A 72,089-nucleotide genomic window follows, 5' to 3' on the forward strand; every position below is an offset into this window, starting at 1 on the left:
CCCTATCTATTACATTTTTCATCGAGCCAATCGATTCACAGGAGAATCGGGTCTTGAACCGCCAGGAGGACTCCATCGTGTAGTAAATGCAGTAGGTAGACGATCGTCCAGCGCACACTAGATGATAGAAGCAAAATTAAACGACCGCGTAGATGACAACGAGGCTGCAAAGCCTGATCATCTATGCGATCGCTTAACGCGACGACAGGTAAACGATTTACCTTACATTACTAAGCGATCGTTTAATCAATTACTAAGCGATGAAGCTTGCTAACCTAAACGATCGTCCAGTACATGCGTGCGCAATGATATGCGAGCATCCCATTATCTACATGACCCCATACTCTGTGATCGTGTACCCGATCGTCAATACGATGCGATCAACCCTTGATCGCATGCCCCATCGTTTAACTAATGCGATCAACAGCGATCGCGTAACCCATCGTCTGCACGATACGATCAACAGCGATCGCGTACTTCATCATCTACACAATGCGATCAACCCTTGATCGCCTCCTTCCTCGAAGAACCGCAATGCTTGCTCCGATCTTCTTCACGAACGACTCAAAACTTTAAACAGACTTTGAATACAGACTCGATAACAATTATTAATGCCAAAAAACGTAGGGACCTTTACAAACAACCACAAATGTAAAAGAATTAAATCAAAACCGAGGCTAATCATCCACGAAAACATCCATTAATCCCGCACATCCACAACAATTTAATAATTAAACAGTGTAGAAATGCACGCACCAAGAATGTAAATGTCATTTTGTTGCAACATATGAAATTGGAGTATCAAAACCTAGCTCTGATACCAATTGCAGGATCTCTTAACGAAGAGTTCCATGAGCGCGTTCGCATCGCTCCAATTTCACAATGACCGAAATACACCATATACATTCAAATGCACAGTTAAGCAAACAAACAGTAATTAATGGCATGTTTTGAACAAGAAATAACAAGGGAGAGAGTTCTCGTACCAGTTGAAGACGTTCTTCAAACTATGGAACTCAATGCAGTGGAAGACTTCTACCCGATCAACCAATGCCCAACAGATGTATCGACTACAGCAGCACGAACAATCGCAAACACACGAATGCAACGGGGACGACACTACCAGAAAGAAGCCTTAAGTATTCTCGGAGTGAGAACCCAAAGCGTGGTCTTCAGAGAGTTTGGTAGAGGTAGAAGGAAGAACCGATCGTGTAAGCGATAACCATCTCTAGAACATATTGAGCATCACCCAAATCTATCATTTGGAACTGTGTTGCTAACCATCTCTTTACGTTAGTAAGGAAGCTTGTCTCGTTCCCCATGAACAAAATATCATCAACATAAAGCACCAAGAATTGATGTTCACTTTGTTTGTGATCAAGTTTTAGCTAATCAGCTCGATATTCGGTATGTTCCTTCTATTGATCAAATCAATAATTGCCTCACTAAACCACTGCATATCTCTCGATTCCACTATCTCTGGGACAAACTCGGCCTTTCCAACTCCGGCGCTCATTTGAGAGGGGATGTTACAACATAGTTAAGATCTGACGTTACAACACAGTCAATATCTAATATTTGTACTTAACTGCAGCTTCTTGATTTAGGGGTTGTATTTTGTCTCTTTGGTAGTAGGTCTATGGTTTGGTCAAAGTTGTTCATCTACTCCTCTTTTGTCTTTTCCTTCTCTACTGTATTGGTCTTCTCCTTTTCTTGTATTTAGTTTGAACTCTCCCATGAGAATACAATCATCGAATACAATAACTCTTTTACCAGTTTTCTACTTTTCTCATCTCTTCTAAGATCGTCTTTTGAAGTACATTGAAGAAAGAAAATTGCATTTCTTGGGCATCATGAAAGACTATAAAGTTCCCACTTAAATGTTATATGTCGAGTTATTTGTAGCAACAAAGTAATTTTTTAGAGATTTTAACATTCTAGATTTCATTGGGGGCAAGGCTCCAGCAAATAGTATCTACATTATTACTATTGCTAGGGCGATCCACTGATTGACTAATTGGTGTCAGGATTCCTTTTTATTGACGGGGTTGTCCTTCGTGTATTTCGTGTCAATTAAGTTTTTCCAAAGACTACCATGCTCGGTAGGTTTCATCTTCATCTCCTCCTAATTGCTATGTTCAGCCGCAAAATCAAATGAAGGTGAAAAGAAAAACTCCCTAAGTGTCAATTTTTCCCTCTCACTCTCACTCTCTCCCTAAGTTCCCACCGCACACTCCGCCGTAGGGTGGAAGAAAGAGCGTTTTTTTTTTCATACGGAATGCAAACCATAAGAACGCCGAGCTCGGTTTCGTGAGCTCGTTACCTCTAGCAGAGGGGCAAATTGAAACTCTATAAGGGAAATTAGTGAGAGACAATGCCATTAAATTATAATCTCTCCCTAAGCTTTGGAGTTATTATTGTTGATGAGTTATAATGGTTGTTGTTTAGGGTATAGATTATTTTAGTTAGGAAATAACTAAAATAGTTTGTGTTTGGAGTATAACATATTTTTGTTTGGATAAGAAATAGTAAACATTGTAATAGAGAAGAAAATAAGGTTTTTAAATAGTATTTACTATACTTAATTGTATAGTTATACGCACCACTGATATATTTGGTCCTCCAAACATGGAATGGGCTATAATAACCACTTCACCAACTTTTTGTTGGTGTCCCAAACACGGGCAAAATATTTATTAAACTTTTTTAAAAAAAGAACTAAATTTTCTATACAATTAATTTTCATAAACTATTAATAATAAGAACAAGGAAAAAAATACTTTTTTAGTCCTTAGGTTTTGGACCAAGTTTCCATTTGGTCCTTAGATTTCAAAATATTGTAATTTTACCATTAATATTGAATTTTGTTTCAGTTTTTTCCCTAGGTTTCAAGATTATTTTACGTTTTTAACATCAATTTTTAATTAAATACTCACTTTCAATCATTGATGTCAATGTCTTTTAATTACTTTTAAATAATTATTAACTGAAATTTTAAATTTAATTCTAAAAGTGATGAAAAATAGTGAAACTTATTTCATTATAATTATTATAATTATTTTAAATTTATTAACATACATTAATACTAAAAACTAGAAATGAGTATTTAGTGAAAAATCAAGGTTAAAAGTGTAAATTTTGAAATCTGGGACCAGCTTAAAAAAAAAAACTCAAATAGCAAGGGTAAATTGTAACATTTTGAAATCCTAGGAACTAAATTGAAACCAAACTCAAAACTTAAGAACTAAACACATTTAAAATTTTAAAATCTAGAGACTAAATAGAAACTAGACCTAAAATCTAAGAACCAAAACATATTTTCCCCTACAAACAATCTGCAAAGCTAAACAATTTGTAACCAGAAAGGATTTAGGGGGTTTTATTGGTTTGGTTTATGGAATGCGGTAATCTCAATTAGAGGTGTTCATGGGTTGGGTTGAGTTCAAAGACTTTTTAGACCCAACCCAATTGTTCGGATTATAAACTTTTTCAACCCAAATAACCCTTATTAAAAAATGAACCCAACCCAACCCAACCATGAAATATTTGGGTTGGGTTGGTTCGGATTAATCGGGTAATTTATTTAAAATTTTGTTATAAAAAGAAGTAAAACATAAATATGTAAAATTCTAATTTAATTGTTTTCATATATTGAATTAAGATTAACAACTCAATTTCAATTTATATAGTGAAAATTTTCTTTCTAAAGTGTAGAGAAACTACTTTTAAGAGTTGTTGAATAATAAATTATTCAAAAAATATTGGAATTAAATAAAATTAAAATCAATATATGTATAAATAATTGTATTATAAGTAATAAAAGAATATATTTTAAAGTTAATAATAAATTCAGGTTGGTTTGGGTTATATTAGGTGAACCCATGAACCAACCCAACCCATAAAGTTTTCATTTATTTTAACCCAACCCAACCCAAATGAGTTGATAACCCAAACCAAACCACACGGGTTGGATTGGGTTGATCGATTTTTTTGAGTCATCGGATTTTTTTTAACATCACTAATCCCAATGGAAAAGAGCAGAAAAAAAGTTTTTTTTTTTTTTTTTTTTTTTTTTTTTTTTAAAATACAGAAGCATGAAATCTGGGTTTAAGAAACTTGTGTTTGGAGTGCAGACTTAGGAAGTCTAGGAATAAAGTACAGGTTTATAAATCTTGAGTTTGTGAAATATTTTCTTGTATTTAATCGATGGTTAGATTTTAGATTGTTCAAACTTGTCATCTTAATTATTTTAATATAGTTAAGTTTAAAATAAACTAAAAATTTAGAAGAATATTTATTTTTTTTCCTTTTGAAATAGAGATGTGACTAAATTTTTTATAATTTTTATTAATTTATTATTTTAGTAATTTTTTATTCTGATTTTACAAGGTTTTGAGATAAAACTTCATAGGGCTTTTTCACTTTACCTAATTTGAAAATGATCAATTTTTTTACTGTGACATGCATCTCAAAATTGAAATAAATTAGTATAAGTCTTAATTTTTATTTAGTGCTAAGTTGTTACCAATATATTTATTCTTTATGTTTAAAAAATAATTTTAAATCTTCGAACTAGTTAAATTGACCAACGGAAAAAAATGAAAACATTAAATTAAATTAGGGCTTTCTATGCACATAGCCTAAATAAATATACCTAATTATATCACTGCAGTGTAATGAACTATTATTTGAACAAAAATATGGCACAATATACTTTTTTAGCTCTTAGCATGTAAGGAAAGTTTCTTGTGGTTATGAACTTTCCAAAATAGTTTTCTTTTAAGAACCTATGCATAAGGAAAATATCTCCAAAAATTCAAAAACCTTTGCCCTCATAAATGAAAACAAGAATTAATGAGAAGCTTTGAAGGAGAAAACGAGGTATACTTGATATATATAGCACTATATATTTGAATTTTTTATAAATAAATTAGTGTATATTTGATAAGTGTATGAACAATACAATTTGTATAATATATTGTTTTATATACTGAACAATATATTTGATGTATATTCACATTTTTCAGTATATTTTTAAACATGCCAAAAAATAAACAATGTATATGTGATGTATATTTACATTTTCACTATATTACTAGTATATTCAACACATACTTCAGATCTCAATAAATTGGTGATCGATTTTCAACTAGTAAATATAGAAAATAAATGAAATCTCCTAAAATGAAGGAAACTTAAATTTAAATAAAGAATGGAAGAGAGAGAATTAAAAAAGATAATCTAATAATAACAATAATTATAAAAGCTCAAAAAGAAAATTGCTTAAAAGAAATAGAAAGTGTATTTTAAAAAGTATTATCGTAATTAAACCAAGGGCTTAATGTTCACCGGAGGGGGTCCTCGAAAGTGGTGGCCAGAGGCGATCGCCAGAGTTGGTGGCTGGAGATTGGCCAACGGCGATCGTCAAAGGTGGTGGCTCGAGTTGGCCAACGACGTTCACGGAAGATAGTGTCCGGAAGTTGACTGGGTTTGATTAATGTTTAGTATTCAAACCTATGGAAAAATGGTGTAGGAATCCAAGCTTCCCAGATCCTTATCTCAAACAAGAGTTATCCAATCCCAATCCTTAAAACAAACACATTCTTAGTGTTGGGCCATTGTGGTTCAAGGGAACATTTGAACATTCGTCCCCCATTCAATAAATATTCATATTTAAAAATTTTAATTTATTTTTGGAATTAACTACATTAACTTAGTTTAAGTTTTTCAATTTTATGACCTTGATTACCCATACAATCATATAATTTCATACACCAACGTTGTCTTTGATGAAAGATGAGTCTTTTTCAAGGTGTTACTTTTTCTAATTTTCAATTTTTCTCATTTTTTTATATTATGTTATATCTACTAATGCATCAGTTTTGATTTCTATATTTGCAACTGTCTCTTTTATTTCATTCCCAAGTTTTCTTCGTGAAAAGACTAGAGTTGTGTTGTGGAATTTTTTCCCCATATTACATCTTTGTATTTATCCGGATATGTTGGTTTTGTGAAATGATGCTGAATTTTCTTGCGCTCTCAGTTTTTTAAATCATTTGAAGGCAAACATATTCGAAACATATTTGTGTATCACTTGTGTCATGTTTTCTTTTTTTTTTCAGTGTATTTTTTTTACCTTTCGAATTAGCGCTACCTAATTAGAACTGTTGTGTTTACTACTGCTTTGTCGATGATGTCTTTAATTTTGACAAAGGAGAGGAGTATATATTACATAATTTTTTAAATTGTCTTATTCAGTTTTGAGAACTTCCTATAATAGAGCCTCTTTGCTTATATGTATTTGGACAGGCTGCAAAAATTCTTGCCAATTTAATTGTTATGGGCTACGAGGGCCTTTATTCAAGCCTACCATCAAGCTCTTGCAAGTAAGTACTCTTTTTTCCTTTCCAATCGGAAGTTGGCCATATAATGTAAATGTGAGCTTGAGATGTACAATCGTTTTGCCAGTAAGAACAAAGTTCTGTGTGCACATAGTTTAATTCTGCTTCAGGTGATTGAAATATATATCAAAGCTCTTATTTGTTTAATGTAGTTGGGGGATGTTAACATCCTGAATTTCTATCTCTTACATCATTGTCTTCTTAGATCTTCGGCAAATGGTCAAAAGAATTTGTTATCTTTTGTAGCCTGTGACATTTGGATAAGCCATTTGCAAATGAAAACTGTGTTTTATATTGCACATATTTTACAATTATTAATCTTTCGTTGACTAATAGATGTAAAACTTTGGGAAAAAAGTTTTTGGTCCCTAAGTTCTCAATAATAATAAGTGTATTTGGTTCATGAATTTTCTAAATGTACTTTTTTATTTCTAAGTTTTGAGAAATATGTTTAAAAGGTCTTTGGGTTAGATTTTCCGTTTGTTATGTTAACATTTCCGTTTGTTATGTTAACAAAATAAAATTTTATTATACTTTAATGTTGACATGAAAATTTAAAATGTAAAAAACAATAAAATTAAGAAAAACAAAAAACTCCTCTCTCACACTTCGCTCTCGTCTAATTTTATTATTATTTGGAGGAATAGGAGGAAAGAGAGAGGGGTTTATTTTTTTGTTATTAATCTTTTTATGTGTTACATTTTATAATTTCCATGTCTGCATTAAAATAATAAAAATATTATTACGTTACTTTAGTAAATGAAAAAATTAACTTTGGATCTTTTAAACCTATTTCTCAAGAATTAGAGATAAAGAACGTGAATTTTGAAAATTCAAGGACTAAATTATACCTGTGCATGAATATGACACTTTGTTTGAAAGGAATGCTCAAACTGGAAGCTTTTATCTTCCGTCAAAAGTACACAGAGTCAAAGAACGATTCTTCCCTTTTCTTACATATTTCATTTTCCTTCTAATTCAAGCTAGTGGTTCTTGAATGTAATATGTAAATTATCATTGGACAATTGCATATATGGCAATCTTACACAGTAATAGCAAATTTAGCTCAATCTAGAACTATTTGCAAATGTAGTATATAATAATTATATTGTTTTATTTCATTTACTATTAGACAATTTTTTTGCATGTTCATTTTCTTAAGTATACTGTGATTTTACATTATTAATAAACTAGAAATATTATATCAATGTTATTGAACTTTTTTATTTATCATCTTTAATTATTTGAATGTTCTTTCGTTATTAAGTTTATCACTGATATATCATTTCACTATGATTAAAAACAATATATCAATGATATGTGAAATTACTTTCTATCTATGTTTGGATGATACTGATGTGCGATAAAGGATAGAATTGATTTATCATATCAATAAATTAGAAAATCTTAACACATCAATGTCAATGTATCTCAGAGTCAAAAGAAAACTATATATGGGAAGGAAATGAGAATAAATATTTTTGAATTTATAATTTCATGTAACATACGCATGCTAGAGGTTCACAACTTACGTAAGTTTTGGTCATGCTAAACATATAACTGTTCATGTATCATTTATAAATCACATAAAGGATCATACTCAGCCAACATAAATTTAATTGACAAAGCCGAAAACATTATCATACAAATTTTGCATCGTACTATGATATTGAAAAAGGTCTTTAGTCCTGGCTGTATAGCAAGCGATCAACAAAGAAGCCAATCAAGAATCATGAAAATACCCTTGACTTATAAAGATACTTCATTGAAGGTCGAATAAGTGTTGAATTCGATACAACATTAGCTACATTCTCCAACATCCGGTATAAACATGTTTGAAACCCTCTTTTTATTATATTTTTTTAGTCCAAACATCATCCTCACAAAATATGTTTCAAAATAAGTTAACTTTTTTATTGCTTTCTTGGGAAAATTTTTAGCTACATTAAAGATTTTTTGTTACATCCCTTCCTTTGGGGCACATATTTAGAATACTTCTAATTTATTACTTGATTGACAGTATCTACTTACAGTAGATTGGAGGCTTGAAATTTTGCGTAGTTAATTTTTTTTTGTACAATCACTATACCAATTGAGCTACGCTCATGTTTGCATAGTAAAATTGCCCCTAGGAAAACATGAGCCATAAATAGTTAGAAAGCAAAAAAAAAAAAAAAAAAAAAAAAAGGGGCATACCTTTAAGATTGGAGGGGCTAACACCATGAATATGGGTATATACTCTTGAGTATTCACCATACTCCCTAAAAAACTGCTAGACATTTTTCTTAATATTCCAAATTTTTATCCACTTTTTTATTCACAATTTTCCTAAGTTCAAACACTTTTGTATAATCTATTAAAGAAGACAACAGTAATATTGTAGTGATTGATTAACCAATATTCAAGTCCATATTGATGATGGAATCTTTGCAAGACTTATTTGAGAAGAGTAATTTCATGTTGTCATGGACTAGTTTTACCTCTTCTCACTATGGTTTGATTGAACTTTGTTTACAAAGTTATGTTGTAAAGAAAAACTTAAACAGTAGTCCAAACATTTTTCCTCCCTTTCCGTCTAGGAGAATTTGAACCGCAGACTTCTTCATCACCACACGTACATATGTAAGTCACACTGACTGCTTCTACTCTTTAACTACATAGTAACTTTTTTAACATCTATGCAAAAGGATAATAGACCTAAGTCCAATTTGCAATTGTTGTAGCCTATAAAAATCAGTAAATTTGAAACTTCTATGTGAAAAAGTATTATAAAATATAGATAAAATAAGACTTTTAATAGTTAGAAAAGGTATGATATTTTTTAGAAGGTTAATCTCAAAAGTTACCCTACGTAAATTTGGAAAAATAATTTACTTTAAATTATCTGATAATGAGTTTTACAAAACAGTAAAAACAGTTAAAATTTTCACTCACTTTAAAACCCTGCGAAGTCAATCTCAACTGCACCCTTAGGCTTAATACTGTACTAAATATATCTCTCACAGTGCACATTGCCATTGATTTTACCCTTTTTTTAATTTTTTTTTTTTACTAAGAGGAAAAAAAAAAAAGGAGAAAACATCTTAATGGAGAATTTAACAAAATATAATTCTAAAGAATTCATTGCAATGAAACCTTTTGGCTTCAAAAGCAGTAAGCCCTTATATATATCAAATGCAATGAATGAGAGGAATGTCTTCAAGTAAGATATGAGAATGGAGAATTGACTATTTTTTCCATTACGCATGAGCCTTAACTCTCAATCATGTGTTTCCATGAATGTAAGATTTTTTTATTCAACTTTTCTAAATCAACAAGTATAAACATCACATTATTTAAAGATCTTGACGTATGCACTTTTTCCAACAATTCAATCAAACTCTCACAGCCTGAAAAAAACCAAGAGAAAGTACCTTATGCAATGTGAACATTGAAACTATTGTTTGAAAAGAGAAAATGATGACTAGATCTAATGTAACTTACAACAGTTGCTTGGAGACTTGAGAATTGATATTGAGAGGCACAACTCAAAGATCTGTCAGATAGTTTTCTGGCTTATACCACAATGAGAAATCAATTCCTTTGCTTTTTAGTTTTTCTGTTGCAGAACCAATTTTCTCCAAAAGCTGCAATTCAGAAGAACTTGAAACTAAATTATCTTATAGCATGTAAGCAAGTACACACCAATTATTCCAACACATAGAAAGACATGAAGAGGAACTAGATAATGTTATATTGCATCTCAAATTTTTCTTATCATATTTTTAGAAGAGAATAGAAGATGAGTATTAAATGGAAGCCTCAAAATGACTCTCCAAATTTCATTGGTGTGTCTATTCGTGCAGTTGAAAAATTCCTGATATGTTTCCAATCTCACAATGTCCTTATCCAAGATGTCGAAGGTTTAATTTCCTCTACCCCAGGTGTTGTGTTGAACTTCCCAAAATAAAAGTTTATCATATATATATTTTTAAAGATAATTGCAATGGGTAGCACTTTTAGGGTTAATAATTAAGTGTATAACAACATTTTTAAAGAACTGCAGATATAGCAAAATCTATCAATGATAGGCTCTACTACTGATAGACACTCATATTAGTGATAGACTCTATCACTAATAGACTCCTATTATCGATATAGTTTATCACTGATAGACTCCGGGAGATAGATTTAAATTTTGCTATATCTACAATTTTTTTTGCATTGTACCACGTCTGTTAATACTTTGGGATTGATTGCTATATTTGCAACTGCCCCATAATAATATGTTCTTGAAAGATTAAATATACAAGTAACCCATTAACATGGTATCAAAAACAAGAAATCATGTGTCTTGAGTTATTTTATTCTCATTTTATATTATAGTTCACTTGTTGGGTTGTTGTGCTATTTTTATGCTCATAAGTAAAATGATGTGTTAAGAATATAATAATAGATTAAATATACAGTATAGTAATCTATCAACTTAAGTTTTTTGGTCTAATGATGATTTGAGACTAGTGTTGATATTAAAGAATGATATACAATTTCTAGCCGTAATTTGGAAAGCTTCAAGGATTGTGATAAAGACCAATATCGGGCCTTGAAACAAAAGATGACTTGGGGTTCAGAATGTTAAAATTACCTTGTCATGTACGACACCATTAGAAACCAAAACAGATCTATCAAAGACACTGAACTTTCCCCCATCCATGCGAGTCACTGCTCCACCTGCTTCCTCAACTATCTGAAAATAGAAACGGCCTGCTCAAGAATATGATAAAAATCGTAGGCTAATTGGACTTGAACTAGAAAGAGTTTGAGAAACTAAAATCAAGTTCAAACATAGAAACAAAATTATAACAATTAGGGGGTTGTTTAGACCCCCAACTTCAAGTGGGTGGAGTGGGCTATTATAGCCCACACCATATTTGGAGTTCCAATTATAATAATGGGTGTTTCCAACTATCATAACATACAATTAATTACAGTGTTACTATTTCAAATCTCTCTTTGTTACAATATTTATTATTTCCTACTCATTCTCTCTTTTCTTTTTTGTTACAATGTTTATTATTTCCTACCCAGACTAAAATAATTTGAACCCTAGCACCTTATTATAACCTACTAACTATTATAACTCACGTACTATAATAACTAACTCAATACTCCAAATACTCACTATAGTTCAAAACGAAACAAGAAGCGATGGTTTACTGATGGACAAATGATTGCATACATCAAAGAAGATAACGAAAAAGAAAACTGTGAAGGATAGATATACCCCAAACCAGCAACCTGAAATTTCAAAACGAGTATTTTCGATCCATCGAAATAATAATAATAATAATAATAAATACTAGTTATGCTGATTCTAACTTGTTCCTCCAAAGTCTCTAACAATAGATGGGAGTGAGATTTAAACCTTCGAGGTCAAGGATATATGCCTTAAACCAGTTCAGTGATGCTTAGATTGGCCAAAGTCTCTTTGCTCATTAACAATTTTTCTAACCTACCTCTATATCTATCATAAGAAAAGTACGATATTCCTCTATTTCCATTTTCCCGCAATGCTCCTCGGTTGTGCCTACCAAAATAACCTTCGATTCCCTATTCATATGTTCAATCTAAAGACTGAAAGTATTGTACATTAAGAAGACCAGTGCAGTACCAAAACACCTGCGGCCATATCCCATGGCTTCAGGCGATACTCCCAATACGCTTCTACAATTCCTAGAGCTACATGGCTCATGTCGACTGCTGCTGCACCGAGCCGTCTCACTCCCTGCACAATGAAAAGTCAATAGAGAAAAGAAATCAGTAAATAGGTGGGTAGAGTTATATTTCCTAGGTAAACTTTTATGCCTGTATGTCTCTGAGAAGACTGTAGGGAGGACCACTCTTCATCAATATAGCTAACCAGTAGAAGATAAAAAGAATACCCTGCTGACATCTGTGAATTCTTTAAATAAATCCATATTTGTAGCCCATGGATCGTCATGTTCGTATCCAAATCCTGTAACTAGAAGAGATCGTTCCACCTAAATAAGTTGAAAATAATGTTAAGCCATCAAACAAAGCCATCCACATTATTAAATATAATGGAACACTTCTCCGATGAACTTAATAACAAAAGATGTGCGTGACATGAATACCAAGCTTTCTTTAGTTTCCCCAAATGTGCAAGTTCAGACAAATTTCATAAACATGGATGTCAAGCAGTAAATCAACTGCTTGGAAACAAACAAAATCGTTACCACAATATGATATGATTAATACTATACGAGTGTTATAATTTCTCTTAGCAGAAATAATTGACTTTAGCATGATGTTTCAAGGAAAACGAGTTGTTAGAAACTGGTAAATGTGTGCTGTTATGATTTGTTGGGAGACGATAAGTATTAAGGATGGATTTTTATCCACAAATCTTAACTATTTTTTCAATAAGAAACCAATACAATATAAGAAAGATGATTAAACAGGAAACGATTGTTGGTACATGAAAGTTTTGATAAGATTTCCAGAAAGAAAAAAATAATTCAGTAACAAATTTAAACAAATATCTCCAATGTACTGGGACCTGGAGAACAATGAAAATGCCAACAAACGCGGTCGTTTCCAATTATATAACAAACTCACCTGGCTAGTTTGACTCACATTAATCTTTTGGCCATTGCAAAATGCTCCCCCACCTAACAAAACAAATGTCAATAAACTTAATAATTGTACGTAAACTCTAAAAAGAAACATGTAAAATATAGTTGTAGGCCCTAAAATTTACTCCAATTTTAATTTGGTCCATAAAGATTTGGAAGTTCTGTTGTAGTCCCTCAAGTTTGCAAATAATGCAATACAGGTTCAAATTCTCATTTCTAGATCACATGCAAACACACACGCATGCACGCAGGGTCCAGGTTACTCAAATTTCTTGGCAGTTATTTTATTCTTTCATCCTTCACCCTTCAATATTTTTTTACCTATGGGGTTCGATCAAACTTGAACCTAACCTCCCTGCTTTGGAAGAAGACAGAAACTCTAATAATTGTCTTGACCTGTTCATAGTCTACTAATCTAATCCCAAAATCTACCCTAACATGCTTGTCTCTAATGAGATCTTGATCTTTTATTTGTTAGACAACACTGCAAATCATGTTATGCTTTTCATTAGTTCCGTAATCATTTTTTAAGGATAAGGATTGAATCTGGTTATTATTATAACCTCAGTGACTAATATAGAACTACCAACTTAGAAATAGGGATAAATTTTAGGAATCGAAACTATATTTAAACAAAAAAAATTTAGAAACAGTACCAGCAGTTGCAGTAAATACACGAGTGTTCCAACACATAGGACCCCCAACAAACTCTACCTGAGAAAGGACATGCATTATCAAAGCAAGACCTCACAAAAATATCAGAAATCTTAAAGAGAGAGAGGACCCTCAACAAGCTCTACCTGAAAAAGGACATTCATTATCGAAGCAAGACCTCACAAAATTAACAGAAATCTTTAAAATGAGAGAGAGAGAGAGAACGCAACAACAAGAAGCATGTCAAAGAAAACCAAATCAGCATTCTTATCCAATCAATTCAGTAGACTTGTCCTTTTGAATAAAAGAAAGCAAGAACCTCCCATGATCTTAATTTTCCTGGAACATATGATGATTGATTCTTGATCTCAAAGGCAAAGCTAATATAATCTGTTCAGATTTTCTCTTTAGTCCTCCAATCATTTTTTGCCTCAATCTCTAGAAAATATGATGATAGATTCTTTCCTATTTACCACAATGCTGAGTATAATAAATTTAGGTATGGAAAAAACTTGATTTTTTTTAATAACAAACGTTTAATTGATTAATAGAATGTTCAAAGGCTTACAAAAAAAAAAAAAAACAAACAAACAAACAAACAAAAACAAAAACAAAATCCAGTTCAAAGTTATCAATGAGGAGACCATAGTTAGAAAATAGTTCGCCGGAGGAATTCCAAAGAGAGATACCAGACCACTAATCCCATTCTAAATTCCTGTCCCCAGCATCTTATAAAAAGAAAAATTAATTAATTTTTTTTCATCCTTTAACCCCAAATAGTCCAAATTTCAAAAGATAGCATGACCAGCATTGACCCAAATAATAAGAGCTTTCTTGGTATAATGAATTCCATAAAGAAGTGAATAGCTTCACCAAATCAAGGATTGGAGTTTGAAAGCTGACCGATTGAAACAGATATTTCCACAAAACACTAATAAAGGCACATTCCAGAAAGACGGGCATTGTATCACGATTATCACTTTTCAACCATATGGCGCCATGAACTTACCATGAACATGGCCAACCTTAAGGCTAACTCTAGCCTGTAATGTTGTTTTCGCGTTTTTTTCCCATCGGACCTTTGGCAAGGTTCTCTTGACCCCAAATGAGCTTCATTTATTTTTTTTCATTTGTCTTGAAAATCCACCAAAACTCGCAGCACACGTAAGCATGTTTTTTCTCGTCAACAACATTGTCTAAACTAAGTGTTCTCAACTCGATGCTTGCAACTTGACTTGCTCTTGGCAATTACATCACTTTCACGTGCATTGTAACTCTTTCGCAACTCTAGCCAACTTGCATGTACTCTAGACCAAGTCCCACAGCTCGACTATGCTTTTACAATAGGGCATATCTTGGTTCTCAGTCACACAGCCGTTCCACTTCTATACCAAGTTAGGACCTTACCAGGATGAGTTTTGATCTTTAACGGGCCTGAACTAGCTTTCTATCATGAAGGACTGGCCACTTGTACCTTTGTACGCTTACCAAAATTAGCCCAAAATTAGCTTTCTAACGCTTACCAGGTGCCCACTTGTACCTTAAGATGCCATCTAAATGTTAGGATGTCATCGAGCTTAAACATGCACAATTGACACTCGTGTTCTTTTTATATGTTGGGGCCTTCCAAACATCCATCCATCCATCCAAACATTGTTGAGGCATGAGACATTTACGACCATACGTGTCAAGCCAAATAAGCATATGATGTCAAAGCCAAGGCCCATATGGCAACCTTTGACCCTTGAGAGAGGCAAATTATCGAAACACCTATGACGCCTGGCACTGTCTTTGATTTACCCATCCTCATAGGAAGTCATCCAAGACACTCATCCCACAACGTTGCCCACACCATGGAACACTGCATGTGCCATGCAATGCCTCACTTAGACCCTGCACCATGCCATGGCCTACAGTGGTGGGGAGCCATGGCCTACGGTGGTGGGGAGCCAACACCATGCCTCCCTCTAAAAGTACACTTTAAGGCATTTCCAAGGTGTCACCCTTGCACATCAAAAGTGGCAAGGAGTCACTCACCGATGTGGAGCATACATTTGAACTTTAATTAACACGAAATTTGGTCCATCTTTCACTTATATGCACCCATCTCCAAAGCTACTCATCCAAACTCACGACGGAAACTTGAATTTTAGGGAATGGCCTGATAAGCAGATAATTGGCAATGATTAGGAGCTAGAGCATTAAAAGGTTTGCTTCCAAGTTAAGCTTCCAAATATGAAGAGTAGCAACTCTTCAAGAATGAAAGCCACCAAAAGTCATAATGAATCTAGAAGTTCAGATTCATTCACATATTTATACTAGATGTATCAATTTATAACAATATATTTACATTTATGGAGGTTCATGTATGTAGCTGAAGAATTTTTGTTGAACCTAGTCAATTAAGTGAAAGGTTGTGTCCTTTCAAGTTGTCTTTTTAATTAGTATAAATATCTATGTACTTTTGTCATGTGAATAACACTTTGAATTTGAATGAAATTTCATTAGAGTTTATTCTCTCAAGGTTTATGTTTTTTCTTTGTATTCTTGTGTTTAGAATGCATGTTTTAGGACTTTCAATCTAGTTTGACCAATTAGATTGTGAAAAGTTCGAAATCTTGAAGTTAGGAACAAGTTCTCCTTTCTTCTTGATCATCGACCAATTTTCCAAGCCAAATCTGTTCAGATTCATTATGACTCTTGAATGAAAAGATGCCTTTAGATGCATGAAAAGTTGTAATTTTTCACCATGGGTAGGAATCTTAGTTTGGAAGTAAACATTAAATGCTCCAGCTCCTATCATTGCCAATTATTTGCTTATCATTATGAGAAGATGAAGAGTCACAAGGAATAAGGAAATAGATGAAATTAAATAAAGAATGATGACATGGAAAAGAAAACAAGTAAGGCTATAATCTGTTTAGAGCAAAAGCTCTGATACCAAAATGATAAAGGGAACTACCTCAATCACCTTTGAGAACTCCCCCAAAAAAGGTGAACCTCCACAACAGTAATAAGAATAACCCCGATTAACTATTTAGTAAGCGACCCCAAGAAAGCTAAACATATTTGGCTTGGAAGATTGAACGATGATCAAGAAGAAAGGAGAACTTGTTCCTAACTTCAAGATTTCGAACTTTCCACAATCTAATTGATCAAACTAGATTGAAAGTCCTAAAACATGTATTCTAAACACAAAAATACAAAGAAAAAACATAAACCTTGAGAGAATAAACCCTAATGAAATTTCATTCAAAGTCAAAGTGTTGCTCAAATGACAAAAGTACATAGGTATTTATACTAATTGAAAAGACAACTTGAAAGAACACAACCTTTCACCTAATTGACTAGGTTCAACAAAAGCTCTTCAACTACATACATGAACCTCCATAAATGTAAATACATTATTATAAATTGATACATCTAGTATTAAATATGTGAATGAATCTGAATTTCCAGATTCATTATGACTTTTTGTGGCTTTGATTCTTGAAGGGTTGCAACTCTTCATATTTGGAAGCTTAACTTGGAAGCAGATCTTTTAATGCTCTAGCTCCTAATCATTTCTAATTATTTGCTTATCATGGCCCAAGGCCGATCTTGCACTTCTCTTCTCGGCCCTTTACTTGGCCTTGCAAATGACACCTTGATGCATAATTGTGCTTGCTTGGAAGTACTTGCTTGATGCATGTCAACGTGCTTGCTTTATGATTGCTTGTTCCATGGGAGTTTCAACCCACTCTTAACACCAGCTCATTGTTGGAGTTGGCATAGGACACATGTTTAGCTGAAGGCATGCTTTCTGACTATGTCCGTTTAAGAAAATAGCATATTTTTGTGAACACATCAGTTCATCTTTCTGTTGTCACGTCCAAATCAAACCTCTTTGATAACCAAATGCTTTTTTGTTTCCAATTTCGTCCTCAATCAAACACATTATGGATACTAAAAATGATATACCCCGATCAAATGTGTTTTTGGATGGTTGAATTTTTTCAAGAACCATTTTGTATCTCATTTGTTAGTTTTCAAACTCAGGATTTCAGATCAGTTACAAGATGGGTTTCAAAGTTTGATGATTTTAGACAAGCTTATCCTATTCGCAAAGAAACCTCATTATCTGTTTGAATAATCGATAACGTGACCAAATTTTAGAGGTCAATTTTTTGTTTACTTATCCATTAGTAGAGCACAGCTTGAGACATGCAAATAAAGATTAGTGTGAATACCACAGCTGCAGCAGCAGGACTTCCCCTAAATAAAACGCCAACAGATACTGCAAAGGAAGGATAGCCGTGTGCAAAATTTGTTGTTCCATCTGTGTTTATAAAGAAGTTAAACAACTTGTACTTTTTGGATTATATATGTATGCACATGGTATAGATAAAACAGAGAAATAAGCTAAAATATCCAGTCACAGGATTCGTCTCTAAAGGTAAATAATGAAAAATACATCAAAACATGTTTAGATAGATCTAGTCCTCCATTGATTATAGGGAGTTTCAAGATGAACTTCCTGATCGTACCAGAACTAATGAGCAGATATAAAACAAAGCCTGTACTTACATGGTTCATTAAATAACTAAAAGTACACTGATATCAAATTATCATTGGGACAATATAGACATAGTAGACATTAACTGGCATCAATTAAAGATGATATAAAATTGTCACCAGAAAATCAACATTACCATCTCAAAACTAGAACCCCGACAGCCAAGATGTCAAGAAAAAAGTTCTTTAGACAGCAGGCTCCTCAAAATGCTCATACAATAGCAAATACATAATGTGCTAGCAAATATTAAACATTACCATTTGAAACCTAAAGCCTTCGCATTTAAGAGTTAAGATGTCAAAGCAACAGAGGTTATTTAAAGAGCAATGCTAATCAAAAAGCTCACACATTTACATGTAGATAAATCCATAACTGGAACCGAGCTTCAGAAAATAACTTTGTGAAGAAATTAATTGCAAAATACACTTTCAATTTTTATTTTATTTTTAACAAATCAAGGAGATGAAGGGCTGAATGACAATCGAGTATGTAAGTTATTGGTTCAATACAATCTATTGGACCATAGTTTATGCAATGATCCGAAATGGGGTTAACAAACGTTACCCACATAACATAAACTATTTTAGTATTGAAAGAACAAATAAAAAGATCCAGTGGAATCGTGGATAAACTAAAAATGCAATACATTGACTTTATTTGTCACCGGAAACCGAAATATGTGGAACCACTCAGTTCTTTTTCTTAAAAAACATGCAATTGAAAAGAAATGTAAAACGGTGAGTAAGTTCAGTATCTAACCATTATCAGAAGAAGAATAAAGGAACCATTATTAAGATGCACATATCTTGGGAGCAATAGATAATCTATTATGAAGACGTTGGTTCATCTCCTAATACTGATAAAAAATTTAAACTACTTTATATTTCACATCAAAGACAAAGTTGCAAACCTAAAGGATCAATGCACCAAAGATAATCAGATGATGAATCTCCTATAACTCCTCCCTCTTCTCCAAGGATGAGGTGATCTTTAAAGTTCTTTCTAACGACTTCCAGAATAGCAGCCTCACTCATTTTATCTGTTCTGCAATTAAATCAGGAAACATGCTGAAAACAGAATGCTAATACAAGACACAAAAATGTCAAAAAGACAGATTTATGAGTAAGCCAAAAATATTCGATTTTTCTCTCTGCACAAACTGAGGAAATTTCCCTGAGTAACGTCAAGATCTATAGAGATTGAAGAGCCAAATCAAGTGTTACAATTATTAGGGAAAGGACTGATGATGAGGGTTTAGTTTGACATTTCCAAAAAGTGATGAACCCGGATGAATCCAACCACCTTCCCCTATACTCCCTTCCTCCTCTCCCATCTGACCTAAGCCCTGGCCATGACTGATCTCCAATTACCGCAACCTTAAACTCTTCCACCCCGACAAGTGATTCACTTTCTCCTATCTCCCCTCCTTTTTCCCAACAGCAGCCTCAAGCCACATCTCCCCTCCCTTTCAGCCTTAATGTTTTGGCCTCATTGTTGTCAAAACATGGATGATGTGTTATGGCCATCCCCCAGTCATTCCTCCAAATAAAACCAAGAAGCCACCTGCCACAACTAGCAAAAAAACCCAAACTTCAGAGAGAATTACTTGGCCTCTATTCATCAGTCCACTACGACAAGTCAGCAACCTTGGCCATCAGGGAGGGTTCTTCGGACCATCAATGAAATTTCTTTCTTGGAATGTTCGTGTTGATTATTTCCTTTATTGTGAAATTCTCTATTGTATTTATTGTATTATATTTGCAGTTTTTTATTCTTTCCTTACTTGTAATTGTATATTTCTTCTATTTAAGAAACCCTTTCCTCCTAAAAGAAGTAAGAGAAAATAATGGTTTTTAGCATGGTATCAAAATTTCAAAGGTTTTGAAACCCTAAAAACCCTAATTGTTTTAAAACCTAAAAAAACCCTACTTTTTATCACCGCCGCCGCTGCCGATCAGTCTCCGTTTGTTCGCCGCCGCCGTCAGTCGCCTGAAGCATCGTCTCCAAACGTCGCATCTCCACCGGACTTTGTCGTATCTCCGCCGAACGTGTTTTAGTCATGTTTTTTGGTTGCGTTTTTGGTCGCGTTTTTTCAATTTTAATGCTCGTCCGTTGGTTGTCTGCGTCACCGACCGTTGTTTTTGCTGCTCAGCGCCACCCATCGCCACCGTCAACCGACTGCCACCGTTCGTCGGTTGTCTCATCAAGTTACTGGTTTGTTTAAGCCTCTATTTGGTGTTTTTTTTCTTGGGTCTTTGTTTTTTTCAACGAAATGTCGGACACTAAGGCACCCATCATTCAATGATATGTCAGAAACTAAGGCACCCATCACTCGAGTTTGCAACAATCATGTTCATTCAACCGGTCCCACTGTCCAAATAACTACCATTCGACTTAATGGGGATAATTTTCTTCGTTGGTCCCAAAGTGTTCGGATGCATATTCGTGGATAAGGTAAGATTGGTTACATCACGGGAGAAAAAATCGTCCCTAGTCCAAATGACCCTTCATTGGCCAAGTGGGACGCTGAACACTCCATGGTTATGACTTGGCTTGTCAACTCCATGGTTGAAGACATTGGTTGTAACTACATACGTTACTCTATCCGCCAAGGAATTATGGGATAGTGTAACTCAGATGTAACTCAGATGTATTCTGATTTGGACAACCAGTCACAAGTGTTTGAGTTGAACTTGAAATTGAGTGATATACGACAAGGAACTAACTCAGTTACACAATACTTTCATTCCTTAAAAAGGATTTGGCAAGACCTTGACCTCTTTGATACGTATGAATGGAAGTCTACAAAGGACCAAAAGTACTATAGGAAAACTGTTGAAGATGTCGTATTTACAAATTCCTTGCCAACCTCAATGTTGAGTTTGATGAAGTTAGAGGTAGAATACTTGGAAAAACTACTCTTCCAACTATTAATGATGTTTTTTCTGAAGTTCGTAGGGAAGAAAGTCGCAGGAACGTTATAATTTGTAAAAAAAACTATTGATTCAGTTGAATGCTCTGCGTTCGTGACTGAAAATACTACAAAGAAGGCTTCTGGTCAATCCAACAAGCCACATGAAAAGCCTCGTGTCTAGTGCGACCATTGCAATAAACCTCGACGTACACGTGAAACTTGTTGGAAACTTCATGGAAAACCAGTGAATTGGAAAAGTTCTAAGCAAGGTGCGATTGTACGTGCTAGGATAATTGATGGTCTCTATTACTTTAATGAAGTTTCTGCTGGTCATAAAAAAGTTTATGGCTTGAGTAGTGTTTGTTCTCCATCTATTAAAGAAACTATAATGTTTTGGCATCGTAGATTAGGGCATCCAAATTTCTTTTATTTAAAGTATCTATTTCTCGATTTATTTAAAGATTTGATTGTTCAGTTTTTCGATGTGAAAGTTGCACTTTTGCCAAACATCATCAATCCACCTATTTGCCTAAACCATACAAGGCTTCATCACCTTTTTCCTTAATTTCTACTGATGTTTGGGGTCCGTCTAAAGTCTTAACTCATATGGTAAGCATTGGTTTGTTACCTTTATAGATGACCATACTTGTTTAACTTCGCTTTATTTGGTAACAAAAAAGTCAGAAGTAAAAGAGGTTTCCATTCGGTTTTACAAAATGATTGAGACTCAATTTCAAACTAAAATTCAAATTCTTCACTCTGATAACGGCACTAAATATTTTAATGAACAATTAACCAATTTTTTGCAAGATAAGGGAATCTTCCATCAAGCTACGTGTTGTGACACACCTCAGCAGAATGGCATTGCTGAGCGTAAAAATAGACACTTACTTGAAGTTGCTCGTGCCCTTACCGTCTCTACGAATGTTCTAAAATATTTGTGGGGCGATGTCGTTCTTGCAGCTACATATCTGATCAATCGAATGTCATCTAAGGTTTGAATTTTAGAACTCCTCTGAATCACTTCAATGAATTTTTTCCTAACAACCGACTGTTTTCAGATTTATCAATTAAATTGTTTGGGTGTATTGCTTATGTCCATACTTCTCCCCTTTCTCAAACTAAGCTTGATCCTCGAGCCACTAAATACATTTTTGTAGGCTATGTATGTCATACAAAGGCTTACAAATGTTTTGATCCTTTGACCAACAAGTAATAAGTATTTTGAGAGTATAGATGTGTCTTTTTTGGAAAATCAACATTTTTTTTTGCCCAAATTCTCTTCAGGGGGAGGCATCTAACCTTGAAGATAATTTTTGGGGTACTTCATCTCTCCCAAACATCAATGGTCCTGAAATTATGAGTTCTAGTCCTTCGATGCCAAGTATGGAGAGTTCTTCAGGGGGAGAAGCACTACGAAATGACTCTACAAGTCGAAATCCTAAACTTCAAGTTTATACTAGAAGAAACTTGACTCAAAGAGTTTGAAATCAGACAGTTGACTTATCACAAAACCAATCAAATACTCTGATGAATGATCTTGAAGATCCAGGTATTAGACAGTCTACTCCTAGTTCCCCTAGTTCTACATCTCCTTCTAATCCTTTACCCGATGTATCTGATCTTGATATTCCAATTGCCCATAGGAAAGGTACTCGTAAATGCACCAAATATCTCATTGAAAACTATCTTTCTTATCATAGATTGTCCGACTGTCATAAAACCTTCACATCCAAAATAACCAACCTATTTGTTCCAAGAAATATACAAGAAATCCTAAATAATTTGAATTGGAAATTAGCAGTGATGGAAGAGATTAATGTGCTAAAACAAAATTGCACATGGGACATAGTCGAACTACCAAAAGATAAGAAAACAGTGGGATGCAAATGGGTGTTCACTGTAAAAGGTAAAGTTGATGGTAGTATTGAAAGGTACAAGGCCAGATTGGTTGCCAAGGGGTTCACTCAAATCTATGGCATTGATTATCAAGAAATATTTGCTCCAGTAGCTAAAATTAATTCTATTAGAATCCTGTTGTCTGTTTCAGTTAATTTTGATTGGCCTCTTTATCAACTTGATGTTAAGAATGTCTTTCTCAATGGGGATCTTGAAGAAGAGGTTTTTATGGACTTGACACCTGGTTTTGAGGTGGATCTCGAGATTAATAAAGTGTGCAAGTTAAAGAAATCATTATATGGGCTTAAACAATCTCCTAAAGCATGGTTTGAACAATTTGGAAAGGCAGTCACAAGCTATGGATTCAGTCAAAGTCAAGTTGGTCATACTATGTTCTATAAACATACTAAAAGTGGTAAGTTGGTTGTTTTGATAGTGTATGTTGATGATATCATTCTTACAGGTAATGATGAGACAGGACTGAATATCTTGAAGAAAAACCTTGCTAATGATTTTCAAATCGGACCTGGGAACCTTAAAGTATTTCCTAGGCATGGAGTTTGTCAAGTCTAAAAGTGGCATTCTTGTCAATTTGGAGGAAGTATATTCTTGACCTACTGAAGGAGATAGGTTTACTTGGTTGCAAGATAGCAGAAACTCCCATTGAACAAAATTTAAAATTGGTAGCTGCAACTGAAAAAGAGGTAAAAGAAAAAAAAGTACCAGAGACTTGTAGGGAGCATATACCTCTCTCGTACACGTCCTAACATTGCTTTTGCAGTTAGTGTGGCAAGTCAGTTCATGCATGCTCTCGGGTCAATTCACTTTGAAGTAGTTTATAGAATCGTGAGATATTTGAAAGGTACTCTAAGAAAAGGTATATTATTCACGAAGCATGACCACCTAAATGTTGAGGTTTACACTGATGCTGATTGAGCAGGTAGCACAACTGATGGAAGATCCACTTTGGGTTATTGCTCTTTTGTTGGAAGAAATATGGTTACTTGGCAAAGTAAAAAACAAAGTGTGGTTGCAAGAATTAATGTTGAAACAGAATTTAGGGCATTAGCCCATGGTATTTGTGAGGGCATATGGATAAGAAGACTATCGGAAGAATTGAATTTCTCTCAAACAATTATCATACGTATTTATTGTGATAACAAGTCAGCAATTTCCATTGGCCACAATCCAGTCCTTCATGATAGGAAAAAAAAACATACACGAAGTTGATAAACACTTCATAAAGGAGAAGATTGATGCAGGAATAATATGCATTCCCTTTCTTCCAATAGCAAAGCAAATTGCAGATGTGTTAACTAAAGGTCTTCCAAAGTGACAATTTAAAAAGTTGATTAAGCCGGCCATGAATGATATCTTCAAACCAACTTGAGGGGGAGTGTTGATTATTTCCTTTATTGTGAGATTCTCTATTGTATTTATTTTATTATATTTGCTATTTTTTTTTCTTTCCTTATTTGTAATTGGGTATTTTTTCTATTTAAGAAACTCTTTCCTCCTAAGAGAAATAAGAGAAAATAATGTTTTTCAGCAGTTCGGGGTCTCAATTCTTGGAAGAAAAGGACCTTGGTTAAAAAACTTATACAACAACATAGCCCCAGCATTGTTCTTTCTCCAAGAAACAAAACTATCATCAATTGATTCCTTTTTTATTAAATCTATATGGAGCTCCTCATACATTGGTTTGGGTTCTTATTCTTTGGAGTGAACCTGATTTTTCCATCCTTAAGGTCATCCAAGGCCTTTTCACTGTCTTTGTTCATGTTTCTCTGGCAAATGGTTATTGCTTTTGCCTTACTGCAGTTTATGGTCCATCTAACAATGTTTATCGATCTGCTTTTTGGCAAGAGCTTGATGACCTTGCTGGTTTGGGAGGCGCAAATTGGGTTATTGGTGGTGATTTCAACGTTATGAGGTGGTCAAGGGAGAAATCTCATGATCCCACAATCTCCTCCAGTATGCGTGCTTTTAACCAATGGATTTTTAATTACCAATTACGGAATACTCCTTTGTCGAATGGCTGCTTTACATGGTCTAGCTCTGGTCCCACTCAATATCTCGCTCTTCTTAATCGGTTCTCTCTCACAAAAAGTTGTCTTCATAAATTAGGGACTGTTACTCTCAAACGGCTAGATCGAACTACTTTTGACCACTTTCCTCTGGCTTTGTTCACAGGAAGTATGGCTTGGGGTCCTTGTCCCTTCAGGTTAAAAAATTATTGGCTTAAAGTTCCTAGTTTTCGCACTTTGGTGGAGGATTGGTGGAATCTTCACCCCATAACTGGTTGGCCAAGTCACGACTTCATGATGAAGTTGCAAGGTCTGAAATCTATCATTCGTGATTGGAATACTACACAACAGACGAAAGCATCTCAACTCTTCTCTCTTATGTCTCAATTGTCACAGTTGGATGTTTTGGAAAATAGCGGCCCTCTTAGTGAAGATTAGTTAATTAGCGTCGATTATTTCGAGAAGAGATCGAAAACTTGAATATTCAAGATCATATCCATTGGCAACAACGATGTAAGCTTAAATGGATTCTTGAAGGGGATGAAAATACCAGATTTTTTCACATAATTGTTGCTGTTCGACGTCGTAAAAGTTTGATATCTAAGATCCTCTCTAGGAATGGCACTGGCTTTTTGACTGATCAGGACATTGAGGTTGAATTTTGGGTTTTTACTTCTCCCTTTTTACTAAAGATGATAAACAACGCTTTCTTCCAACCAACCTCGATTGGAGTCCTATTTCCTCCACCCATGCCACTAACTTGGAGCATCATTTCATGAAGAGGAGGTTTATATGGCTGTCTCCTCTCTTGGCACAAGCAAATCTCCTGCCAAGCAAATCTCCTAATTCTGATGGTTTCACTACTGAATTTTTCAAACTTTTTTGGTCCACCATCAAATCTAACATGATGCTTCTGATACAGGATTTTTATACCTCTGGAGTTATTAATGTTAAGCTAAATGAGACTTAAATATGTTTGATCCCTGAGAAAGTAAACTCTAAATTTGTTTTTGATTATCAACCGATTAGTCTCATTCCTTGTGCTTATAAGATTGTGGCTTGTGTTCTTTCAAATCTTCTTAAGTTGATTCTCCCTTTTACTATTGCTGCCAATCAGCTAGCCTTTGTGGTAAACAGGAAAATTCTTGACGCTTCTTTGATGGCCAATGAGCTCATTGATGATTGGTCCTTCCATATGAAGTCCAGGGTGATCCTTAATCTCGATCTGAAGAAGGCTTTTAATACGGTTGATTGGGAATTTCTTGACTATATTCTTATGATTAAAGGTTTTGGTAGTCTTTGGCATACTTGGATCAGAGGTTGCATCTAATTACTCCATTATTATTAATGGCCTTCCTTGGGGGAAGATTATACCTACCTGTGGTATCAGGAAGGGTGATCCTCTCTCCCCTTTCTTATTTATTCTTGTTGCTGATTGCCTAAGTCCTCTTCTTAATCATAGCTCCTCAGTGGATCTTACTATTGCCCACCCTATTGGACATTCGTCTTTTTCCTTGAATCATTTACAATTTGCTGATGATACCTTGTTGTTCTCCATTGTTGGGCGACATGCTTTACAGAATTTGTTTGATGTTGTCCGTATTTTTGAATATGCATCTGGTCTGAAAGTTAATTTTGCTAAGAGTGAGCTCCTCGGTATTCATATTTCTGATTCTGATTTTGATTGGTTGGTGAACTCTTTTGGTTGTAAACGAGATTTCTGGCCATCTACTTGCCTTGGCCTCCCTTTAGGTGGTAATTCCAATCTGTGAATTTTTGGTAGCCGGTGGTGGAGAGAATCAGCAAAGCTTCATAATTAGAAATATGCTTATATTTCGAAAGGTGGCAGACACACTCTCCTTACATATTACTTATCTTTGTTCACGGCTCCCTCGGTCATCAATTGGCTTGACAAGATGGTTTGTCAATTCTTTTGGGAGGGTTCTCATGGTGATGTTGGCATGCATAATGTGAATTGAAGATATATCTCAACAGCCTCAATTATCAGGGGGTCTTGGTCTTGGCAACTTTAAGCATCGAAATTCTGCCCTTCTTGCAAAATGGACATGGCGGTTTCTATCTAAGCATGATGCTTTATGGAGATCTTTCATTGTGGCTAAGTACTATTCTATCGATTGTGTGTGACCTACTCCTATCTCTCGTGCTTCTTTTAAGGCACCATGGAGCTTTATTTGCCAATCTATTGGTTTGGTGGCTTCTCATATTCATCGTCAGCTTGGTGATGGTACTAATATTTCTTTTTGGAATGACTCTTGGCTTCGTTGTGGTGTCCTTTCAACTGTATTTCTGCGGCTTTATCGCGTTGCTCAGCAGCTAGAGGCTACTGTGGCTATTGTGTGAAACTCATCCTCTAGTGCTTGGGACCTAAATCTTCGTCATAATCTTACTGAGTTGGAAATTGGGGAGTGGACAACTTTGTCGCATCACTTGTCTTCTGTCAGATTACGCTCATCCCCTGATTCCTAGATTTGGCCTCTGGATTCTTCTATGGTCTTTTCTGTTAAATCTCTTATGGCTGACTTGGTGGGTACTAGGGCTTTTGCCTCTTCTGATCTTACTCGATGATTTGGAAAGACTGTTACCCTAAGCGAATTAAAATTTTTCTTTGGGAGCTTAGCTGGGGTGCATTAATACTGCTTACCTTTTGCATTGTCATCTTCTTTATATATGTTTTTCTCCCTCTTGGTGCCTCATGTGTTATCAACATGTTGAATCTTCAATTCGTTTGTTTTTCCATTGCCTATTTGCTGCAAAATTTTGGGATATTATTCTGTCTTCTTTTGGATGGTATTTCATTTGCCCTAATTCCACCTCGAATGCTTTGGGTTCCCTATTGGTGGGTCATCCTTTTGGTGGTACTAAGAAGGCAGTTTGGTTGGCTATTGTGCGCCCCTTTTTTTGCCCGTTGTGGGGAGAAAGGAACAGTCGGCTTTTTAATGATTCCTTTTCCCTTTTCAATTGTTTTATGGAATCGGTTATATTTATTGCTTTTTCTTAGTGTAAAACTAAGTACCCTTTTAGTCATTTCAACTTATCTTTTTTAGTGAGCAATTGGCATTTCCTCATGTAATCTCTCTCTAGGGTCTTTCCCATGTTTTCATTTATCTTACCAAAAAAAAGAAAGTAAAGGAACAAATGGAGCAATTGAAAAAGTCCAGACCAAAACAACCCTCAGGCCACAATAATATCTGGTCGAGGCTTAAGCAGTTTTGCCTAGAGGTAACTTGGCCAAAACATAGTATAAATTTGAGTGATTCTCCAGAGCACCAAATATGAAACGTTTTTAAGAATGACATGCAGCAATTAAGAACATCGATAGCTTTATGAACATGCATAGATTTCTTTCCACTCATTCTATACGTTCACTTCTCTTTTACCTTAAAAAAAAAATATAAATAAATAAATGTACATGTTTCACTCTATTTCTTTCTTTATCCAAGAAAATTGCGAGCAAGGAACTCCATGTAATTTCATGTGACGACGAACAATTTCATTTCACATCACAAAACTAAATCCATATTGCAAAGTTATAGTTTGATATGACACAAAGCATAAAACTTATGGCGTGATAGTTGAAATTTCCTAGGGAATTCTTACTCGGTTACTAAGTCTGTCAATCCTTTATATTGAACATTCCGAGGCTTATTAACAGCATCCATCACCACCTGGGAACATCAAGGTAAAGGACTGAAAACTCACATAATGCAGCCAACAAGCAAATACTTTAGTGACCATTTTCTCAAAAGGCAGCAGCCATGTTAATAAGTTGTTCATAGTGAAGCAAACTTCAGAAGCTAAAATTCAGACACTGATATGGAATAACTTTCAAATGACCCTAAGCAACTGCTTCTAATTCCCCAGCAGGATACACCCTTTTGGTCCATGTCATATTAATTATCACTTCAGAAGCTAGAATTCCACGCCACATTTTTATACCAAGATGAACATAGTTTTGAATTGTAAGACTTCTGAATGTTCTTAAAATCGCGAGTTCTCGAAATATCGCAGACCACAGCTATCCAAAGCAAACTAAATAAAACAACCCCACTTGAACTTTGACTTCCAAAACAAGATATCACTATACATGTTTGGTTCTCATACGTCAGAAGCTCCTAAGTTCAACAAACAAGAAATTCGAAAAGGCGATAAAAAGGGGGAAAAGGAAGAAGAACAAACTAGTAAACTAAAAGAATTTATTAGGATAAAAATATCATCATCACATCACAAACCTCGGCTCCTGTCTTGGCAGCATTCTCAACGACTTGAAGTAGCTGGGCAGGTGGAATGGGTCCAATAGACTTGGCACCCACTTTTGGGTACTGCTTGCGGTAAGAAATTTCAGACAATGCAGCCCTGGTTTTCGCCAATTTGGTGCCCAATGGTCTAATTGAGGGAAACCGACGATTGCAATCTCTCCTGGCGTTGAAAAAAACATCGAGGGGTGGACTGAGGGAGGAAATTGATCTGCAAATTGTAGAAAATGGGAAGTGGGCGTTCGTCGAGAAGGCAGTGGAGATGGCCATTTTTTCAAGTGTTGAAAGAGAGAGGATCCACTTCAACGCTTTCTAGGAAAGGTTTCGAAAATGGTATGTAGCTCTTAAACATCTGATTCTAATTGCCACGAAATACCGACAGGGGAACCATCCGTTCTTCCTCTTTGGAATCTTCCGGCTTCTGTTTTCTGCTTTAGACTTCACTTTGGATTGTTTGGGCCGCTCAATCGAGTTTTGAAGTGTTGCTGATAGGGAATGGGCAGTACTTTAAAGCCCCAGTGAAAATTGGTATAATATCCGCACATTGAAAATTGGAATTAAATGTAATGAAATTTAATAATAAAATGAAAGAAATTAAATGTAATAATATTTATTTCCTTTTTTGTTTTATTATTATTATTATTATTTAAAAAAAAAATCAAACCCCACCTCCCATCTTATCGTTTTCTCCTTCCAATGAACAACGGCAATGCCCACGATCTCCAATCAATGTCCTATGACACCGCAGCATACAACTTCAATGGCCACAACGCTTGCGACTTCTAGCAACTTTAAGCAGCATCTCGCATGATCAAAACACCCTAACAACAACGTTTTTCCCCTTCTTGACAATTGTTCGACAATTCCCTATTCTATTTCGACATTAGATTTGAGTTACCCACTTCTTAATAGCTCCAAATTTCGAACAACAACCAACAAGGATTAAAGTTGTTTTGCATGTTTGTTTGATTCAAGGTTCCATTGGGCAAGGAAGAGGTTGAGCTTCTAGTTTCTAGAGTTTGCGATTAGAGGTGAGTAATCTTACTACTGGAACCGCTTTTGTGCCGATAAATTTATGATTTATGTTGGGGATTGTAAGACTAGTTACTAGGATAATTTTGACTATTCTGAGATTTAATGGATTGTTTAGAAAAGATATATGAGCATGTGATAATATGTCTGAAGCATGTTAATGTATGAGCATGATTTAGAATTTTATGAGATATATTAAAAGGACGATTGAGCATGATCTTAAATTATGAATTAAGCGACCCTACTACGGGAATGTCTTAAAATTAGGTGAAAGTTGGAGCATTTTGTTGATGTGCTTATTTATGTGATTTATTATGAAAGTGTGTAAGCTATATGATGCATTATGATATTTCAAATGTTTGATTGTTTACATGAGTTAGTGCATGAAAGTGATGTACTAGAGTGGATCCATTAATACTAGATTAATTACGTATGTTGAGGTTTATTAACATGATTAAGACCTTGATCAGGAGATTTTAAAGGATTCATGATTATGTGAACGTTATATGTAATATGAAGTTAGATGCAATCTCTTTTCCTTTCCAGGCTATGTGATTGCATGAAAGTGATGCACGTCTAAGGGCGCTAGTACATGAAAGAGATGTACTAGGGCTAGTGTGTATGAAAGTGATACATACCTAGAGGGTACTGGGGTGTACGTAAGAGGTACACGCTCAGTGGGTTATGTGTATACGAAAGAGGTGTATACATAACCATGTGTACGAAAGAGGTACGCATCCCTACATTTATAGAGAGGATCTGGGTGTACGAAAGAGGTACATACTCAATGGGTTAGGTGTACGAAAGAGGTGTATACTTAACCAGGTGTACGAAAGAGGTACACATTCAGTGGGTTATGTGTATACGAAAGAGGTGTATACGTAACCATTGTACGAAAGAGGTACACATTAAGTGGGTTATGTGTATACGAAAGAGGTGTATGCATAACCATGCGTATGTAAGAGATTGTGTTTCCTTCGGGATTCACCAGTTTGTGTCTCCTTCGGGATTCACCAGAGGTAATGGGCATACTTAACTACAGTAGGATAGAACTCAGTCTCCTTCTTGTTTCATGTGTATATGTGTCCCATGAGAACTAGAGCAGTTTATATGTTTCACCAGAGGTGGGTATCTAGAGAACATAGATGTCTAGCCTGACCCCAGTAGTAGGGTTACTTACTGAGTATTTTATACTCATTTTTTCTCATATTGTTGTTTCAGGTAAGGGTAGAGATGCACCGACGATGGATAACGGAATTCATGATCGAACCACTGAGACTCGTTTTCACACTTCCGCATCATGAGATTTAGAGTTCTTTTCATGTTCCTCTTAATTTTTAGTTTTGATGTTTAAAACTTACTTTTAAGAATCGTTTTTCAAACTTATTTATTATCCTTTATGATTTATGGGTATCCTACTATTGATTTAGTATTTGAATTTAACGAAAGTCTTTTGAACTTACCTTATTTAATTAGCATTTATTTTGTCATAACCGAGTATTGTTTTAAGTTCCATGCATGCATGTATTTAATAACGGCCTAACTTAAGTCCTAGGGGGTCGAGTCGTTATTGAGTTTTTCATATCCAGATTCATATTTTCTAGTAGACATATTTGTTGGGTTTTATGCCTTAAAACTCATGATAGTAAATGTAAATAATCGATTGTCATCAATAAAGAATTATTGATGTTATTTCAATAAATGTTAGTAATTATGTTGTATTCGTTTTGTCTTAATAACCTTAAATCCAATAAACTAATATCATAAGTTATCTTATAAGTCTTGAACTGTATGTGGAGACATACAAAGAGCAATTTTCAAGATACAGCCTAAAGGGTCTATAATATAGGGATAAGGCTAGGTACCTTATCTTTGTCATACTATGGATACGACCTACTTTGCATTTGATACAAATGCAATGATCCAACGTGTTCGTGTAGATGACATGCGAGTGGGGGTAACATGTGCAATGAGCTTACATAAAACCGAACCGCGAAATAGTAGCTACTAGATGTAATTCCATTGACTAGTTAGGTTTCTATTTCAATAGGATGACCTAGACAACTTAGTCTTAATCCTGAGTCTATTATGAACTCTTGTTCACGAGGGATTGTCCTATGATTTATATGGGTGAAGAGTGGCCAATTTGCCGACTCAATAAACCTACCATTTTGTGGACAAGACCAAGTGGGGAGCTGGAAACATAATAATACAAGATGAATTTTACTCATTCCTAACTTTAAGGTAAGTATATGAATGTTCCCTAAAGTGGTGTCTCAAAGATTTGAACAAAGGGCCCTACCCTCTCACTTGCCCGAGAAGGGTTTCTGTTTAATAGTTGGACCATAAACATGTTATTCACTAGAGGAGTACTGGTACAACCATAAACAGGTTATTCATTAGAGGAGTACTGGTACTTAAGGATATAGAGGTAACCTAGGGGTAAAATAGTAATTTGACCCACTAGTGTTATGAACGCTCGTGAAGGACTAACTTGCTATCATTCATCCATATCTGTGGACACAGAAATATATCTATAGTGAAAATAGTGCAGTTATGAGTCTTTAGTGGAGTGCACCCATAGTTAACGAATATTTATTAATGTGGTAAATGAGTTAGCCAATTAATCTCATATTGTTGAAGTTTCTGATCTGTAGGTCCATAAGGTCTCATCCTAGCTCATAAAGGGATTTGAGGTAATTATGTTTTGAATTGAGTTTAAAATGTTCAAATTTACTTGGGAAAATAGTATAATGTATAATGATACATTATAATATAAATTTTATATTTTAATTAAACTTTATAATATAAATTCAATTTTGGATATGATTCAAAATTATTTATGGGAGAATTAAATCTTTTAAGGAATTTAAATATTAATTTAATATGAATCGGATTCATATTAAAACTATAAGTTATGAGAGAAATACAATTGAATATGATTCAAATGTATGCCAAAATAAATATTTGATATTTAATTTGGTAACTAATTAATTAAATTAATTATTAATAATTATTAATTAATTAATAATTAATTTAAATTAATTGAATTAAAACGGTAGATTGTGAGAAAAATACAATTGAATATAATCCAAATATAAGTTAAATTAAATATTTGATATTTAATTTGGTAATTAGTTAATTATTAATTTGATTTGATTTGATTTAATTAAATTAATTGAATTAAAACTATAGGTTATAAGAGATGTTTCGTTTAAATATGATGTAAATGAAATCATTAATTAATAAGATTTAATTTAATTAAATATTAATTATTTAAATTAATTTGATTTATTAAAATCAAATTTTAACTCCCACGTACGGAGTTAATAGAAACGTGGAATGACTCCCACGTTTTCTCTCTCTCATTTGATTATAATCCTGCAAAAATTGAAGAATGCAAGTGATTGCAATTTAATACACAGAAACGTTCTATGAAAAAAAATTTCTCCAAAAATTTCTCCCCTTCTTCCCATCATTCATTTGGTTCCCACAAACCAATGCCCAAAAATTCTCAAAGAATAGGAAGAAAGCCCATTGGTGGTGCTCAAGAAATCTCAAGGAGAATTGGCCTTATTAATCGAGTCTTCAACGAGAGTATATCTTTCTTTTCTCTGTAGAATTTCTAATTTTAAATGCATGCTTAACCTAGAATTTTACGGTAGGTTTAATTTTGTTAAATCTTTGTGATATTCTGATTTTTCAAATGTACTGGGTATTTCGTTTTCTAACTTAATTTTGAGAAAAGGTCATGGTTAATTCCACTACGCTAGGGCTTTTATCCCTTCAATATTGATATTTTAAGTATGCAAATATAAACAAATCTTAGATGTTAAGGTATTGAAAAATAAAAAATATGAAATAATTTTTTTCAAAAAAGGTAAGAGAATTTGAATGAAAAAACCTGGAACTTTGAAACAGTTGGATTGACCTGAGAAAATGATTTCTACTCTAGCAAATGATAATCAAACTTAGACTCCTGAGACCACATAGAATATCGATGAAAATATGAGAGTCGGGAGAGATTTAGAGAAAGAGAGAATTCAACTTAAAATGAATCTAACCTACTGTACGTAATATATTTATGAGTGAAACTGGAAGGGTTTTAGTTTTGGGGAAAAAAATGAAATATGAAAGGTCTTCAACTCTTCCAACTTAAACTTAGAGTTGATGGAGTTATATTAAATTGGAAAAAACCATGCACAAATGGAATATTGAGATATTCCATTGTCCATTTTCTTCATGCTCACACAATACCCATTTCTTCTTCTTCATTAACTCCAAGCATGAGCTGCAACTTATACAGCTTTCTTCTTTGCATGATGATCTGCAATATATTGAAGAGATTGGAGTGAATTTAAGGTATGCAATCAAGAGAATTTTAGCCGAAAATTCATGACGACGAAAGTGTTCTTCAACAAGATTGCTGTTGTGAGCAATTCTCCATAATCCCTTGATTCAAGCTTGTTTTGAGTCCCACAACTCAATCTAGAGCACCAAAAGCATGCTTTATATTTTGCCAAAATTAATGAATTAGAGTGCTTAATGATCCTTGTTGCTTCCATTTTTGCTGATACTGTCCTACAATTGGTATCAAAGCATCATATAAGCATTCAATTTAGTTTAATTTTGGTGTGGTGGGTGTTTTATATGAGTTATATGAAACTGATGCACTGATGTGGTTTTCTGAGTTTTGGTATTTAATTTCTCTTTGATTTCTCATTTAAGTTTGTAATTGGCTCTTGTTTGATGAGCTTATATGTGTTCTCAAGAGTCTGTAATTTATTTGAAGTCATTAGAGTTGAAATTAAGATGTAATTGAAGAAACAAGTGAAGGAGGCCGAGCTCCTGTTCCAGTTTTCAGCTTCTGCTCAAAATCGTTGCTGAGGTTCAGTTGCTAAATGATCATCTAGTTCTAGGCGGTACACGATGTGAAGAAAAGTTGGACGATCATACAATAGGCGCTGGTCATTGTGTTGTAGGACGTTGAACGATTGTGTACCTGCAGGAGCTAAATGATGCATTGAAATGCTATACGATAACACTACACAATCGTTTAGCTTTTGCGTGGGATCTAAACGATGCATTGGAGGTGCTATACGATGGCACTACATGATCGTGTAGCTATGACGTGATCTAAGCGATGCGATGAAGTGCTAAGCGATAACGCTAAGCGATCATCTAACTACAACGCTGAACAACGCGATGATGTTCTATGCGATGGAACTAAGAAATCGTTTAGCTGCGACGGACACTAAACGATGACATGAAGCGCTAAGCGATGGTGTTAAGCGATCGTTTAGTTCTACTCGAGAGCTAAACAATTGCTCTTACGATAGACAAAAGAAATTAAGCGATCGTGTACCTCTCCCCAACACAAGGCGATGTCGCTAAATGATAGCCTTCAGTGTTACACGATCAACCTTAGCGAGATTTTGAGTTTGGACCGAGAGCAGCCGGTTCGTTCTGTGTTCTCGAGGTCCAATCTGGTTCAGCCTCAAAGTGTTATTGGCTAGTCTGGTTTAGACTCATCTAGTTTGGTTCAAGATGTTTTAGTTCAGTTTGGAGCGATTCGAGCAGTTCAAAGAAGGTTTTTGAAGCTGTTAGTAATAGTTAGGCTTCTGTTTGCTTGTTTATGCCAAAACTAAAAACCATATCAGTCTGTGTTTAATTATTTATGCATTTGATGTATGTTATAATTAAATAAATCTCGTATGTGCATATAGTATGTCATTTAGATTTAAAATCCCACCATAGGAAGCAAGTTACATACATTGAAAGTATGTTATAGTATGTTATAATATATGCATGCATGTTAGGGTTCTTGTATTTAATATAAGTGTTATATTAAATATTGAATGTCTTTATGTATGTTATGGATGTTTAGTATGTCTAAAGTTTTATAAGTTGTTATAAAATTGGGTTAGACGTTTAAAATCCATAAAGAATAGTTGCATGTCATGTAGGTTGACCACCTATTTTAAATAGTTAAAACTTATAAAACTCAGGTTACAAACTCAACTAATATATAATCCTGTCTAAGGTTGGGGGTACTTAAGTTGACAGTTCACGAAACACCTCTTACCTGGGGATTATGACCGAATTATTGAGCGTTGGTAACCGGTTTTATGAGCATACGTGAGCGATGTGAGGTAATAATAGGTTTTATCACCTAGACATCGTAGGTTAAAAATCAAATTATAAGAGTTATACTTGGATAAACCACATAGACTTAGGGGTTTTTTTTAGCCGAAAAGAACCTAAGTATAAATCTACCTAATAGAACACTTCAGTGGTAGTCAATAATTTCTATATGATAGAGTTATTAGAAAACTTCAGTGGGAGATTAATAACATATATGATATGTTATTCTTAACTCTCGCGTTCCTAAGAGTTCACAGTCTGGATTTAAGCAGTACTTCGTGTCAGAAGTGACCTCCATTCGGAAAGTATTTTTTAGCTTAAATTTAGATTCTTTTGAATAAGGGGAAGTTGTTCGAATATAAATCAAGTGTACGATTTCAACTGCCATGTCTCCACACACTGTGAGATTCATATGACGTTTCGTGTCACCTTGGAAGTGATCTCCATTTGGAGTATGAGTCAAAACCAAGGTGAACGGGGGAAGTAGTTCATAGTAAATGGGTAAAGGAAATGTGTCAACATATCCTGCGGTCTCCTCCATTAGTTTGAACTGTGAGATTTCTATGTTGTGTCTACTGTCGTTTTTAGGCGGCACTAGCTAGTCGTTAATCGCGGCAATCCCCTCAGAGGGTTGTAACATAGGATTCAGAAAAACCCAAACTTCAGTAAAATGAATAGGTCTTATAGTTTCGTCTTGGATATTGTCTTCTATTTCAGAGGCATATTCATACTGTCCTATAAGATCTGAAAATGGTGGGTCATACTTACAAGAATTACTAATTGTTAGTAAAGATCTTGACCGAATATGATAACTAAATGACTATAGGAATAAGAATTATTCCGCAGACAATAGGAATAAGAGTTATTCTAGAGATAGTGTTTGGTCAAAATTGTTTGCTTTAGTGAAGGAGCATTTGACTGCTCCTCAATAGCACGTATTCTGACTCACTAAAGTATCGTTGCAAATAAATAATGGTTATGGGTATGTTATTACTTCTTGCTAACACTTGATTTTGGATTTATTTACAATTTTCTAATTAGAATTTGTTTGAATTTTATCAGCATGTCGAATTCTGCTAGAATGCTCACTTCCGAATTAAATAACAGTAAAATCAAATCAACAAACAAATTACTAGAGGTTGATTACACCAAAAGAGTTTTAATACAGAATTATCCTCTATCTCCCGACTCATCTATAATTTTGAATTATGTAGATGAGGGTGCAGAATTCGAACAACAAGATAAATATAATTTACTTGTTATCGAAGCATGTTTAGTGGAAAATGATAAAATTTGGATAATTGATTCAGGTGTCGCTAATCATGTTTGTACTATTTCATAGGAAACAAGTTCCTAGAGATAGTTGACAGAAGGTGAAACAATCTTTAAGGTAGGGACCGGGGAGATTGTTTCAGTTAAAGCAGTGGGAGTTATTTATAGGAAATAAGTAAATTTATTTGAAAAATGTATATTATATTCCTTCAATGAAAAGGAATCTAGTATCTATCTCTTGTTTGCTAGAATAAAATTATAAAGTTTATTTTGAAAATGATGAAGTGTTCATCAATATAGGAAGTAAACAGATTTGCTCTACAAAATTAGAAAATAACTTGTATATGTTAAAACCAACTAAGGTTAAAGCCGTATTGAACATAGAGATGTTTAAAACTACTAGGACTTATAAGAAAAGGAATATTTCTCCAAATGTCTATATTTGGCACTTGAGACTGAGTCACATAAATCTCAACAGGATTGAAAGATTGGTTAAGAGTGGTCATCTAAATAAGTTGGAAGACAGTTCATTACCACCATGTGAGTCCTGTCTTGAGGGTAAAATGACAAAAAGATCTTTTTCTGAAAAAGGTCTTAGAGCCAAAGAACCCCTAACGTTGATTCACTCAAACCTTTGTGGGCCTCTAAATGTTAGAGCAAGAGGAGTGTATGAATATTTCATCAGTTTTATAGATGATTATTCCAGGTATGGGTATGTGTACCTAATGCACAAAAAGTCTGAAACTTTTGAAAAGTTCAAAAAGTATAAGGCTGAGATTGAAACCAATTAGGTAAAAAGATTAAAACACTTCGATCGGATCGAGATGGTGAGTATATGGACATGGAATTCCAGAACTATTTAATAGAACATGGAATTCAGTCTTAACTCACAGCCCCTAGCACACCTCAGCAAAACGGTGTGGCAGAAAGGAGAAACAGAACCTTGTTGAACATGGTTCGTTCTATGATGAGTTACGCTCAGGTATCAAATTCTTTTTGGGGACACACAGTTAGGACTGTGGTATATATTTTGAATATGGTCCCCTCGAAAAGTGTTTCTGAAACGCTTTACGAGCTCTAGAGAGGACGTAAAGAAAATTTACGTCACTTCAGAATTTGGGGTTGTCCAGCACATGTGTTGGTGCATAATCCTAAAAAGTTGGAACACCGTTCAAAAGTATGCCTATTTTTAGGCTACCCAAAAGAAACAAAAAGTGGTTTCTTTTATGATCCTCAGGAAGACAAGGTATTTGTATCGACAAATGCAACCTTTCTGGAGGAAAACCATGTCAAGAATTATCAACCTCGCAGTAAGCTAGTAATAGAAAAAATGTCTAGAGAAATGAAAAATACATCAACAAGAGTTGTTGATAGAGCAGGTTTGTCAACAAAAGTTATTGATAGAGCAGATCCATCAACAAGAGTTATTGATGAAATTGGGACTTCACATCCTTCTCAAGAGTTGAGAATGTCTCGTCATAGTGGGAGGGCTATGCAACAGCCTGACCGATATATGGGTTTAATTGAAGCTCAAGTCATCATACCAGATGATGGTTTAGAGGATCTATTGTCTTTTTTAACCAAGCAATATCTTGTGGAGGTCTACACAAGGATTCAGAGGATTTTGCAGCTAAAAATGGAGATTTCGTTGGTTCGGTAAAGGTATGTTCATGAAACCCATTAAACTCTATTTTTAGCATGTTTCTTTTGAACCAAATTAATGAATTAGAATACTTATGGATCTTGGTTCCCTTCCACTGCGTGCTGGTGTAGATCCAACAAGTAGTATCAGAGAATCTTATAAGCATTTAGTACAGATTAATTCTATTTGGTGGGTGTTTTGTATGAAAATATGAAACTGCTGTAATGATATGGTTTTATGAGTTTTAGCCTTTAATTTCTCTTTGATTTTCCGTTTAAATTTGTAATTGGCTCTTGCTTGACTTTAATGTCTTCCCAAGAGTCTGTAATTTATTTGGAGTCACTATAGTTGGAATTAAGCTGTAATTTGAAGAAACAAGCGAAAGGCTCAAGTTGCAGATTCCAGACGATCAACCTCTGTTCATATCATCGTTAAGCTTCAGTAGCTAAACAATCATTTAGCTTCATACGTTACACGATATGAAGGAAAATCTAAATGATCATGTAGCTTTGGGCGTTAATCATTTAGGTGTTGTGCGCTAGATGATCGTCTACCTCGGGAGCTAAACAATGCGTTGTTTTGCTATGCGATGGCACTATACGATCGTGTAGCTTCGGGTGGGAGCTAAGCGATGAGGTGAAGAGCTATGCGATGACACTGAGCGATCGCTTACACGATCGTTTACCTTTGATCGAGAGCTAAGCGATGCGGCGAAGAGCTATGAGATGGCATTGAACGATCGCTTACACGATCGTTTACCTTTGTTCGGGAGTTAAGCGATGCGACGAAGAGCTATGCGATGGTGCTGAGCAATCACTTACACAATCGTTTACCTATGAGCAGCAGCTGAGCGATGCATCGATTACTATGCAATAGCACTAGGCGATTGTTTACCTCGGGCGCACTCTAAACGATCAAGACACGATGCTAAACGATGGAGCTATGCGATAGTGTTTGACACTAAGAGATCGTGTAGCATCCTTTGAAGCTAGACGATAACACTATACGATAGAAGGTAAACACTATACGATTGTGTAGCTTTGTTAAACGATAGGCATTGGTTGCTAAACGATGAAGCAAACACTAAACGATCAAGCCAAATTGCATGGCGATGGTCGTCATTGCTAAACGATCTGACTTAGCGAGATTTTGAGCGAGAGCAAGAGAAATCGGTTTGACCGGTTCTCTTGAGGTTTGGTCTGGTTCAGCTTCAAATGGTTTGTGGTTGGTCCAGTTCAGACGGTTTGGGTCCGGTTCAAGTGATTTTGGAGCGGTTCGAGCGATGTTGAAGCTATTTTTATAATAGTTAGGCTTTTGTTTGCTTGTTTTTGTCAAAACTAAAACCATATCAGTACGTGTTTAATTATTTATGCATTAGATGTATGTTATAATGAAATAAATCTTGTATGTACATATAGTATGCCATTTAGATTTAAAATCCCACCAAAGGAAGTATGCAACATGCATTGAAAGTATGTTATAATTTGTTATAATATATAGTATGCATGTTAGGGTTTCTTGTATTTAATATAAGTGTTATATTAGATATTGAATGTCTAGATATTGTGGATGTTTAGCATGTCTAAGGTTTTATAAGCTGTTATAAAATTGGGTTAGACATTTAAAATCCATAACGAAGAACAATTGCATGCTCACGTAGGTTAACTACTTGTTTTAATTAGTTAAAATAGGTCGTTAAACTTGTAAAGTTAGGGTTACAAACTCAACCGATATATAATCCTGTCGAAGGTTGGGGGTATTTAAGTTCGGTCTATGGAACACCTTCTACCTAGGGATTATAGTCGAATAATTGAGCATTTGTAATCAGTTTTATGAGTATTCGTGAGTGTGTGAGGTAATAAAAGGGTTTATCACCTAGACATCGTAGGTTTAAGTCCATTTATAAGAGTTATACATGGATAAACCATAGACTTAGGGTCATTTTTATTTAGTCGGAAAAGAACCTAAGTATGAAGTTACCCAAACATTAGAATACTTCAGTGGTAGTGAATAACTTCTATATGATAGAGTTATTAGAAAACTTCCGCGGGAGATTAATAACATACGCGGTATGTTATTCTTAGCTTTCGCGTCCCTAAGAGTTCATAGTCTGGATTTAAGCGGTACTTCATGTCACCCTGGGAGTGACCTCTCTTCAGAGAGTATTTTTTAGCTTAAATTTAGATTCGGGTGAATAAGGGGAAGTTGTTCGAACATAAATCAAGTATATGATTTCAACTGCCACGTCTCCACGTAGTTCACACCGTGAGATTCATATGACGCTTCGTGTCACCCTAGAAATGACCTCCCTACGGAGAGCAGATGTATGCGTCAATACCAAGGTGAACGGAGGAAGTAGTTTATAGTAAGTGGGTGAAGGAAATGTGTCAACATATCCTGCGGTCTCCTCCATTAGTCTGAACCGTGAAATTCTTATGTTGTCCTGTTGGTTAGCTTTAAGCAGCCCTTTGCTAGTCGTTTAACGACAGCTATCCCCACGGAAGTTTGTAACATAGGATTCGGAACAACCTAGGCTTCAGTAACATGAATAAGGTTTTATAGTTCTGTCTTGGGTATTGTTTTCTATTTTCAGAGGGATACTCATCTATTCTATAAGATCCGAAAATGACGGGTCTACACTTACAGAATTATTAAGTGTTAATAATGTCTGACCAAAAGCGGTACCTAAATGACTATCGGAATATGTGTTATTCTGGAGGTAATATTTAGTCAAGAATGTTTTGATGTAGTATTGTTGCAAAAGAATAATCTTGGGTAAATTATTAAAATTGCTAAAACTTGATTGGATATATAATTTCAGAATAACAAGTTGATTGATACAAGTGTTGGTGTCAGATAAATTTATTGGGGATAATATGTGAATTAGAAATCAAATTTGAACACGATACTTGTGATAAACAATTTGCGGTTTGTCTTAACTGAGGACTGTCCTCTCATTCCTAGCCATAAAACAAACCGAAATGTTCGAAATGTATATGACAAATGAAGGCTAATGATATAGCCTGTGCTTATATTCTCGTCAGCTTATCTGATGTGTTGACAAAAGAAGCATGAAAATATGAGTACTGTCAAAGAGATTATGGAATCTCTGCGAGGGATGCCATTAAGCACGTTTACAACAGTCGCATTAAAGTGGGGACCAATGTTTGTGAACATGTCCTAGACATGATGGTCAACTTTAATATAACAGAAGTAAACAGTACTGTTATGAACGAGAGAAGTCAAGTTGGTTTTATTCTAGAATCTCTTCTGAAGAGTTTTCTGCAATTTTGAATGCGTTAATGAATAAAATTTGACTACTCTGCTGAATGAGCTACAAGCTTATGAGACAATGTTGAGAACAAAGGTTCTAGAGCCAGAAGTAAATGTTACTACTGCCAAGAAGTGAAGAATGTCCTCCAAGCCTGAAGTTGCTTCTTTTTCAAAGAGTAAGAGTATTCTTATAAAGAAAGGCAAAGGGAAAGGGAAGAAGAAGCCTACTGGATTGAAAGGCAAGGATAGCGCTGCAAAGGGAAATATTTCCATTGCAACAATGAAGGGCACTGGAGGAGACACTGCCCTCAATATCTTGTCAAGAATAGAGCAGAGAAAAGGTAACCAGGCTAACTTGACCCTGGGACCATTTGCTCAGCTCATCCAGTGGGAGAAGTTGTTACTTGTTTTTAATTGTTAAAACTTGTACAGAACAAATTGTATATATTTTTGGGATAAATGAAATGTTCATTTTCAAAAATTATGTTTGTTCTAGCAACCTCTGTTGAGAATCAAATTGTTAAATGCCATTTGTAGATATTCAGATATCTAAATGACTAGATCAAAATATAGAAAGTTTAAAGATTTCTAGATCTGACTGTTAACAAAGAGTTGTTGAGACAAGTCAGATGCATCTTGCTCAAACAGTTGAGAGTTCCTCAATGTAGTAGGAGGAAAGTGTGCTTCCTGGCCATTATTGAGGTTAAGATGCAATTCCCTTATAGTTTTATCTAAAGCCTATTGTATACTAAAATGTTTACAATAATTCTCTCGGCTAAAGTGTTTGAGAATTACCTAGTAGGACTAGGAATATCAGATAACCTAGGGCAAGTGGGAGAAATATCGGGTATAGAGATACCAAATGGTAAAAGATGGGTATGGGATGCCCTTGTTTATTGTATTTCTCTATAAAACTCAGAAACTCAGTATTATATATCGAATGTATAAGTTACCACTGGAGTTTTAGTCCAAGTGGGAGTTTGTTGGGTTTTATGTCCTAAAACTCGTGGTATGTAAACAATGGAACTTATTCTGATAATTCAATAAAGATGTTATTGAATAGATCTATTGCTTGAATAGAAATCCAATAAACCTAAAAGTCCCTTGACTATTGGATGAGTACTTGAACTTTATGTGGAGACATAAAGGTGGATCAAGTTCGAGTAAATAGTCAAAATGATCTATAATACATGGATAAGGTTGGGTACCTTATTCTGGTAACACTATTGGATACGGCCTACTCTATAGTTGTTACAAGGAGTTGTAAAGTGCTATAAACGAAGTGATCCTAATTCATTCATGTTGGACATGAGGAGTAGGGGTGTCCTTGTGCAAAAGAGTTTGTACAAGATCGGACCACGAAATGAGTCACTCTTACTTTATAATGCTATTTACTGTTTAAGACTGACTTCGATGGCCTAGGTAACTTGATCTTAATCCTGAGCTAACTATGAATTCTTGTTTATCTGGGATTGCCCTTAGATTTGCATAGGTGAGGGTTGGCTCAACAGCGTTGGCCCAATATGACTGGTATTTCAGGTGTAAGACTGTATAGATAGCTAGGGACATAGGGTGCAAGAGAGAATTCACTTCTACCCGCTTTAGGGATAGTAGAGAGGTTATTCCCTTAAGTGTTGATTCTGGGCTTGAACAAGGGATCCCGCCCTCTCATTTGGCATGACAGGGACTCGATTTTGTGATTGGATCACAAAACAATTTTTCATTAGGGGATCAGTGGGGACTTAAGGAACAAAAGGTAATTTCAGGGGGTAAAACAGAGATTTGACCCAACCGTTATTACGAACAACTTGTGAAGGGCTAAATTACTAATCATGGTTATATCGAGTGGACATAATATATCTACAGTGAGGGGAGTTCAACTATGGGCTTTAGTGGAGTGATCCATTAGTTAACGAATGGGGGTTAGATCGGTCTAATGAGTTTAGCCGATTAATCTCGGATCGTTGGAGCCCATGATCTGTAGGCCCATGAGGTCCACCTACTAGCTCAAAAATGGATAACTCTAGAATAGCGTGATAAGTTAATTTGAAACGTTCAAATTCGAATCAAACGAAATTGGAGAAAATATATTTAAATACGATTTAAATATATGAAGATGAATTTGTGTAAAAATTAATTTAAAATTAGATATTAAATTAATTAAAATTATTTAAATTGTTTAGATAATTAATTATTAATTTTATTAGAAAATTAATTTGTAAAATTAATAAATTATTATTTTAGAAATAAAATATGATTTTAAAATCAATTTTAGATTTTGGAAATTGAAAGTTACACAAATTTTGAAAGTGGGTTTTTCAAGTTCATCTTCAAGTTGCTTACAAAGAACCCACCACCTCTTCCTTGATTTACTCCAATCATGAGTTGCATCCCATGCAACACATCTCTTTGCATGATAGTTTGCAATATATTGAAGAGACTGGAGTGAAGAAAGTGAGGAGAGCCGACTGAATTTTTTCTAAAAAATTCGGATGAAGAAGGTATTCTTCAATGGGTTCTGTTCAGTGAGTTTTCTCCATATTCCCTTTGATTCCAGCTTATTTTGAGTCCCACAATTCAATCTAGAGCACCAAGTGGATAGTTGCGAAGATCTTGTGGTGGTCTACACAAGGATTCAGAGGATTTTGCAGTTGAAAATGGAGATTTCGTTGGTTCGGCCGTATGTTCATGAAACCCATTAAACTCTGTTTTTAGCATGTTTCTTTTCAATCAAATTAATGAATTAGAATGCTTATGGATCCCGGTTCTCTTCCGCTACGTGCTAGTTAGATCTAACACTCCAAAGCTAGACTTGTGGCAAAAGGGTTTACCCAAAGAGAGGGAGTAGATTATGAAGAAACTTTTCTCCGGTTGCCATGATAAAGTCAATTAGAATACTCTTGTCCGTAGCCACATTTTATGATTATGAAATATGACAAATGGATGTCAAGACAACTTTTCTGAATGTCTATCTTGAAGAGAGTATCTATATATCTCAAGCAAAAGAGTTTATACAGCAGGATCAAGAGCAAAAGGTTTGCAAACTTAATCGATCTATTTATGGATTGAAACAAGCTTCTAGATCCTGGAATATGAGATTTGGCACTGCGATAAAATCTTATGGCTTTGAACAAATTGTTGACGAACCCTGTGTATACAAGAAAATCGTTAACAAAACTGTCGCTTTTCTGGTGTTGTATCTTGATGATATTCTACTCATAGGGAATGAGGTAAAATTTCTTGCTGACGTTAAGAGATGGCTGGCTTCACAATTCCAAATGAAATATATGGGAGAAACATAGTATGTTCTTGGAATCCAAATAGTTCAGATTCGCAAGAACAGAACATTAGCATTATTTCAAGCATCTTATATAGACAAGATGTTGTCTAAGTATAAAATGCAAAATTCCAAGAAATGATTATTATCTTTCAAACATGGAATTCACCTGTCTAAGGAATAGAGTTCTAAGACACCTCAAGGGGTTGAGAAGATGAATCGAATTCCATATGCATCAGCAGTAGGGAGTTGAATGATGTAATGTTGTGTACTCGTCCCGATATATGCTATGCCGTAGGAATAGTCAACAATTTTAGTCCAATCCTGGATCTGATCATTGGACTACTGTTAAGAACATTCTTAAGTATCTTCGGAGAACGAGAGATTATATGCTCGTGTATGGTGCTAAGGATCTAATCCTTACTAGATACACTAATTTTGACTTTCAGACCGATATTGATTCGAGGAAATCAACTTTAGGGTAAGTATTCACTCTAAATGGAGGAGCAGTTGTGTGGAGAAGCATCAAGCAAAGTTGTATTGCTGACTCCATAATGGAAGTTGAGTATGTAGCTGCAAGTGAAGTAGTAAAAAAAGTAGTATGGCTCAGAAAGTTTCTGACAGATCTGGAAGTAGTTCCTAATATACACCTGCCTATCACTCTCTATTGTGACAATAGTGGAGTAGTTGCAAATTCAAAGGAACCACGAAGCCATAAAAGAGGAAAGTATATCGAGCGAAAATACCATCTCATCAAGGAGATTGTACACAGAGGAGACGTAATTGTCACTCGGATTGCTTCACAAGACAACTTAGCTGATCTATTTACAAAGGCCCTCTCAGCTAAAGTATTCGAGGGTCACCTAATAGGACTAGGTCTACGAGTTTTGTATCACTAGGGCAAGTGGGAGAATTTATTGGTATTGTAATGCCCTAGTTTATTGAATTTGTTCATTTTATTCTCTCCATGTAAACTCAACATTGTATATATTTGTATATATTGATCCACTGGAGTTTTAGTCCAAGTGGGAGTATTGTTGGGTTTTATGTCCTAAAACTCGCAGTTTGTAAAATGGTAAACATTTTCTATAATCACTAAACTTATTATTGATTTTATAAATTATATGAAAGTCTAAATCCAATAAACTAAGACCTATGACCATTATATGAGCAATTGAACTTTATGTGGAGACATAAGAGTGGATCAGGTTTGAGTAAATAGTCAAAATGATCTATAGTACATGAATAAGGTTGGGTACCTTATTCTGGTAATACTATTGGATGTGGCATACTCTGAAGTTATTACAAAGAGTTGTAAAGTGTTACATACGATGTGATCCTAATTCGTACATGTTATGATATGAGGAGTGGGGAGGGGAGTTCTTATGCAATGAGTTTGCATAAGATTGGACCAAGAAATAAGTCACTCTTACTTTTTAACGCTGTTTACTATATAAGACTGACTATTTCACTTAGATGACCTAGGTAACTTGATCTTAATCCTAAACTAACTATGAACTCCTGTTTATTCGGGATTATCCTTAGATTTGCATAGATGGGGGTTGGCTCAACAACATCGACTCAAGAAGCCTCCCATTTCAGGGGTAAGACCTAATAGATAGCTGGGGACATAGGGCGCAAGACGGAGTTCACGCCTACCTGATTTAGGAATAGAAGAAAAGTTGTTCTTTCAAGTACTGAATCCAAGTCTTGAACAAGGGACCCCACCCTCTTACTGGTCTGAGAGAGTTTGGTTTAGTGATTAGATTTAGAGAGTTTGGTTTAGTGATTGGATGAAAAACCAGTTGTTCATTAGAAGATCAATAGGAACTTAAGAAATAAGACGTAATCTCGGGGTAAAATAGATATTTGACCCAACCATTATTACGAACAACATGTGAATGGTCGATTTGCTAATTATGGTTAAATCAACTATGGGCTTTAGTGGAGTGACCTATTAGTTAACGAATGAGGATTAATCTGGTCTAATGAGTTTAGCCAATCTCGGATTGTTAGAGTCCAGATCTATAGGTCCACGAGGTCCCCCAACTAGCCCGTAATTGGATTAGCTCTAAAGTAGCATGATAAGTTAATTTGAAATGTTCAAATTAGAATTAAGGGAATTAGTAATTATATGAGATATAATTACTTATTTAATTTGAGAATTAAACGGAATAGGAAAATTTATATTTAAATATGATTTAAATATATAAAGATGGATATGTGTGAAAATTAATTTAATATTTGATATTAAATTAATTAAGTTTTATTTAAAAATAATTTATGAAATTAATTTTATAAAACTAAATTTTTCAGTTTTAAAATCAAAATGGATTTTAAATATCATGTTTTGATTTTGAGATAAATTGGAAAATTAGAAAAAACCATGCACAAATGAAATATGGAGATATTCTATTATCCATCTTCTTCATGCTCACACAATACTCATTTCCTCTTCTTCATTAACTCCAAACATGAGCTGTAACTCATGCAGCTCTCTTACCTTGCATGATGATCTACAATATATTGAAAAGATTGGAGTGAATTTGAGACTTGCAATCAAGAGATTTTTAGCTGAAAATTCGTGGTGAAAAAAATGTTCTTCAATAAGATTGCTGCTGTGAGCAATTCTCTATAATCCCTTGATTCAAGCTTGGGACTTGTAGAGCCAAGAGAATAGTGGGGAATATCTTGAGGTGGTCTGCAACAAGATTCGGAGAAGATAGCAGCTGGAGATTGAGCTTTCAAGAAGTTCTACAAAGGTATGTCATGAAACTCACTTGTTTTTGCAAAAGCATGCTTTATATTTTGCCAAAATTAATGAATTAGAGTGCTTAATGATCCTTGTTGCTTCCATTGTTGCTGATACAATCCTACATATTAATGGTTGAGATTTTTAAGGAAATTTGAATGGAATTATAAAAATAAAAAATAAAAGGTTAATAAATTTGAAATGTCAGCCAATCAAAATTGAGAGGGTTTATGAACTCATTCATTATGAATTTTTTTAGTAATTTATATTTTTAATAATATAAGAAAAATTTTATGAAAAGTAATAAGTATATTATTTTCTGTTTTAAATTTAATTTCATTAAAAATTAAATTAAATGGACCAATATTATAATACAAACATAAATACATACATACATACATATGTATGTATAGATACCAATATTGTAACACACACATATAAATACATATGTTGTGGGTATACATACATAATCCATACATATACATACTTATATATACCAATATGTAAATTTGAGGTCTTTCTAAAATTGGGGCCTTAGGTGATCGCCTCACTTGGCTACAGCTTAAGCCGACCCTGAAATAATGGTAGCAATAACGATAAAGGTAATGGGTTCCACATAATTTTCAAACACAATTCGATTGAGCACTCCCCGTACCTTAATCAGATTGTGCGTTTTTATTACAAATTTTGAGACACATAGTTTATTACAACTACAGAACACATGTAAACAACAATAAACGTAATCAAATGGGACCCACTTTTCATATGACCATTGATGGATTACTTTTCACTTAGGATAAATGTGACCTAAGTGTATAGAAAATTCTATCAATAATAGACTTCTATCAGCAATATAATTCATCACTGATAGACTCTGAGAGCTAAATCTAAATTTTGTTATATCTACAACTTTTTTGTATTGTTCTATATCTACTAATACTTTGACCTTGATTGCTATATTTGAAATTACTCCGAAGGTGGTTATATGTATGTAGAGTTGAAAAAAAAAGTATGTATTTTGAATGCATAGTTATTTACTCTGAGTTATGAAGTCTGTGAAGAGTTTTTCTTAAGAGAGTTTTGTTTTTACTTAGACCTTCATTCCAACTTGCTAACACTTTTGATAACATTTGACTATGAGCACAAGTCACCTTGAAGATTGTCTTCACATACTCAATCCCTAAGTTACTTTTCATGTAAGGGAAAACATAGTTTTCATGAATACCCCTAATTACTCAGTTAGGAGAAGTATCACTATTTCCCTCTCTTTAACAAGTCCTAATAGCAGGATAGTACATGGTACAAAATAGTAGCATCAAGCATAAACTCCCTCCCTCCCCCAATTTAAATTTGTCAATTTCTCCATTCTCTTTCTTTTCTTTCAAAAAGGATTCCCACAAATCGGTCTTTGCCAAGAGAGAGAGTGAGGAAGACTTTTTAGAAACGTTCTCAGCAAAGAAGAAGGAGAATTCAAAGAGGAAAAATTACTAGAATTTATTTGAAGAAGAGTCTTCAATAGTATTTTTCTAATCTTAATTATGACACCTTCTAAATTATTAAAGCATGTGTTGTCTATTTTAGATTTATTTTTTTCTATAATTTTCTTCTCAAAACAAAAATGATATAATGCTTTCGCTTTGGAAATCATCCCCTTCATGGCCCACCAATTTGAATTGTGGGGAGTTGGCAAAAATAACCAACTTAGTGTTTGGCCCACTAACTTCACAATTACTCAGTGTTAAATAACTCAACTCTACCAACTTAAACAATGTTTACTATTGAAGTTTGCACATTTATCGAGTAATTTCATCTTTCCCTCTTTCTCTCTCCCACCCTCCAATTTTTCAATGACTCTACCCGTCGTCCATCACCAAAGACCAACTCTGGCAATATGCTCCAACAGCCAACTCCAGCGATCAACTCCAACACCACCTTCAACGCCCAACTCTAGCAACAACCACCATCGGCGACTACTACTGGCTCACTTTAATGACATGCTCTGACGACCATTCTAGTGGCCAAACTTTGACAACCACCTCCGAGGATGACTGCCTCCACAAATAGCACCTCAATCATCTCTAACAACCATCTCCGACTCCCAACTTTGACGATCACTTCTAGTGACCAATTCCGACCACCAACACATTTGATAATCTTCATTACTAACTCTAACTATCAAATCAAGTGATCATATACTTAAAAGAAACAAAAAAGCTTGGTCAATAAAGTGTTTTTAAATACAAAATTGAAATTATTAGTTCATAGTGTTTCATAGTCATCATATATAGTAATCTAAAATCAATAGAAACACTTTAAGCATATAGCCAACCAAACAAACTTGTGTATATAAACGTTTTTGAGAAAATGTAACCAAACATTTTTTTTAAAGTAGTTTTTTTTTTTTTTTTTTTTTTTTAATAAAAAGTGTCCAAATGCGATGACTTTTTGAAAAACATTTTTTCCTAGGCAATCCAAACGTACTTTAGTTGTCTTTCCTTATATACCCATGATCGGCCCCTTATTTAGCTAAAGTAGGACATTAAGTAGTCATCCATCCGAAATACGCTTGAGCACATTGCATGTCTGAAGGAATCTTATGAAGTCTCCACTTCATTGTTTAGCACCCTAGAATTCTAGGGGCACGACTAAGACAGGGCTTGGTGCTTTAATATCACTTGTTATGGGCAATAGACCTGTAGATATCTCCATGATGGTATGATATTGTCTACTTCAAGCATAACCTCTCATGGTTTTACTATTAGTTTCACCCAAAGGCCTCATATCATTGGAGATAGTTTTCATATTTTATTTTTCCATGATCATCCTGTAGATATTTCCAATATGGGACTTTGATCGCATTCCCAACATCAATGTACATCTAATAAACCTTGACCTACAATTTGACATACAATGTCATAAAAAGTCTTGAATCCCTTGATGCCCTACTTTTTTTTTCTTGTGCATATTACATTCATAGATTCCATTAATGTGACAATATATTATTAACCTACATTTTATTGTCTGTATAAAACAAGAGTACTTTGTCTACCTCAAGTACAATGGTTATATGTAAAAATGGTAAAATATATGTGAAGATTTTAAGTTGATATCTCACCTGAATATTAAAAATTTGGAAAAATATATGTGCAATTGAGGGTTAAAAAAAGTTAAGAAAACAAAAATAGCCACTAAAAATATCATACTTTTTTTTTTTTTTTGAAAACGGTTCGATTGAAAATGCCTTTAACTAAATTGAAAACCTTTACAAGAAAAGCCTTCAATCTAGTGCAAGTGCACACGGTCGATAAGTAGTAAAAATAATTAGAAGAATTCCAAGTCGTCTCCTAAGGAAATGGTTTTTCAACAAAAAAAAAAAAAAAATCTTATAAACAACAAAGTTCTCCTCAATATTACAACTTTACTAACCAAGTAACATGAAATTATTTTGATGGGATTTTGAAATTGTAAAAACAAGAAGTAAATGATGGAAATAGCTAAAAATTCAATAAGAGGTATTTAAATACAATCATGCCTAATTTAAGGAGATATAGCCTAATATGAAATTATAAATTGGATTCAGTTATACAATACACAAGATAAATCAGATTCTACACCTACTTGACCTTCTATAAAATATCCTTAGGAGACGATGCCATTAAATCTATATTTCTATGCCTAATGTAACTTAGGTGATCTATAACACAACCCTTTGATTTTGTGGGTTTCATCTTATGTCTAGGGTTGAAAACAAAGTCTTCTGTCTAAGTTCCTTTTCTATATATTTTTTTTTTGTTCCAGACTGAATCTAACCTTTTCAATATTAGACAAGATTTTATGTACATTAATTTAAGTGATCAATCTAAACCAATAATAGAAGTATAAATCAATAAAAGCAAACTTAGCCTTGAATAATTAGGTTCTAATTAAAATCTTTTTACATATTAGGCTTCTCCTATATTATTTGACAATCACATATTCAAATCCCCAAAGTAAAATTAGTTCATAATTAAAACGACAAAAGACGAAATTAAATTAGAGAAGATGTACATAACGTGAAACAAAAATAATTAAGGAAGGAAATAACGATAATAAACAAAATCTAAATGAAACTTAAATGACAAACAAAAAGAGTTAATTTTAATGATATTCAATCTTACAGAGGGAAGTGCAATGCATAATTGGGGAAAATTAGCAAGAAAATGGCACAAAATTTTAGTCAAAACAGTGAATTTAAGTGCTGGAAATTAGTGAAAGCTTAAGCAAAAATGTCCAGAAAAATAATTAATACGATAACTAGAAAGAGATTCCCGTATACCCACCTTAATCGGTCTTGAATTTTAACTTTTTCAAGTGAAAATCCAGCCTTAATATTCAAACTTTCATATGAAATGAATTAAGAAAAGGAGATAGGGGTAAAACGATGGTAAAAAATAAAAAAATAAAAAAGAAATTGAGGACAAAAACTTGAACTTACAACATATATCTATAACAAAGTAATAATAGGATGAAACTAAGACTATTTTATTACGATAATAATATAAAATAAAATATGCCAGAAACATAAAATTGAAACTAAAATAAGGTTTGAAATAAGTAAAAGTTTTTTCTTAAAAAAAGAGAAAAATTACAAGAAAAAAGAGAGGAAATTTGAAGAAATAAGCTGTGAATTTAACTCAATCTTACTTGATTCAACTCTTTTCAAGTAGAATGAAGTAATCTATGACCCAAGACTTTCGAATGGGACTAGATCGACACAAGTACAACAACTTAGAGCTTAAAAAATAGGCTAAACAAAATAAAGTATGATAGGACCCAAACAATATAACAACGACCCACTAGGATCTCCTCCAAAACAATCAACCAAATAATTGTTCTCCAAAACACCACAAATAAATCACCCAACAATAGATAGCAATAAACCATAAAATTCTGGAAGATTAAAAACAGAGAACACATACGATTTATACGTAGAAAACCCCTTCGATGTGAAAAGTAAAAACCACGAGGCTTGTGAGAAGTCCATCCTTGTTAACTTCTCTTATTATGATAAAATTGAGGAAAAAAGAACCCAAATCAGTCATACAAAGGTTCACTATCCATCAATACTTTCATACATAAAAGACACTTGAGAGATAAAAAAAAATGAAAATCACCAAGTTTAATAGGTTCTGTTTAACAAACCAGAGATCCAAACAATGATCCAACGGTTCAAAACGAGACCCTATGTGTCCTGAAGGTTGACCAAATTTTAGCATGATTTAATGGTTTAAACTTTGGTAATCAACAATTTTGTGGAATCTATCGTTGAAAAACCGAATTGCTGTCTTTCTCTCCGATTTTCTGTTTATTTTTCACTCTCTTTTTTTTAGGTCATCCTCATATCACATAAAAGAAAACCTAGGTCTTTCAAGATGAGCCAACCTAAAAAATCAACCCCAATTGGGCTCATAAAACACAAGTTTAAAATAAAGTCTTGCTTGTGCAACAAGTGGGCTGGACACCCACAACAGTCTCCCCCTCCAGCCCAGCATGAAGAAGACTCAATCACATCCATGATCACTTGAACCTCATCCCACCAAGCTTACTACAAAGCTCAATCTTGCTTGTAGGAACTACCTTAGTTAACATATCTGCATTTAGTGTGGACTTTCTTCAAATTCAATCACTTCTCTTCAATTACATCTCATAGCCAATATCTAATGTCAATGTGTTTAGTACGAGCATAATGTTGGGTTTTATGCCCTAAAACTCGTAGATAGTAAATGTTATTAATCGACCGTCATCAATGAGTAATAGATGTTAAATCAATAAATGTTATTGTTTGTATTGTTGTCTATTTTATCTTAATAACCCTAAATACAATAAACTAACATCCAAGACTGTCTTATGAGTCTTGAACTGTATGTGTAGATTTACAGGGATCAATGTTCAAGATACAGCCAAAAGGATCTATAGTATAGGGATAAAGTTGGGTAACTTATCCTAGTAATACCATGGATACGACCTATTTTGTATCTGATACAAACGTAATGATCCAATACATTCGTGCAGGTGAAAAACGAGTGCAGGTATTCTATGTAATGAATTTTCATAAGACTGGACCGTGAAATAGTAACCACTAGACGTAACACCGTTGACTAGTTAGGTTTCTATTTCAATAAGATGACCTAGGCAACTTAGTCTTAATTCTAAGTATATTATGAACTTCTGTTCATGAAGGATTGGTCTTTGGTTTGTATGGTGAGGGTGGCCAGATGTTGACCCAATACCATTTTGGGGACAAGATCGAATGGGGAGCTAAGAACATAATAATATAAGATAGAACTCACACCTTCCCGCCTTAAGGGTAAGCAAATGAGTGTTCCCTTAAGTGGTGTCTCCGAGACTTGAACAAAGGGTCCTACCCTCTCATTGACCTGAGAGGGGTTTTTGTTTATTGGTTTGACCATAAACAGGTCGTTCATTAGAGGAGCATTGGTACTTAAGGAGTCAGAGGTAACCCAAGGATAAAACGGTAATTTGACCCAGTTGGAGTTACAAACACTCGTGAAGGACTAACTTGCTGGTATTGGTCTACATCCATAGACACAGAAATATATCTGTAGTGAAAAGAGTGTAGTTATGGGTCTTTAGTGGAGTGTGCCCACAGTTAACGAATATTGATTAAGTTGGTTAATGAGTTTAGCCAATTAATCTCATATTGTTGAAGCTTCTGATCTACAAGTCCACCAAGTCCCCTCATTAGCTCACTAGAGGATACATAAAGAGGGATAATTTGAATTGTTCAAATTAATTTGAGGAAACTATATATTAATGTGATTAATCTCTAATTAATTATGGATATGATCTATAATTAAATTTGAAAGTAATTATTGAATAAGGTTCAAATTAATTAATTCAAGTGAATTAGATTCACAAAGAATTAATTAATAGAGAGGTTTTGCATATAAACATAAGATGTATATGATAATTAAACGTATACATTAAATTGGGTTTAATGTATAAATAGTTATTTCATTATTGTGCAAATTAAAATTAAATAATTGTTATTTAACAGTGCAAATTAAATAAGTGTTATTTAATTGAGCTAATTGATTAAATAAATAGTTGTTTTTAAATATAGAAAAATGAACCAAAATATTTATAAGCAAAATTTTAGAACTATCAATAATAGACGTTGATAGACACTGATAGACTTCTATTAATGTCTATCAATGTCACTAATAGACACTGATAGTCTTGTAAATATTTTCAATAGATTTACTATTTGAAATAATTTCCCTTAAATAAACCTTATTTAATTAAATGGGCTAATTAATTAAATAAATGTTATTTAATTAATTGTAGAAAAGATAAATATATTAGGAAAGAGGTTTGACCCTTCTCTATATAAAGACCTCCTTATGACCCTTTGGGAATACACTGAAACACACATTCTTATACAGTCTCATTGCAGAGAAACTCTGACAATACACAACACCCTAGTGTTATTGTGCAAAATTTTCTCTGAGCCTCTTTACTCTCCAAAACCCTATTCTCCTCTCCCAATAGTTGGATACCACTTATCCTCTACTGGAATCCTAAGAGAATAACGAGGTTACTCTCCTGGTAGTGTTCGAGATCGCTCAAGGAGTTATTCGTGATCAAGACCGTTTAGAGATCCATTCGTTGCAACTTTGGAGAGGCTTGTTCATGGCATTAGAGGATTTACAAAGGTAAGAATCGTTCTAAACTTTTTCCTAATGCATGCTAGTTTACATGTTTATATACTCTATTTTGTATAATGATTTTGTTTAATGTAAATTTAATTGTGGGATGCAAGGCGTTCTAACAAAACGATTCCGTTGTAGGATTCGATCCCAACCCCTCTTCACATAATACATTGGATTTTTGTTCAAATCTATAGCACTTTGACTATCACAAAATATTACATACTCACCTTGCTTCAACCCAACTCTTGAAGGAACCTTTTAAGCCATAACATCTCCTTACTACTTTCCACTGTTGCAATATACTTTGCCTCAGTTATGGACAATGTTACGCATTTTTGTAGCTTGGATTGCCATGAGATGGCTCCCCCTGAAAATGTAAACATATGACTCAAGGTAAACTTTCGATTTATCAAGATCACCTACCATGTCTGCATCAGTATAGCTCTCAAGCATAGGTTTGCCACCTCCATACCGCAAACTCAATTTGGAGGTGCCTCGCAAGTATCTGAAGATCCACTTCACTGCTTCCCAGTGAGTCTTATCTGGATTGGATAGAAAATGACTCATTAGACTAACTGCATGTATAATATCAGGTTTAGTACATACTATAGCATATATCAAAGAACTAATAGCAAAAGATTAAGGAATGGATGACATAACATCTTTCTCTTTCTCTGTTATAGGGCAAGCTCTCTTACTTAGTTTAAAGTGAATTGTTAGTAGTGTACTGATGCGTTATTTTATGAGGTGGAATTATGGATGAAATACGATGATAAAATGCGTTGAGCACTTAAGTTTTCTCAGTGGAATCCAAGTGTAAACCCCACTGAGTTTTCTGGTAATTCCAGGGTCGAACTCAGGAACTTGGGAAAACAATATGCGGTGGTAATTTTTCGGAAGACTTTGCGGTAACTAAATAAATCAAGTAGTTGTTGTGAATGTTGTTTGCGGTAATAAAATAAACAAATGCAGCGGAGTTCGAAAAGAGTTGATAAAATGGAAGATGCAATGAATATGCGGTGAACGAGTTGAGAAAGGTTTCGCCTAACACTTCCGAGGATGCGTTTATGCTATGCGATCATGCAACACACATACAATAGTAAACCATCTCTCAATGCAAATGCTACGACTTCTAATGCTAAAACGCATGCGATATATGCAATAAATCTATAGAACCTACACATAAGCCTCTATTCTTATTTATGGGATGACAAAATGACACACACACAAATAAGGCGGCCACATAATATCATACTTATCTCTAGGGTGCATGCGATGCAGGTTGACAAACAAAGTTTATCTTTAAGTCCCTATCTCTTGTTTATGCAGATCTAATCTTGCTCTCTCGAGTCTAGATTTTAACCTAGCTCTCTCAAGTCTCAGTTTCTTTCTTTAGACTCTCTCTCGAGTAGCTCTAAAGGGGTGTTGGGCACAACATAAAATAAGATAATCGCATGCGTGAAGGTCCTAGGTTATGTTAGCTTAGTTCTTCTTAACCCATTCGATAAGTTTAGCTACTCATGCGTGCTAAGAGAGTGAACAGATGTAGAATAATAACTTCCATTGTATAAATATAAAGTTGAAGTACAAAATAACAATGCAAGAAGAGAATAAAGTGTCTGGTAGCAATCTCTTGCTTCCCAAGCATTTACACTTTCTTTTCTACTCGTGTTCAAAAGATAATCTCGCTCTCGTGAGAATCGGCCCGTTCTCTACTTTCTACGCCTTCAGGTTCTCTCTCGAGTTTCCCTGAGCGATCTTTTGGCGTCTCGACTCTTCTCTTGCTCCGCCTTAAAATAAAAAGGAAACCATGGACAAGCCTATTCTAACTATGGAGAAAATTATCTAAGTATCCAAACTGTTGAACCCCTTTTCTGAAGGATGCCTTTGGTATTTATAGAGCTTTGGGATGAAAGGCGGCTTCTCTCTTATGATTACACAGACGGGATGGCTTTAATTCTCTGACTGATGCACTGAATATTTGTCACCAAAAAGCTGAATGTACTTGTTATCGTTAGCGGCTTGTCAATTTAATTTGGATTCGACCGTCATCAGCTTTCTGTCCCATCGTGATTAATTATGCCTTTCACCTAGATGCGCCCACCAAGTTGCGCCGGCTCTATGCGGCAATCCTTCTTGAGTAGATGTTTGCGTACATAAATCACCACAAAGCCTTGCGGTAATATTGTGCTCGACCGTTGATTTCTTGCGATCGCGCTTTTTGCTTTGCGTCAACGCATATTCTGCATAAAAATACAAAAATTAACTGTTTCTATGTGATGAACGCATGCGACCGCAATGTTATGAACTTAATGCTTTTTGGACGCAATCTATCATATTTTATCAACGCAAGCCAGCATTGTTTAAGAACTTAGCACTGTAATAACGTGTATTTCTGCCCGTTATCATATACTAACAAGCTTAGCATGCGTCATATTGAACATTTCCAGCACCCGTTCAATATACTTCTCCTAGGATAACCATAATTTCCTAACTTTCCTGTCACGAGAAATCTTCATACCTAAAATATGTTTTGCAAGACCCAAATCTTTCATGTCAAATTACTTGGACAAATAGTTCTTCAAATTTTGAATTATATCTATATTTTGTCCAACTATCAACATATCATTTACATATAAAAGAAGAATGATGAAGTTGCATGCAAGGAGCTTTTTAAAATACACACAAGAATCAGCTATAGTTCGTTTATAATCATTGCTTATCATAAACGAATCAAATTTCTTATACCACTGCCTTGGTGCCTGTCTAAGCCCATAAAGACTCTTCTTCAACTTGCAAACAAGTTTATTTTTCTCTTTTTCTTCAAATCCTTCAAATTACTCTATGTAGATCTCTTCATGCAAGTCACTATGTAAAAAAGCGATTTTTACATCAGGCTCAAAATCAAGATTTGTTAGTAATCCCAACGCTATTTCGATAGATATCATTTTGACTATTGGATAGAAGATCTAATCAATGTCAATGCCCTTTTTTTGGTTGCATCCCTTAACCACTAATCTAGTTTTTATACCTCACTATTTTCTCACCATCCTTCTTGTACTTGAAAACCCATATGTTTTTAATACTTTCTTGCCCTATGGAGGTTTTACTAGCTCATAAGTTCCATTCTTTGCTATGGAATTTATCTTCTCCTTTATTGCATCAAGCAACTGGTCTTTTTCATCATGAAAGAAAACCTCTTGAAAGTTCTCTGGCTCTCCATCTTCACTAAGTAGAATGAACTTTGAGCTTGGATGTCACACCTCATCCTGAGCCCGCCTCCTAAGCCTGAGGGGAGGTGTGAAGGACCGCATATACCACCCTTTTGTGATACCTACTGCCCATCTGAACATCTTTACTCCCATAAACCTTTGAGCCAAAGATGTAACAACAACTGTTTGACTAAACTCATTTTATTACAAACAGTACAACGTATACAACTCTCAGGCTTAACTATAAAGTTAACAACAACTCTACAACCGGAACTGTGATTGTGGCTGTGGCAGACCTTGACCTTAGCAGCACCCTGGAACTCCTTACTTTTCGCTACCTGGGAAGGAAAACATGAAAGAAAAGAATGAGCTTGAAGCTCAGTGAGTGGTAAGCAACTTCTAGAGTCTATTTCAACTTATAATACAAGCATATCGCAAATACGAGGTTAACATTCAAACCTCAGCCTTAAATGAGTATGTTCTCAACTTTATCTACACACACGGTATATAATTAAACTGATACTACTTATAAATGCTTACTCTCTTGTGTTCTCTATGTTTCCTATGTGCATATAGATCCCGCTTATGGGCTCAGAAGCTAGGTTTGTCGACCCTCTGACCATCTCATACGAGGTTCTTCCCACAGGCTCAGGAACAAGACCTCTCAGTCTCCTGACCATCTCATGAGGTTCTGTTCCGAGCCCATGAACTAGGTCTATTGACCCTTGACCATCCCGTTCACACATTCTCAATATCAATCTAATTACTCATTCATAACATAAGCATGTACATACACTCTAAAAGATGCTTAAGACTTAAAGGAAAATACAACTCACCTTGATAAGGTAAGAACCTTCCTCTCTAAAAGTTCTTTGATTTCCTCGGGCTCCCTTTTGAACCCTAAATTCCAAATTCAACTTTAAGCTCAAATTACTCATCATTCCAAGCCTTATTTCGAGATAATTCCTTCTATAAACATGTTCAGGAAGCTTACCTTAAAATCCCAGCTAAAAATTTCTTGTGGTTTGGCTGGAATCCTCAAATCATCAAGACTGACCCAAGCTTACCCGAGTGCTCGACCCTTCTGTCTTTTCCTCACTCTCCAACTTGATTCCTTGGAGCTTCTTCTCTAGCAGCCCTACCTTGAAAACTAGACTCTCTGAGCTTTCAAGCGGCTTTGAAATCACTTAAAACACACAAGTATCCTGGGAGAACTTCTTGTCTCAAGTTGATGTTACTTCCAGACCTTACTGTCCGGCAGCATCACCTCCTCTTGGAACTTCTTGTTCAAGGCATGCTTTCCTCCGAAACTACTCTCAAACACTCTTCTTAATGTTTTTCAAGAGGATTTCGATTTATGGACTGAAGAGACACTTTATGGTGGTATTTATAGGCCAAAGGAATTGATCCTTCTCATTTCTTAAGGCTTCTAATGCAAGACACCTCTTACTTTAGCAACTTTTAGAGTGTTTTCACCAAGCTTTGCCACCATCTACTTCCATGTCATTCACCTACGTCCATGCCACTCACCTACTTACATTAAGTTGGAGTTGTCTTCCTCATGCATAAATCTTCATTGCATGAAACTCTATTCGTCCACCTTCTACTAATTCAAGCTCAACCTCCTCTCGGTTCAGCCACTTATTAGTTTAGTGCTATTGTCTAGTGTTATCATCTAGCGCCCAAGCTCATCGTTTAGCATTATTGTTTAGTGTTATCGTCTAGTGCATCACTTCACATCATTTAGCATCGCACGTAGCTACACGATCGTCTAGCATACAACACTTCAATGCCCAGTGCCTTGCACTCACTGTCTATCCCTCTCGCTCTCGCTCATGCAGCTTCTTATCATCCCAATGCATGAGCAACCTTTGGGCAGCGCCTCTTACCAATGCTTTGGTCAACATGTGTCCCTTGTCATGTCAACGATTGGGCAAACTTTATAAACTCAACACATGGTTGTCCTTTGGCATTAAGGCTTAATTCCTTATAACCTCTACAAACTTAGCCTCATCTCATGCATTAATGTTTCCTAACACCAAACACATGTTTTCTTTTGACTTCACATTTAGCCAAATTTTACTAATTAAGGCTCAACTCAAAGCTATTCAAGGAAAATCTATTCAACACTTAGAAATTTTCCTTCTCTTCAACATAGGATTTAACTTATACTTAGTTAATTCCCTTAATTACCTACTGAAGTAGGAAAATTGAAATTCGGGTTTCACAATTACTTCCCCCTTAAGAAAATTTCGTCCTCAAAATTTACTCGAACTTACTCTGGTTTAAGGTTTCACAACAACCTCTGTTATAAACTCTTATAACCTTGTCTATCACTACACTTCCACTGTGCTACTCTGATATTAACTTCCTTAGTTTGTACAATTATACCTCTCCTAGTTGTCTCTTAGCTAGTCATCAAACCAAACTATCTACAAATAAATTTTATATCTCAAACTCTAATAGAGAATAATTAAATTCATTCTTATGTTCCTCAATGGATCTTCAGGTAGCGTTGTGAGTTCTAGCTCAGGCTGCCTGCTAGGTTCTGCCACTTCTACTATTCCTCTTAGTCTCACTTTGACTAATTCCTAGTTTCTCTTTAAACCTATACTCTACAACACTTCCCTCTGGTTTTACTGAACTCAAACCTAAGGTTTTTCTAAACTTAACCCTTCGGTTTCCAAGAAACTTATGCTTTGATACCAAACTGGTATCAACTCAATCTTTACACTCAACCTCAGGTTTTTTGTAAACCTTTGCTCTGATACCAAGCTGGTATCAACTCACTTCTCACTCTTCCCAGAAACTTATGCTCTAATACCAAGCTGTCACACCCCACCCGGAGCCCGCCTTCTGAGCCAGAGGGGAGGTGTGAAGGATTGCAGATATCACCTTTTTGTGATACCTAATGCCCATCTGAACCTCTTTACTCCCACAAACCTTTGAACCAAAGATGTAACAACAACTATTTGACTAAACTCATTTTATTACAAACAGTACAACATTTATACAACTCTCAGGCTTAACTATAAAGTTTACAACAATAACTCTACAACCGGAAGTGTGACTGTGGTTATGGCAGACCTTGACCTTAGCAGCACCCTGGAACTCCTCACCTTTCGCTACCTGGGAAGGAAAACATGAAAGAAAAGAATGAACTTGAAGAAGCTTGGTGAGTAGTAAGTAACTTCTAGAGTCTATTTCAACTCATAATACAAGCATATCACAAATACGAGGTTAACATTCAAACTTTTGCCTTGAATGAGTCTGTTCTCAACTCTATCTACACACACGGTAGATAGTTAAACTGATACTACGTATAAATGCTTACTCTCTTGCGTTCCCTATGTTTTCTATGTGCACATAGATCCCCGCTTATGGGCTCAGAAGCTAGGCCTGTTGGCCTTCTGACCATCCCATACGAGGTTCTTCCCACAGGCTCAGGAATTAGACCTCTCAATCCCCTGACCATCCCGTGAGGTTCTGCTTTGGGCTCAGGAACTAGGTCTATTGACCCCCTGACCATCCCGTTCACATATTCTCAATCTCATTCTAATTACTCATTCATAACATATACATATACATATACTCTAAAATATATTCTTAAGACTTAAAGAAAAATATCACTCACCTTGATAAAGTAGGAGCCTTCCTCTTGAGAAGTTCCTTGATTTCCTCGGGCTCCCTTTTGAACCCTAAATTCTAGATTCAATTTTAAGCTCATATTACTCATCATTCCAATCCTTATTTCGAGATAACGTCCTTCTATAAACATGTTCTAAAATGTCTCAAGAAGCTTACCTTAAAATCCCAGCTCAGAACTTCTTGTGGTTTGGCCGGAATCTTCAAATCATCAAGATTGGCCAAGGCTTACCCGAGTGCTCGACCCTTCTGTCTTTTCCTCATTCTCCAGCCTAATTCATTGGATCTTCTTCTCCGACAATCCTACCTTGAAAACTAGACTCTTTGAGCTTTCAGGCGGCTTTAGAATCACTCAAAATGCACGAATATCCTAGGATGACTCCTCGTCCCAATTTGATGCTACTTCTTAGACCTCATTGTTCGACAGCATCTCCTCCTCTTGGAACTTCTTGTTCAATGCATGGTTTCCTCTAAAACTACTCTCAAACACTCTTCCTAATGTTTTTCAAGATGATTTTGGTTTATGGACTGAAGAGACATTTTGTAGTGGTATTTATAGGCCGAAGGAACTGATCCTTCTTATTTCTTAAGACTTCTAATGCAAGACACCTCCTACTTTAGCAACTTTTAGAGTGTTTGCACCAAACTTTGCCACCACCTACTTTCATGCCATTCACCTACTTCCATGCCACTCACCTACTTGCATGAAATTGGATTTGTCCTCCTCATGCATAAATCTTCCTTGCATGAAACTCTATTCCTCCACCTTCTACTAATTCAAGCTTAACCTTCTCTCAGTTCAGCCACTTATCGGGGTGAATTCATCAGCCTTGCGTAACGCAAGCCTCAACATCGCATAGACACTTGGCCCATCATCTAATCTATCGTGTAGCTTTTGTACTCATCGCACAGCTCCATCGTTTAGTTAATCTCTCGCTGTCGCTTATCATCCAGCCTTCTCAGTGTCATTCATCATCTAACCCTCTCACTGTTGCCAATCGTCTAGCGCTTATGCCAATCATATAGCGCCTACACCTCATCGCATAGCTTCATCGTCTAGTGATCTCTCGCTGCTAACGATCTCGCTATCGTGTATCTCTCGTAGTTAACGATCTCGTTGTCGCTCATCGTCTAGCGCATAGTATCCGCTAAAAATTGGCAGAGTATCCATTAAAAATTGGATAAAACACACCTGCAATAAAACTATATAACACTCTCGAAAATATTTTTTTCAAACAACCACCAAGTGTTCCTCACTACACATTCCTCAATATAATCCAGATCACAAGATTTAAAACACTTCATCAAAATTTAGTAAGAGAAAACATGCAAATTTTTTGTTTACAATAATTTGAAACTAATGTTAGCCACTCTAGTTACAAATCAAGAAATATGATAGCAAAATGATATGTAAGAATTGTTTAATCTAAATAAAATTGGTGGTAGATCTCAAGTCTCGTAGGCTGCTGGAATCTCAAATGTTACCTGGTGGAAAATTTAAGAAAATGAATGAGATAAAAATATCAGTGAGTGGTAAAAGTTCATAGGAAAATAAGTTTAAAAGAAAATTTTTTTACATTTTCAATAGAAGTTTGAAATTCTATAAAACAATGAAAATCTTGAACAAATTTAAAACTTAAGATAGTCAAAACATATAGAAATTTGGTAATAGTTGCTCTTAAAAACATAAACATAAGCTGATAACAAAACCATCACCAAATTTGTACCTGAATCTCTAGTCATACTGGCATGGAGAAATCTCAATCTGCACAGCAGGGTAATCTCTAGTCATACTATACATTGAGTAGTATCAAGATACATAACAGAGCAATATCTAGTCATATTATGCACCAAATATTCTTCAGGTACATAGTAGAGCGAATCTCTAGTCATACTATGCACCGAGTAATCTCTAGATGCATAGTAGAGTAAATCTTTAGTCATATATGCACATAGAGTGGCTCCCAAAGGGCAAAACACCTCGACACACGGCCCAAAGTCTATGTGTGTGCCAAAGTGGGTTCCAAAGACCTCATACATATCATATCTACATTACGAAAACACATTCACGTTGGTGTATATGGGGAATCACCATAGGTACAAAGTCTAGTGGTTTAAAAGCAACTTCCAACATAGAACTCTTTACTTTCAACCTTTCTAGTTCATGCTCTTTGTCATAGAGCAAAAGAGCGGTATGCATATATGATAAAAAATTTCCCATGTGGCGCCAGGGAACCCTTTTGACCAGCCTATAAGTTGGACTCAATTTTTTCCAAAGGAACCTACCAATGCTCATGAACCCTAGAATGGGTTGTTTGCCTGATTCACGTTTGAGAGGGAGAAGATAAGAACACACTTGGTTGTGGAAATAATGCTTTATTATCAAAGATTATAAAAACCACAATAATACTCAATGAGCACTCTACTTACAAGACTAAAATCTAGAGAGTATGAAGAGAATTACTTGCTTCACAACTGAAGTTCTTAAGTAATGTTTTAGTAGTTTTTGAATAAGTCCCACTCTCATCCATTCCCCTCCCCATGACTAACAACTTCCCCTATTATTTAGGGAAGTTTCTAGATCATGGGCTTCAATGTCCTAAAATACCCTCCACATCCCATTTGATCGTCAACCTTACCACCTCGCTCATGGATGGTGCAGCCACATTGTAAACCCCGAATTCTAAATTTCCTAGATAAGTATGTTTAGCCAAAGGAATGATATATTAAATATCTAATAAGTGAAAATCCATGTTATTTATAGGAGTTGTGGAGAAAGGAAAAAAAACATATTAAATAGAGAAGCTCACTTATTGGTTTGGCTGGAGGCACTAAATATGGGGTGACGTGGCGATTAATCCTTGAATTCGGGAGGCGGCAGGAAGATTAAAAGGAAGAAGAACTTTGAAATCTTGGTTTTGACAATCTACATGAGCAAATTTAGTGAAATCAGTGCCATTTGAAAGCTGGAAGAATCTAGTTTTCGAGGTTGTCTTGCCGAGGAAAGATTGCAGGAGAAGAAGAACAAAAAGTGAGGAATTTGAAGAAGAGGCAGAATCTCGGATTAATCAGAGCTCGAGGTGAAGATTGGAAGCTCCAGGCCAAACCATAAGGAATTTTCGGCTGTGATTTTGAGGTAAGAAAATTTTAAACAAGTTTGTAGAAGGAAATTTCTTGTAAAGAGTTCAGGATTTTGAGTTATGAATTTTTGAAGTTGAAACAAAGAGTCTATGCAGAAGAAGACAGCTGCTTGGGAAGAACAAACAAACAGTTCACCGTGACGAGCGAAAGCGAGATGAGAAGGATGAGGATCCCGCTCAGGATGATAATCTCGCTGATTTTGTGATGAGAATCTCGCTCAAGAAGGAAATCTCGCTAGAACTTGAGCTGAATCTCATTGGTATGGTGAGGATCGCTAGGTTGAAGTTTGTTAAAGAAATGCTTGATCTCGCTCTGAAGATCTTGCTCATGAGGATGAATTCACTCATAATGGTTGTCTCGCTAGCAATGTGATTTTGTTGAGAAAAGTTCTATTGTAAATGAACTATTTGAGGTATTCTGCTAAGAATTCTAAGGAATTTAACCGGGAATTATGTCCTTTCAGGCCAAGAAAAGCTAGGAGAGGCGTATAACCCGTTAAGAGCCCCAACGAGCTATGAGTGACTATGTGATGATTTAATGTTTTAATGATTTAGAAACTATGATTTCTTTGAAGTTATTTCCCATGCTAAGTGTTTAAATGAAGTGCCAAGCAACGTATGGTTGAAGCTATTTCTCATGCTAAATAAAGCATGTTTTCCATGGAAATTGACATGATTTAAATATGTTATCTTATCCAAATACTTTCAACATGTTTTAATAACTCCATTTTTATGAGGAAATAGTATGATGGATGAACTAGTATGATGATTTGAGCACTAAGCCTTAGCTTTCAGCTAAATGCTTATAACTAGTTATACGACGGATACTGAAGGACAATGAAAAGGTATCCTAAGGATACTGAAGGACAATGAGAAAGTATCCTAGTTAAGTACCTAAGATATAACGGTACTTAGTTATGAGCACGTGCACGTAAGTAATACGATGTCGAGGGATTGAGCAAGGTTATTATCATGCTAAATTTTATGTGATTCCAAGCAACTTATTTCTATGATTGGAAGCATGATCAACGCATGATGTTACTAATGTATGAGTTTTCCAAGTATGTTTTCCATGTCTAACGCATGCTAATGGTTTTTACAAGATAGTTCAAAACGATTTAAGCCAACTTATTTTACAAAGTATGAAGCATGTGTTAGGGTTAAAACTAAGATTGAGTGAAGCTTGATGTACTATGTTTAAATACCTAAGATTGCCAAAATACATGCGTTGGTATTCCTAAACACAACGAAAAGGAATACTGAAGGTAAGAAAGGTATCTGAATAAATGTACCTAAGGTGTTGATGGTACATAGAAACCTCCACGTGCACGTAGGTAGTTCTGAAGGAGAGGCCAAAGTATGGGTCTCCTAGGCCATCAACCAGCAAAGAGAGGCTGAAGCATGGGTCTCGTGGCCGATAACAGATGTTGGGAGCTAGAGCGATGTATGCTCGTTCTCAACTAGGGAATAATGATGTTTAATGATGTTTAAGGATAGTTATCAATATTAATGTTTAGAGGAAGTTGCTTGAGATCCCCATCAGTATATTTAAAGAAATCGACTTAGGGATCTCTCCTAGCCATAGTTCAGTATGAAGAGATCGAAGTAGAGGTCTCATCTGGCCATGGCTTGGCACTGGGAATTAGAGCGATGAATGTTCATTCTTAGCTAAGATTCAGGTTTCAAATACAATGGTTTTAAAGGTTTTATGTACACGTTTGCTTGTTATATTTTAGTTCCAGTATTATGTTTTCGAGCTTTCAGTTTAAGCATGAGATTTATGTTTTATTAAGTCACTCACTAGACTTCTAGCTTATGTTTTCAAATTTTTTCCTTTCAGGTAGTGGTCAGTTCCCAAAAGACTTTTCTTCTGCTGCTCTGTCACTCAAAGGAACAGGTTGAAGGAAGCGTATTTAAAGACCTGTATTAGTTAGTACACATGTGTCTGTCTAGAAACTAGTATTCTTGATGGGGCTCACTAAGTTGTAATACCCATGTATAAACAATGTCGCGAAACCCTGTAATGTAAATGTGTTAAGTTCTGAGTTAATATGTATGTATTCAGGGTTTGAGCAAAATTTAATAGGTAAGATAGGCAGTAAGTGCCAGCAAAAGGGTTGGTAACGACTACAGTCACCATTCCATCCAGGTTAGGAGGGTAATCAGGTGCAGGGTGTGAGACGCATGCCCTCTATTGACGGACTCAGATCATGTCATGTGTCCCCCAAGAGTCACCGCTAGTGGGCTCAAGTGTTCAAGCCATCCGGACTGCCAAGTCCGTTTGGGCATGGGCGTTGCCAGTGTGCGCCTACCATGCCATCACCTATTGTGGGCGTTGGTCGTGCGCCTGCGCACACCCTCCATGTCATGTGCATGTGCGCTTGTCCAACTATATGTGTCTGCTGCCTTCATATGGTGTGCTTAAAGGTTAGCACAGGGTTCTTTGTGCCGTCAACCTGCCCCCATGCCCCCAGAACCCCTGTAGTCATTTGCTCTCTATCCGACCATTCCCCTCGACCGAGGTTTGTATTGCCTAATCTTCAACCTGCCGACAATCAGGTGGGTCTCTCGTGCATTGACTTGGTCTTTGCCAAGTACCTTGACTCAAGTATACACTCGTTAATGGCCATCAACCGTCAATCTACTGTAGTGGCACGCCTCGCCACACTCTAACCTCCATTGGTGCTCATGTTGAGTTCTAGGGGTTTAACACTCTTTCTTTTTAAATCAAGATTTCACACAAGCTCAGTAATTTTTCAAGCTTGTAAAATATTATTTCCATTTCTCAATAAGGTAAAACATTTCAAATCCTTAATATCCATAGCATATCTTAATTGATTCTAGAGCCACAATTTCTGCTAAAATCATGAACTTATTTGAAAATCCAAAGCCACTTAAAAATTTTCATAGTTTTTATAAAATCATATATAATTATAATTTATACATAAATGTCTTTCTTGAAATGCTACAACAATTTTGGGCTTCAATGTCGGTTGAAAATAGTAGTCTCAGATATATAATGTCAGTTAAAAAAACGGATCTTTAGTGTCGATTTTAAACCGACATTGAAGATGGCCTACAATGTCGGTTTAAAACCGACATTAAAGGCCTCCCATTTTTTCTTTTTTTTAAAAAAAAAAAATTAAAAATTCATTTCCCTCTTCTCTCAACTCGATCCTCACCTCACTTTACCAAAATATAACCCTCGACGTGGGCTCTCTTCACTTTACCAAACATAACTCTCTCCTCTCTCAGTTGGCCAACTCCATTCATCTCGGGTTGTTGTCACTGGTGCTCTCAACTTGGTCGTGCACATCAGTTCATGGGTTTTCTTCACCGGTATTCATGGATTTTTGGTAGGTTTTCGTCGGCGCGTGGGTGTTTCCGTAGGTTGTCGTCACCGATTTTCCTTAGATCTCTATCGTCGTAGGCTTCTTTCGGTGGTGGGTCATCATCGTGGGTGTTCTTCGATCATTTTTAGTTTGTTTCAATCGGCGCATGGGCTTTCTCAGAGTGTTCTTTTCCGGCACGTGGGTTGTCTGGTTGTTCGCGTGGTTTGTCCAATTGTTCGAGTTTTCTTTGTCTGGTGGGTTGTCCGATTGCTTTCGTGGGGTTTCAATTTGTCAAATCGGTGGGGTTTCGTGTGGGTGTGTCCGGTTTGTTTTGTGTGGGTTGTCCGATTGTCCAGTTGCTTTCGTGTGGTTTGTCATCGGTGCGTGGACTTTCGGTGGTTTCGATCGTAGAGGTGGGTCGCCGGTGTTGTGGTGCTCGCCGTTTATCAGATCTTCCATCTCAACTCTGTTCGTAAAGGTCTGTTGCTCGCCGGCGTTCCAATCTTCGAACTCCGATTCGGATCTCTTCAAGTTTGTGGGTTGTTTAAGTTGTTTGCTTGGAAAGGTATAATTTTATTTTCATATGAATTTTCAATTTAGTAATTTAAAGTTATTTAATTCATTTTATTTTTATTTTAATGATTAAACTTATTGAAATTTTGAAATGTTGGAATTAAATTAGTTGAAGAATATATACTTGATTGATAGTCTTGAAATTTGTTGATTATTGATTGGTGTGGTTGAAGTGTTATCTAGGAGTTATTTGAAATGTTTTTTGTTATGTTTGAGAGAAAAGGTGATGAAGAAAATCAAATACAATGGTGTTGTGTAGTGGAGAGTTTGTTAATGATATTTATAGGATCATCAAAAAGACAAGTAAATAAAATAGGAACTTGAGAAGAAGATGAAGTTGTGCTCTTTTGCTTTGTTTTGAATATTTGAAAGGGGATTCATTTGGTTTATAGAAAGAAGTGGCAACGGTACAGGAAGTGGCATAAACAAGAAGAATAATATTGATCGATAAATAATACTTATTCGCTTGGCTTTTACATAATTTGGAGAATAAGGAAACATAAGGTACATGAATAAATATAAGATAAAAACAAAAATGGCAATATTTAATGGGCTAAATTATATATAAATATATAAAAAGTTGGGAATTTCATTAATTTTATGTTTTGTTCTAATGATTAAGCTTCTTTAATTTTTTTTATGTTGCATATTTTACAATCATAATTTTGTACTTTTAAATTTTTTTCTTGTTATTGTTTTTCTTTTTTGTAGATTAATTTGCATATTTTACAATCATGGATAAGTCATGGATGAAAATGAATAGAATGTTAGTTGAGTATAGTGTAGAGGTCGAGATGTTTATTAAAAATGGTCTACAACATTCAAATGTATCGAATGACATGAGTTGTCCATGTTTGAAGTGGGTGAATGCAAAGACTCTAAATGTAAACAGAATAAGAGATCACTTATTTTTTAATGGTATAGATCAAAGTTATCAGACATGGATTTTTCACGATGAGTCATTATTGATTGAGAGAAACAATGAAAATGTGTCTACTAGTGAAAGACAAAGTTGATGAGGATGATGTTGATGTTGATGACACAATTAGAATGTTTGAGGCTGCATACAATAACTATTTTAGTGAAAAATCCGATAATTTTGAAGAATTATTAGATGATGCAAAGAAACCATTGTACCCAAATTGTAAAACTTTTTCCAAAATATCTACATTGGTAAAGTTATATAATTTGAAAGTTGAATTTGGATGGAGCGATAAGAGTTTCACTGAGTTGTTGGAATTAATTCATGACATATTACCTAGTCCTAATGAAATTCCAACTTCTACTTATGAAGCAAAAAAGATGTTGGGTACTGTTGGAATGAAGTACGAGAAGATTCATGCATGTAGCAACGATTATTGCTTGTTTAGAAAAGAAATCTCTAATGCAAATGTATGCCCCGTTTGTGGTACATCAAGATGGAAGCTTCAAAAAAATTTAAAGGAAAGGGCTAAGAATATCCCAACAAAAGTCATGTGGTATTTCTCCCTAATTCCAAGATTTAAAAGAATGTTTCGAAGTAAAGAAACAGTAAGTTTATTGACGTGTCATGCTAAAAAAAAAAAAAGAAACAGATGGATTAAAACATTCCAAAGATGCCCTATCGTGAAAAAAAAAATAGACAATTTGTGGCCAGAGTTTGGGTCAGAACCTAAAAATCTTCGTCTTGCTCTTTCGACAAATGGGGTAAATACACATGAAGATCTTAGTAGTAGATATAGTTG

General features: G+C 35.0%; 1 protein-coding gene across 2 annotated transcripts; it reads right to left on the bottom strand.

Moving 5' to 3' along the window:
- Positions 1 to 9,617: 9,617 nt before the first annotated feature.
- Positions 9,618 to 29,840, bottom strand: IMPL1 (myo-inositol monophosphatase like 1). 2 transcript variants are annotated; one of them, XM_039038496.2, is made up of 11 exons: positions 29,336 to 29,840; positions 28,704 to 28,771; positions 19,156 to 19,289; positions 17,920 to 18,008; positions 13,693 to 13,750; positions 13,020 to 13,072; positions 12,323 to 12,421; positions 12,052 to 12,165; positions 11,026 to 11,127; positions 9,885 to 10,027; positions 9,618 to 9,790 (listed from the first exon to the last, which is right to left on the bottom strand). In XM_039038496.2, exons 1-10 carry the CDS (start codon positions 29,627 to 29,629, stop codon positions 9,929 to 9,931), a joined length of 1,110 nt encoding a protein of 369 aa, XP_038894424.1. In that variant the 5' UTR covers positions 29,630 to 29,840; the 3' UTR covers positions 9,618 to 9,790; positions 9,885 to 9,928. The 2 variants fall into 2 exon arrangements, with proteins under 2 accessions (XP_038894424.1, XP_038894425.1); XM_039038497.2 differs by lacking the exon at positions 28,704 to 28,771.
- Positions 29,841 to 72,089: the final 42,249 nt, after the last annotated feature.

This window comes from Benincasa hispida, chromosome 8 (genome assembly GCF_027475165.1).
Source record: "Benincasa hispida cultivar pf3 chromosome 8, pf3_genome.v1.1, whole genome shotgun sequence".
NCBI classification, from domain to species: Eukaryota; Viridiplantae; Streptophyta; class Magnoliopsida; order Cucurbitales; family Cucurbitaceae; genus Benincasa; species Benincasa hispida.

Coding starts and splice junctions, on each gene's coding strand:
- IMPL1 (XM_039038496.2), bottom strand. CDS start 29,629: ATGGCCATCTCCACTGCCTTCTCGACGAACGCCCACTTCCCATTTTCT. Junction 28,772..29,335: donor CTGCCAAGACAGGAGCCGAG/GTTTGTGATGTG, acceptor TGATGTTCCCAG/GTGGTGATGGATGCTGTTAA. Junction 12,422..13,019: donor ATGTGAGTCAAACTAGCCAG/GTGAGTTTGTTA, acceptor CAACTTATTTAG/GTGGAACGATCTCTTCTAGT.